Here is a 57510-nt window from a genome sequence, read left to right as displayed (position 1 = left end):
CTTTAAAGAGGTGAACTGTCCCTTTAAAGAGGTGAACTGTCCCTTTAAAGAGGCGAACTGTCCTTTTAAATCGGCGAACTGTCCCTTTAAAGAGGCGAACTGTCCCTTTAAAGAGGCGAACTGTCCCTTTAAAGAGGCGAACTGTCCCTTTAAAGAGGAGAACTGTCCCTTTAAAGAGGCGAACTGTCCCTTTAAAGAGGCGAACTGTCCTTTTAAATCGGCGAACTGTCCCTTTAAAGAGGCGAACTGTCCTTTTAAATCGGCGAACTGTCCCTTTAAAGAGGCGAACTGTCCCTTTAAAGAGGAGAACTGTCCCTTTAAAGAGGCGAACTGTCCCTTTAAAGAGGTGAACTGTCCCTTTAAAGAGGCGAACTGTCTATTTAAAGAGGCGAACTGTCCCTTTAAAGAGGAGAACTGTCCCTTTAAAGAGGAGAACTGTCCCTTTAAAGAGGCGAACTGTCACTTTAAAGCGGCGAACTGTCCCTTTAAAGAGGTGAACTGTCCCTTTAAAGCGGCGAACTGTCCCTTTAAAGCGGCGAACTGTCCCTTTAAAGAGGCGAACTGTCCCTTTAAAGAGGTGAACTGTCCCTTTAAAGAGGTGAACTGTCCCTTTAAAGAGGTGAACTGTCCCTTTAAAGCGTCGAACTGTCCCTTTAAAGAGGCGAACTGTCCCTTTAAAGAGGCGAACTGTCCCTTTAAAGAGGCGAACTGTCCTTTTAAATCGGCGAACTGTCCCTTTAAAGAGGCGAACTGTCCCTTTAAAGAGGCGAACTGTCGTTTAAATCGGCGAACTGTCCCTTTAAAGAGATGAACTGTCCCTTTAAAGAGGCGAACTGTCCCTTTAAAGAGGCGAACTTTCCCTTTAAAGAGGCGAACTGGCCCTTTAAAGAGGCGAACTGTCCCTTTAAAGAGGCGAACTGTCCCTTTAAAGAGGCGAACTGTCCCTTTAAAGAGGCGAACTGTCCCTTTAAAGAGGCGAACTGTCCCTTTAAAGAGGCGAACTGTCCTTTTAAATCGGCGAACTGTCCCTTTAAAGAGGCGAACTGTCCTTTTAAATCGGCGAACTGTCCCTTTAAAGAGGCGAACTGTCCCTTTAAAGAGGCGAACTGTCCTTTTAAATCGGCGAACTGTCCCTTTAAAGAGGCGAACTGTCCCTTTAAATCGGCGAACTGTCCCTTTAAAGAGGCGAACTGTCCCTTTAAAGAGGCGAACTGGCCCTTTAAAGAGGCGAACTGTCCCTTTAAATCGGCGAACTGTCCCTTTAAAGAGGCGAACTGTCCCTTTAAAGAGGCGAACTGGCCCTTTAAAGAGGCGAACTGTCCCTTTAAATCGGCGAACTGGCCCTTTAAATTGGTGAACTGTCTCTTTAAAGAGGCGAACTGTCCCTTCAAAGAGGCGAACTGTCCCTTTAAAGAGGCGAACTGTCCCTTTAAAGAGGCGAACTGTCCCTTTAAAGAGGCGAACTGTCCTTTTAAATCGGCGAACTGTCCCTTTAAAGAGGCGAACTGGCCCTTTAAATTGGTGAACTGTCCCTTTAAATCGGCGAACTGGCCCTTTAAATTGGTGAACTGTCCCTTTAAATCGGTGGACTGTCCCTTTAAATCGGCAAAGGACTGGCTGGGCCACTAATAGCCTTGTTTCTATGGTAATTAATCTCCCTCATTTAACTGACAGCTAAGCTTTCCCAGCTGCTGCTACACTAATTATATGAGACTCAGGGTTCTCAGAGCCAAAAAACCTATTTATTTCAATTTTTATATATATATATATATATATATATCTACATATATAAATAAATAAATAAATAAATAAACAAATAAATAAATAAATAGATAAAGAGACACGTTTTCAATGTTAAATCCCATAGACTTTTGCCAACGGAATAGTAATAGGTGCCTTGCCATGCAATGCTATGGCAGGCCCCAATAACAGATATCACCATGAAACGTCCTCAGTTTATTACTTATACAAGTATGAAAGAAAATGTATTACAAGTTTTAGAAATTTGTATGTTTAATTATGCAAATTAGTCACATCTCATTAAATATGCTCACATTTGCACATATTTCCAGAAGATAGATCTGAACATATGATAGCCAGGTGCAAAATTTTTTTTAATTTTGTTTACACACAGAATGAAAAAAAATTTGTGAGGGATTTCAGGATATCTGCTTTCACTTCCTAGGAAATCAAAATATACTGCCCATAGCCTAAAAAACATACATTTTTGCCATATTTTTTTATTATAATGTCATATAAATCAGGCCAGGAATGATTTATCCAACAAATCAAGTAAATATCTTCAGAATACTGCTGAGTGTGTAACTGGAGAGTTTGGTGTCAGTAGGTGCTCCATAGGCTGAGATACTGACACTGGAAAAATAAGAAAAACTGATTTTGAGAAAGCGGCATTTAAAGATTTAAATATCCATCCATCCATCATCTTCCGCTGGCCCGGGGATCGGGTCGCGGGGGCAGCAGTTTGAGCAAAGAGACCCAGACGTCCCTGTCCCCGGCCACTTCCTCCAGCTCTTCTGGGGGGACCCCGAGGCGTTCCCAGGCCAGCCGAGAGACATAGTCTCTCCAACGTGTCCTGGGTCTTCCCCGGGGCCTCCTCCCAGTGGGACGGGCCCGGAACACCTCACCGGGGAGGCGTCCAGGAGGCATCCTAACCAGATGCCCGAGCCACCTCATCTGACTCCTCTGGATGCGGAGGAGCAGCGGTTCTACTCCGAGCCCCTCCCGGATGACCGAGCTTCTCACCCTATCTCTAAGGGAGAGCCCAGCCACCCTGCGGAGGAAACTCATTTCGGCCGCTTGTATTCGCGATCTCGTTCTTTCGGTCACTACCCACAGCTCGTGACCATAGGTGAGGGTAGGAACATAGATTGACCGGTAAATCGAGAGCTTGGCCTTCTGGCTCAGCTCCTTCTTCACCACGACGGGCCGGTGCAGAGCCCGCATCACTGCAGACGCCGCACCGATCCGTCTGTCAATCTCCTGCTCCATTCGACCCTCACTCGTGAACAAGACCCCGAGATACTTGAACTCCTCCACTTGGGGAAGGATCTCATTCCCGACCCGGAGAGGGCATTCCACCCTTTTCCGATTTAAATAGGGGAATTCATTTTGGTAAATTTGGGCGAAACGTACTGCCGCGATTAAACAAAATGTGATGAAATAAACATTTTAATTTATGTTTTGAAATAACACATATGAAGGAGCAGACTGGCCCAAAATCTAAAAATGAACCACTGCCTGAAAAATCCCTGTTTTACCCGCCGTGTCTCGCCTTAAAGCGTAACGCTATAAATCCTCTAAATTGTTTTATATTTCTCTTTCTTCCCCTCTTCTTTGATTGCTTTTGCAATGAAAAAAAAATTGCCTTAAAATGTGTTGAAGTTGTGAATAATTCCGGCAGCACAAACACAAAGTAAACGGAAAATTTTCGCTGTGTTTTGTATAAACTGTGATGACGGCACTCACAATAAGGGACACGCCAGCTGGCACCTCCATGACTTCTGCTTATTTACCATCAGCACGGCTAAACTTTAAACTTTACACTGGAAATCTGACGACACGAAGGACACAAAGCTCCGACTGAGAGCTGCTCTGGAGGGGATTGTGTGGTCTCCATGTCTGCTGTCGGCCCGCTTTCATGCAACAGCAACAGCGTTGAAAGACATTTATTTACTATCGCACTTCACTTCATGTCGGCGTCTCCCGGTCTTCTCTCATTCGCTCTTCAGCTGGTGCAGAACGCTGCTGCTCGTCTTTTAACCAACACCACACTGGAAAAAACGCCCCTCCAAAAATAAGTAAAAAAAACAACAAATAAAAGATGTTTTTGCTTGAAATAAGCAAATAAATCTGCCAGTGGAACTCATGAAAATCGGCTGGTCAAGATTTCTTGAAATAAAATGTGATATTTGGGACTTTTGAGTTAAAAGTGATCTTGAAATTAGCTTAAAAACCTCTTCAAATGAAGAAAAAAAGCTTGTTTCATGTGAAATATGACTCAAAATAAGATGTTTTCAAGACTTTTTCATTTAACAAGATATTCCAGATGTGTTGTATTAAAACAAGTCCCTATATCTGGATGAAATGGTGCTTGTTAGGCAGTTGTGTCTCACATCAAAGGCGGGGTAGGGGATCTTTTTCTGGAGCATTTTTTTACATATTGCTTGAAATACTCTTCACACCCCCATTGCAACCAATTAATTAAAAGTTTTGACACAAATATGAAAAGTTTTAGTGGCCTCTAGAACGTACAATCTAGGAAAAACAGTATCCAATCATACTGAACGGACCGTTCACAATGATTGGATTCTGATGCGTCTATCAAACTGCAATCTGCCCCTACCCCCCCCCTCCCCTCCCTCTGTGCGCGTACCCTGCTCCGTGAACGAATTACGCGTCCAGAAGCTAAACTAGAGCCAGCTTGGCTAGCACCTAGCATTATTAAACGTATAGTTAGCATATACTAAATACTAAATACTAAATACGGCAACGATCAATGCTTGCTGTCAGAACAGCGCTCGTGCACCTTCGTGCACGAAGTTTTCGGGGGGAAAGTGAAGAAAAGGGTTGGGACTTTTGACCGGTGTATTTTCAAAGTGCAGCTTCGCTGGACTCAGAATCCAGGATCTCCTACCCTACCTTTAAGGGAAATGAGATATTTTGTCTAGAAATGAGACAGATATACTTGGTAAGATTTAGATTTTTTCCAGTGTAAGGACAATTTTAGAGACACCAATTAACCTAACTAGGGATGTCGCAATTTAAAAAAAGTCTTGACCGACCGCTGAGCCTCATTAGTCGATTAAAGGAAAACGTCGGAAAATTTCACTGTTCCTATTTTCCCTGACACCTGTCCTCCAAAATCGATTTCTCACACTGTTTTACATTATTCCACCCATAACCTTGCGCTCCCAGATTGTTTCCCTTCTGGCCATGGGCGCAGCCATGTTCAGCCACATCCGGCCATATTTTACGTCAGAAATGCAATTCTACTTGTGCAGCGGAAATAAAATTCTACTTGTGTGGCGGGAGTGTGCTCTAACAAAGTGTAGAGTGTAACTTGGAAATACACAATGATTGAATACTACCTGTATATAGTAGAATTAGAAATTATTTTTATTTCAACATGTATGTTCACATGTAGTGAGAGTCTACAACTGCCTCGTCGGCGTGAAGGAAACCCTTGTAGGTCCCGTCCTGCGACATATTTATCCCTGATCGCCCACGCCGCACAGGAGGGAATCGCTCTTCGGAAGCGCTTCCCAAGTCTCCCATGGAGAAAGCAGGTCACCTGCCGGGAGGCCTGGATACGGTACACAAGGTTGGGCATGGGGTCCGGAAACGCCTCGCGGCTCGTGGATACAACCGGTGAGTCGTTAGCATTTGGCGGTGGTGTCGCGGCTGCTGCGACAGCCACTTGTCCGTCCTTATTTTCAGCCTTATCCGACCATCTCGGCTGATGGCTAAGCTAACATAGCTTGGATCGAGAGGCTGATCGTGATCTGACTCGGACTCAGGCGAAACTTCGCATTCTATCTCCGGGTCCGAGTCAGACCAAGACAGTTCGTAAGTGTCTTCCATTGCTGTAGAAAAAATGTTTGCATTTCTGACGTCATGTTGAGTGAACATGGCGGCGCTAGGGAGGCAGAGCCAGAGCGGTATAACTTGAATTTCAAACATTCGCGAATGTTACTCTCTCGGGCTGACAAATGTAAACAAGGTGAGAAATCGATTTTGGGGAACATGTACCAGGGAAAATAGTAAATTTGAAACTTTCCAGCATTTTCCTTTAAAGTCGGTCACCAAAAATTCTATAAGTGCCATTTATGATATCTGTGTCCTGTCGCGCGTCTTTCTGTGCCGCGTGGAACAAGTTATGCCCCCATTTTAGACTGGCTAGGCTCCCACCACACAATCAATGTTAGCTCGTGCCCTTGGTATTATACATTTTCCCCAATCATTGACCACTAGTTCTAGGCGTACTTGTGGAGGAATAAGGGTTTTGGGTAGAAAAATAATTTATACAAATAAATTTGATTTGATTTGTGTCTTTTGCCATTACAGTGTTACAATTATCATTATGTCGTAGTCCACACGCAGCCACATTGGCTTTATTTAGGTTAATAGTGGCGATTTTTTTTTTTTAACTGCGCAGACAGGACCCGTCATGTCCGTACGGCGTACAAGTTGCAACCGGAGAGGACCTCTGAGGAGGGCGCTACGTGAGCTCTGCTGCGGTTGTTCTTCCATCGTGGGATGGCTCATGCTCACATAACATTTCTAAAGATATAGTGAGTTTTTTAAAATTTTTTATTTATTTAACCGACGGCAGAAAATTTCCAACCGGACGACGTTGATTCGGTCAACCATCGGTTGTACGGTCATCTGTTAACATCCCTAAACCTAACATGCATGTTTTGGACAGCGGGAGGAAGCCAGAGAGAATCCACACATTCACAGGGAGAATGTGTGGATTCTCATGTCGTCGACCGACATGAAAGAATCTAAACTTTATATTTTTGGGAGTCGCTCATTGACTCTGTAGCGCCCCCTAGGATGCTTAAAAATGGTCCCCTTAATAGGATTAGTTTCGCGTGGGACAACGAAATTCGGTACACTCATTCATCATGCCCAGACGCACAAAAAAGTCTCATGCCGCCATGGTCCCACGTCCACAGGAAGGCGGCCATTTTGGATGGAAAGTGCGTTTTGGTGCCATTTTTGACCGATTCCATGCCTTGCTTAAGATCGAACTCGTCCTACAGATTTAATGCTACAAGCTTCAAACTTGGCCAGGTTACTCTTAAGACATGGGGGGAGAAATCACGGGGAAACTTTTTCAAAACTTAAAGGGCGTGGCCATGGCGACGGCTTGATGACTCGCCATCACTCGCCACAAAAATGAAGTTGCTTATAACTCCCACATACATTATCCAATCTGTCCCAAACTTCATACGGTGAATGCTGGACCCAGCCTGAACGCGCACATATAAAATAGTGACATCCACCTATAGCGCCACCTGCTGGTGGTTGGACACATCTTTTTTTTTCCACACCTCACATTTGATCAAACTCCTCCAACAGATTTAATGCTGCAAACTTAAAACTTGGCCAGGTTACTCTTAAGACATGGGGGGGGGGGGATTCATGGGGAAACTTTTTCAAAACTTAAAGGGCGTGGCCGTGGCGACTTCTCAAAGTTCGATGACTCGCCATTAGGGATGGGAATTGATAAGATTTTTACGATTCCAATTCCATGTTCGATTCTGCTTAACGATTCGGTTCTTTGTCGGTTCCCTTATCGATTCTCATTTGGAGAAAAAGGACAACAAACCGGTCGATTAGCATCAACTTTGTTTAGTTTAGAAGTAACACGAGTCATGACCTCACAAACCCAACAACGGTGAGGTCCACATTGGTCTATCCTGGCCTGGGTAATTTAACTCTTCCTGCTCTGGTGAAAGGAGAAGCTGGAGGTGGACGTGTGTTCGGATCTTCACAATTTAGCCCTCCGAAAAGCCTTGACAGGTAGCACAAATGCTATAACTCGTGTTTTTCATGTCTTCTTTTATTTGTATTCAAATGACCACAGGTCATAAACCTGAAACAATCAAACCAAGTAATAATATTAATGAAATTATAACTTTTTGAAATAGCTTTTTCATTTCAATAAACAGAAACATAAGCAATGAAATGATTTCCATTAATCACAGGAATGTTTGGATTACATAACACACAGTAGACCCAAAAGTAAATACTATCTTGTATTATTTTACAATTAAATCGTCACGAAATCTAGCAGGAAGTAGCCGACAACGCTAACCGGAAGTAGCCGAGCGCTAACCAAACGCTAGATAACATTTAAACAGAGGTGTCAAGTAACGAAGTACAAATACTTTGTTACTGTACTTAAGTACACTTTTTAGGTATCTGTACTTTACTCTATTACTTTTTTTCTGCCTACTTCTTACTTCTACTCATTACATTTTCACACAAGTATCTGTACTTTCTATTCCTTACATTTTCAATACAAACAGCCTCGTTACTCTTGGCTTCAGTTTTTTTTTTTTAACTCTTGGCTTCAGTTTAATGTTTATGTATTTCACGTCATGTGCGCCATCCACACCTAGTGAGAACGAGTGTAATTGGATGAATCATATAACGCAAACACTCATTGGTTAGGCTATTCGTCAAATTAAATCGTCATTCGTCAGAAGCGAGCAGGTGTTCTACAACTAACTGCAAACGCGAAGCTGCCACGCAAAATGTCCGATTCAGAAAAAGATTCAGAAAAAGATGGCGAAATGTCTGAAAGGTCGGACACAGGCGAGAGCGTATCGGGAGATGGAGACGGAGACCAACAAGACCTTCCTCATCCTTGGCACTATCCTTTTTCAAAATAGTCAGGTGCAAAAATGACTCAATGTAATGTGCAATGTAAACTCTGCACACCCAAGACCCACATAATTTTGGCGTTTAAGAACTCTCCCTCCAATTTGAAAAAACATGTAGAGTTAAAATATAAGCTTATTCTTTGTTACCACCGAACTGTGAACTGATAATTGATATTTTTTGCTGCAGCTTGGCTAGCATAGGAACATGCCAAGACATGCCCGGTTAGCAGCTAACAATTGTCAAAGGCGTTAGCCTTGCCTCTGATGTTTTCGGAATAACAACTGGCATAGTTATATATTTTTTCAGGCAGTAAGACTTTTTTTTGTTTTTTTTTTGATGGGACTGAATTCCAATAAAGTTTGAGAAAGAACATGCTCCTTGAGTGACTTTGTCTTTGACAGTAATGGTTTTATGATTGTTGTCTTGAGCCACATGTAGAACTAATCAGTTTTCAAATTAAGCTTGCAATTCATATAGTGGCATCTACCTTTTTGTGTGTGGGTTTTAAAAGAAAAAATATTTAAAGGTTACTTTATACTTTTATACTTTAAGTAGGTTTTGGAGCACATACTTTTTCACTTTTACTTAAGTAAAAAGGTCAAGTTGATACTTCAACTTTTACCAAAGTGTTTTTAAACTGCAGTATCTATACTTCTACTTAAGTAACAAATGTGTGTACTTTTGACACCACTGCATTTAAACTATCATAACGTTTAACAAATAAATCGCCTTGCCATTTAGCTTGTAATCCACTAAACACATAATACACCAAAGGGTGGTAAACATGAACAGCACACGTTTATTCTTAATCTAAACGACTCTTTGTTAACAGCTTCTACTTACCAATGGGCTGTGCTCCTGTCTATGATCTGGGTAACTACTGCTGCGATAGACAAAGCCAGCAGCCGAACGGACTTACAGACAGCTTTTTAAAATAAAATGCTCAGATACCGAAACAATTTTAAATAATCCAGACCCATTTAATTATAAAGTAATTTAAATACCAATAATCTTGACAACGTGAACTGGGGGTAGTACCACCAGCCTCTGGCTCTGAGCCAGTCAGGCTCTGTCTCTCATGATTTAATCTAAATGTAATGCCTGAGAAGGCATTCATTTAACCTTAACCGTTACTAACAGCAGCTTTTACAATCAGGCAAATGCTGCTAACATGATAGGCAGTGTTTGTTAGTTAGTTACCTGCAGTGTTAGCCGAGGACATGCTAACGTTGCTAACGTTGCTAACGTTGCTGGGGTCAGATTCACCGACGTTAATCATTCATTCATAGTTATTGCATGTTGGTAGTATTTCCTCCCTTTGGTGAAATATTCACTTTGCAAGTTGCCCTGTTGTCGTCTTTTTTAGGGATGTGTAACCAAACTTTCGAGCGTTTGTACCGCTTGGGCGCCATGTTTACTGCTGACTGCTGGCTGCGCTGGACTCGCCACGCAACATTGCGTGGTGACGTCATTCGCGCCCACTGGAATTTTAAGTAGGGAATCGTTTGCAAAATGGCCAAACGATTCCAAGGAATTGAAACACTGGGAACCGGTTCTCAACAATAACCTATGTTCGATTCCCATCCCTACTCGCCATCACTCGCCACAAAAAATGAATACGCTTATAACTTCCACATACATTATCCAATTTGTCCCAAACTTCATACGGTGATTGGTGGACCCAGCCTGAACGAGCACAAACAGAATGGTGATATTCACCTACAGCGCCACCTGCTGGTGGTCGGAAAAGTCTTTTTTTTTTCCACAACTCACAATTTCTTGAACTCCTCCTACAGATTTAATGGTAATGGCTCCAAATATGGCCAGGTTACTGTTAAGACACGGGGGAAAAAATCATGGAGAAACTTTTCCAAACTCTGAACGGTGTGGGCGTGGCCAGGCGGTGAAAATCGTGTGATGGCGTTTGTGATTTGAAAGCCTTATCATCATCGCAAAGTCATGAAACTTGGCACACACGTCCACCCTGACGACCTCGTATGTATGTGAAGGGAATCGTGTGTGGGCGGAGCAAAATGGCTCAGTGGCGCCCCCTAGAATTTTTCAATAACCCCTCCGCATTGGGGTTATTATGTGCTCATACATACGATGAGGGTATCGTGCGTGTGGGAAGAGCTGCGGCTCCAACGTCCAGCGCATGCCCCAACGTACGCACACCTCGGTCCCGCTCACAGCTGCTTGCAGCTTTCTAGTTTTTATTTGTTTTTACTTATTCTTCTCTTTATTTATTACCTGCTGTAAAGCACTTTGACCTTGGTTTCAGGGCCAAGACCACGGCTGTGTTCGAAATAAAATACCTCTCCTACTTCTCCTACTACTCATACTAACTTTCTGAGTTAGTATGCGAGTTTGAGTAAGCAGAAGTTCCCGGATGCATACTAGATTCTCCTAAATGTTGGGTATGCATCATGAGGTTACTACTCATACTCAAACTACCCAAGATGCAACGTAACGTGACGTCGCCGATCGTCATTTCCTGTCAAAACGGCAGTTTCGAGCTAGCTACAACGAGGGTAGGTTCACTTCCTGTTTTCAAAACAAAAGCACCAATTGTATGGTAATGGCTTTCCCTATGATAAAAGGCAACGGGTATTTTATTTTGTGAAAATAACAGGAAGTGCGTTGCTCACTGCGGCTAGCTTTAGTAGCGCCGAATTTGTGGGAACAAAATTGTAAACAGCCGGTATTTTGTCAGGTTTTCAACACGTTGGGGATCTAAACGACTACTTTCTCTCCTGAAAATGTTTCAAATGTTGCTAAAGTTTACAGAGTTTAGAGCTTAAGAGAAATCAGCTTCAGGCCGGCTGATTTCGGCTTGGGCAGGAGCCAAATGCATTGTGGGTAAACACTCTGCATACTGTCTGATCGATGAGTATGCAGTATGTAGTATGTAGTCTGCAGTATGGAAGTATGCAGTATGCAGTATGCAGTATGTAGAATGTAATATGCAGTATGTAGTATGCAGTATGCAGTATGCAGTATGTAGTATGTAGTATGCAGTATGCAGTATGTAGTATGCAGTATGCAGTATGCAGTATGTAGTATGTAGTATGTAGTATGCAGTATGCAGTATGTAGTATGCAGTATGCAGTATGCAGTATGTAGTATGTAGTATGTAGTATGCAGTATGTAGTTTGTAGTATGTAGTATGTAGTATGCAGTATGCAGTATGCAGTATGCAGTATGTAGTTTGTAGTATGTAGTATGTAGTATGCAGTATGCAGTATGCAGTATGTAGAATGTAATATGCAGTATGTAGTATGCAGTATGCAGTATGCAGTATGTAGTATGTAGTATGCAGTATGCAGTATGTAGTATGCAGTATGCAGTATGTAGTATGTAGTATGTAGTATGTAGTATGTAGTATGCAGTATGTAGTATGCAGTATGCAGTATGCAGTATGTAGTATGTAGTATGTAGTATGCAGTATGCACTATGTAGAATGTAATATGCAGTATGTAGTATGCAGTATGCAGTATGTAGTATGTAGTATGTAGTATGCAGTATGCAGTATGTACTATGCAGTATGCAGTATGTAGTATGTAGTATGTAGTATGTAGTATGCAGTATGTAGTATGCAGTATGCAGTATGCAGTATGTAGTATGTAGTATGTAGTATGCAGTATGTAGTATGTAGTATGCAGTATGTAGTATGTAGTATGTAGTATGCAGTATGCAGTATGTAGTATGCAGTATGCAGTATGCAGTATGCAGTATGTAGTATGTAGTATGCAGTATGCAGTATGTAGTATGTAGTATGCAGTATGCAGTATGCAGTATGCAGTATGCAGTATGCAGTATGTAGTATGTAGTATGCAGTATGTAGTATGTAGTATGTAGTATGTAGTATGCAGTATGCAGTATGTAGTATGTAGTATGTAGTATGTAGTATGCAGTATGCAGTATGTAGTATGCAGTATGTAGTATGTAGTATGCAGTATGCAGTATGCAGTATGCAGTATGCAGTATGCAGTATGTAGTATGTAGTATGTAGTATGTAGTATGCAGTATGTAGTATGTAGTATGCAGTATGTAGTATGTAGTATGTAGTATGTAGTATGCAGTATGTAGTATGTAGTATGTAGTATGCAGTATGTTGTATGTAGTATGCAGTATGTAGTATGTAGTATGTAGTATGTAGTATGTAGTATGCAGTATGCAGTATGTAGTATGCAGTATGTAGTATGCAGTATGCAGTATGCAGTATGTAGTATGTAGTATGCAGTATGTAGTATGCAGTATGCAGTATGTAGTATGTAGTATGCAGTATGTAGTATGCAGTATGCAGTATGTAGTATGTAGTATGCAGTTTGTAGAATGTAGTATGCAATATGTAGTATGTAGTATGCAGTATGTAGTATGTAGTATGCAGTATGTAGTATGCAGTATGCAGTATGCAGTATGTAGTATGTAGTATGTAGTATGCAGTATGTAGTATGCAGTATGTAGTATGTAGTATGCAGTATGTAGTATGTAGTATTCAGTATGTAGTATGTAGTATGCAGTATGTAGTATGCAGTATGCAGTATGCAGTATGTAGTATGTAGTATGCAGTATGCAGTATGTAGTATGCAGTATGCAGTATGTAGTATGTAGTATGTAGTATGTAGTATGCAGTATGTAGTATGCAGTATGCAGTATGCAGTATGTAGTATGTAGTATGTAGTATAAAGTATGCAGTATGTAGAATGTAATATACAGTATGTAGTATGCAGTATGCAATATGTAGTATGTAGTATGTAGTATGCAGTATGCAGTATGTAGTATGCAGTATGCAGTATGTAGTATGTAGTATGTAGTATGTAGTATGCAGTATGTAGTATACAGTATGCAGTATGCAGTATGCAGTATGTAGTATGTAGTATGTAGTATGCAGTATGTAGTATGTAGTATGCAGTATGTAGTATGTAGTATGCAGTATGCAGTATGCAGTATGCAGTATGCAGTATGCAGTATGTAGTATGTAGTATGCAGTATGCAGTATGTAGTATGTAGTATGCAGTATGTAGTATGCAGTATGCAGTATGCAGTATGTAGTATGTAGTATGCAGTATGCAGTATGTAGTATGTAGTATGCAGTATGCAGTATGTAGTATGTAGTATGTAGTATGTAGTATGCAGTATGCAGTATGTAGTATGCAGTATGTAGTATGTAGTATGCAGTATGCAGTATGTAGTATGCAGTATGCAGTATGCAGTATGTAGTATGTAGTATGTAGTATGCAGTATGTAGTATGCAGTATGTAGTATGTAGTATGCAGTATGTAGTATGTAGTATGTAGTATGTAGTATGCAGTATGTAGTATGTAGTATGTAGTATGCAGTATGTTGTATGTAGTATGCAGTATGTAGTATGTAGTATGTAGTATGTAGTATGTAGTATGCAGTATGCAGTATGTAGTATGCAGTATGCAGTATGCAGTATGTAGTATGTAGTATGCAGTATGTAGTATGCAGTATGCAGTATGTAGTATGTAGTATGCAGTATGTAGTATGCAGTATGCAGTATGTAGTATGTAGTATGCAGTTTGTAGAATGTAGTATGCAGTATGTAATATGTAGTATGCAGTATGTAGTATGTAGTATGCAGTATGTAGTATGCAGTATGCAGTATGCAGTATGTAGTATGCAGTATGTAGTATGCAGTATGTAGTATGCAGTATGTAGTATGTAGTATGCAGTATGTAGTATGTAGTATTCAGTATGTAGTATGTAGTATGCAGTATGTAGTATGTAGTATGCAGTATGTAGTATGTAGTATGCAGTATGTAGTATGTAGTATGCAGTATGTAGTATGCAGTATGTAGTATGCAGTATGTAGTATGTAGTATGTAGTATGTAGTATGTAGTATGCAGTATGTAGTATGTAGTATGCAGTATGTAGTATGTAGTATGTAGTATGTAGTATGCAGTATGCAGTATGCAGTATGTAGTATGTAGTATGCAGTATGTAGTATGTAGTATGCAGTATGTAGTATGTAGTATGTAGTATGTAGTATGTAGTATGCAGTATGCAGTATGTAGTATGTAGTATGCAGTATGCAGTATGCAGTATGTAGTATGTAGTAAGTAGTATGCAGTATGTAGTATGTAGTATGCAGTATGTAGTATGCAGTATGTAGTTTGTAGTATGTAGTATGCAGTATGCAGTATGTAGTATGTAGTAAGTAGTATGCAGTATGTAGTAAGTAGTATGCAGTATGTAGTATGCAGTATGCAGTATGTAGTATGTAGTATGCAGTATGCAGTATGCAGTATTTAGTATGTAGTAAGTAGTATGCAGTATGTAGTATGTAGTATGCAGTATGCAGTATGCAGTATGTAGTATGTAGTAAGTAGTATGTAGTATGTAGTATGCAGTATGCAGTATGTAGTATGTAGTATGCAGTATGCAGTATGCAGTATGTAGTATGTAGTAAGTAGTATGCAGTATGTAGTATGTAGTATGTAGTAAGAAGTATGCAGTATGTAGTATGCAGTATGCAGTATGCAGTATGTAGTATGTAGTATGCAGTATGCAGTATGTAGTATGCAGTATGCAGTATGTAGTATGTAGTATGTAGTATGTAGTATGCAGTATGTAGTATGCAGTATGCAGTATGCAGTATGTAGTATGTAGTATGTAGTATGCAGTATGCAGTATGTAGAATGTAATATGCAGTATGTAGTATGCAGTATGCAGTATGTAGTATGTAGTATGTAGTATGCAGTATGCAGTATGTAGTATGCAGTATGCAGTATGTAGTATGTAGTATGTAGTATGCAGTATGTAGTATGCAGTATGCAGTATGCAGTATGCAGTATGTAGTATGTAGTATGTAGTATGCAGTATGTAGTATGTAGTATGCAGTATGTAGTATGTAGTATGTAGTATGCAGTATGCAGTATGTAGTATGCAGTATGCAGTATGCAGTATGCAGTATGTAGTATGTAGTATGCAGTATGCAGTATGTAGTATGTAGTATGCAGTATGTAGTATGCAGTATGCAGTATGCAGTATGTAGTATGTAGTATGCAGTATGTAGTATGTAGTATGTAGTATGCAGTATGTAGTATGTAGTATGTAGTATGTAGTATGTAGTATGCAGTATGCAGTATGTAGTATGCAGTATGTAGTATGTAGTATGCAGTATGCAGTATGCAGTATGTAGTATGCAGTATGCAGTATGCAGTATGTAGTATGTAGTATGTAGTATGTAGTATGTAGTATGCAGTATGTAGTATGTAGTATGCAGTATGCAGTATGTAGTATGTAGTATGTAGTATGTAGTATGTAGTATGCAGTATGTAGTATGTAGTATGTAGTCTGCAGTATGTTGTATGTAGTATGCAGTATGTAGTATGTAGTATGTAGTATGTAGTATGTAGTATGCAGTATGCAGTATGTAGTATGCAGTATGTAGTATGCAGTATGCAGTATGCAGTATGTAGTATGTAGTATGCAGTATGTAGTATGCAGTATGCAGTATGTAGTATGTAGTATGCAGTATGTAGTATGCAGTATGCAGTATGTAGTATGTAGTATGCAGTTTGTAGAATGTAGTATGCAGTATGTAGTATGTAGTATGCAGTATGTAGTATGTAGTATGCAGTATGTAGTATGCAGTATGCAGTATGCAGTATGTAGTATGTAGTATGTAGTATGCAGTATGTAGTATGCAGTATGTAGTATGTAGTATGCAGTATGCAGTATGTAGTATTCAGTATGTAGTATGTAGTATGCAGTATGCAGTATGTAGTATGCAGTATGTAGTATGTAGTATGCAGTATGTAGTATGTAGTATGCAGTATGTAGTATGCAGTATGCAGTATGCAGTATGTAGTATGTAGTATGTAGTATGCAGTATGTAGTATGCAGTATGTAGTATGCAGTATGCAGTATGTAGTATGTAGTATGTAGTATGTAGTATGCAGTATGCAGTATGCAGTATGTAGTATGTAGTATGCAGTATGCAGTATGCAGTATGTATTATGCAGTATGTAGTATGTAGTATGTAGTATGTAGTATGTAGTATGCAGTATGCAGTATGTAGTATGTAGTATGCAGTATGCAGTATGCAGTATGTAGTATGTAGTAAGTAGTATGCAGTATGTAGTATGTAGTATGCAGTATGTAGTATGCAGTATGTAGTTTGTAGTATGTAGTATGCAGTATGCAGTATGTAGTATGTAGTAAGTAGTATGCAGTATGTAGTAAGTAGTATGCAGTATGTAGTATGCAGTATGCAGTATGTAGTATGTAGTATGCAGTATGCAGTATGCAGTATTTAGTATGTAGTAAGTAGTATGCAGTATGTAGTATGTAGTATGCAGTATGCAGTATGCAGTATGTAGTATGTAGTAAGTAGTATGTAGTATGTAGTATGCAGTATGCAGTATGTAGTATGTAGTATGCAGTATGCAGTATGCAGTATGTAGTATGTAGTAAGTAGTATGCAGTATGTAGTATGTAGTATGTAGTAAGTAGTATGCAGTATGTAGTATGTAGTATGTAGTATGCAGTATGCAGTATGCAGTATGTAGTATGCAGTATGTAGTATGCAGTATGTAGTATGCGGTATATAGTATGCAGTATGTAGTATGCAGTATGCAGTATGCAGTATGCAGTATGTAGTATGTAGTATGCAGTATGTAGTATGCAGTATGTAGTATGCGGTATGTAGTATGCAGTATGCAGTATGTAGTATGTAGTATTCAGTATGCAGTATGCAGTATGTAGTATGTAGTAAGTAGTATGCAGTATGTAGTATGTAGTAAGTAGTATGCAGTATGTAGTATGTAGTATGTAGTATGCAGTATGCAGTATGCAGTATGCAGTATGTAGTATGTAGTATGCAGTATGTAGTATGCAGTATGTAGTATGCGGTATGAAGTATGCAGTATGCAGTATGTAGTATGTAGTATGCAGTATGTAGTATGCAGTATGTAGTATGTAGTATGTAGTATGCAGTATGTAGTATGCAGTATGCAGTATGTAGTATGTAGTATGCAGTATGTAGTATGTAGTATGCAGTATGTAGTATGCAGTATGCAGTATGTAGTATGTAGTATGCAGTATGTAGTATGTAGTATGCAGTATGTAGTATGTAGTATTTAGTATGTAGTATGCAGTATGTAGTATGCAGTATGCAGTATGCAGTATGTAGTATGCAGTATGTAGTATGTAGTATGTAGTATGTAGTATGTAGTATGCAGTATGTAGTATGTAGTATGTAGTATGTGGTATGCAGTATGCGGTTTCGAACACAGCCAAAGAGCCACTGTGCTTAGACCAGTAGGTACGTAGTTCAAAGCCTGTTTTAAACATCTAAATAAGACCAAAAAGAGAAGAATTTGTCACTGTAAACTGATTGCTCAACCAAATAAATCAAGATCCAACTCAAGACATCAATAATTTATTCCATCTTAACATCTTCACTGATGACTGTTTAGCCTACAGACATATTAAAGTAATGATTTGTTTTAAAGTAATGTATATATATAAATCGGGAGATTTATTTATTTAAAAACAAACAATTCCACTTAATATATAAAACACACATTTTTCCTTCAAATTAAACTGAAGTTTTAGTTTCTATAAATAGTCAGTTTCTGATCAAAATAGTTTATTTATCACCATTGCAGTGAGCCTCTGTGACATCAAAAATAGCATCAAGTTTTCTTCTTTTTATTATCATAGTACATTATCGCCACAGAGCAGCGATACAACCCCGAACCTTCCCCCAGAACTACAACATCTTGGTGTTTATGTATGAAAATGTAAAAAGTCTCTAGTCCACGACTAAAATGTCTCCTCAGATGTTTAATCTGAAACATTTTGAAACTCACAGCTAACTTTTTTGGTTGGTTGACAAATTATCTGTAAGAACACGGGTGGTAACTTTCAGGATTCTTGGTGTCAGATGAGTGAATGTCCTCAATATTCCTGCTGAAAATGGCTCCTGGCGACGGTTGGCGAGGAGTGTTTGGAAGGCGTCGAAGGTCACGGATAGAGATGGGACCAAGTCACACATGTGCAAGTCTCAAGTAAGTCTCAAGTCTTAGCGTTCAAGTCTCAAGTAAGTCTCAAGTCTTAGCGTTCAAGTCTCAAGTAAGTCCCAAGTCTTAACTGTCAAGTCTCAAGTCTTAGCTTTCAAGTCTCAAGTAAATCCCAAGTCTTAACTGTCAAGTCTCAAGTCTTAGCTTTCAAGTCTCAAGTAAGTCCCAAGTCTTAACTGTCAAGTCTCAAGTCTTAGCTTTCAAGTCTCAAGTAAGTCCCAAGTCTTAGCTTTCAAGTCTCAAGTCTTAGCTTTCAAGTCTCAAGTAAGTCCCAAGTCTTAGCTTTCAAGTCTCAAGTAAGTCTCAAGTCTTAGCGTTCAAGTCTCAAGTAAGTCTCAAGTCTTAGCGTTCAAGTCTCAAGTAAGTCCCAAGTCTTAACTGTCAAGTCTCAAGTCTTAGCTTTCAAGTCTCAAGTAAATCCCAAGTCTTAGCTTTCAAGTCTCAAGTGTTAGCTTTCAAGTCTCAAGTGTTAGCTTTCAAGTCTCAAGTAAGTCCCAAGTCTTAACTGTCAAGTCTCAAGTCTTAGCTTTCAAGTCTCAAGTAAGTCCCAAGTCTTAGCTTTCAAGTCTTAAGTGTTAGCTTTCAAGTCTCAAGTCTTAGCTTTCAAGTCTCAAGTAAGTCCCAAGTCTTAGCTTTCAGTCTCAAGTCTTAGCTTTCAAGTCTCAAGTAAGTCCCAAGTCTTAGCTTTCAAGTCTCAAGTATTTTATTCCTGGTCAAGTCAAAGTCAAGTCACCTTATTATTGCAGTTTTACCTGCAGAATCTGATCTTAATAAAGTGAAAACACAAAGATATAAGTAACTGTCAGTAAACATCATTGGCCAATGTGTCCAACCTGTCCACCCCGTATCATATCAAGCTAACGTTAGCTAACTACCGGCTAGGCTAACAGGATAATATTAGCTAATTTAACGAGCACTTCCTGGTCAGAATGGATCTTCAGATGACGAACAAAGTTGGACGTTATGCTAGATGCTTAACACTCAAGTCATTCAAGTCATCGTGTCTCAAGTCAAGTGCCGAGTCTTTGACTTCCAAGTCCGAGTCGAGTCTCGAGTCTTTTCATTTTTTTTCAAGTCAAGTCATCAAAACAGCGACTCGAATCCAAGTGACAGTGCAGCGACCCGAGTCCCCATCTCTGGTCACGGATCTATTTCTCTTCGCCTGTCGGCTCGTTCGGCAGAGTCAAAGTGTCCTGATGTTGACCTTCTGGCTTCGGCTGGCCTTCGCCCACGAGCTCCACCGTGACGGATGGAGGTCGTAAATGACTTTCTTGGTGGTTTTGCGGCTGGAACCGCGGGAAACATCTCGGCGAAGGTCGTGGCGAATGGCGAGCGGCGAGCCGCAGCTGCCTCTCGTGCTCGAACTTCTCGGCGCTGACCATGGGCACGTGCACCTTGACGGTGTGGTTGAACAGGTTGTAGTCCACCCGGTGGTTCTTCCGGTTGACCCGGATCATCTCCTGGAACAGCTGACCCCAGAGGATCTCGTCCGGGCAGTACGACGTGCGCGTCTGGAGCAGCATCCCCGTGGAGTCGTCGGTGTAGGTGAACGACACCAGCAGCTCGAAATCGTCTTTCCGCAGATCCTCCAAATTCATTTTGTACAGCGGGCTGCTGGGCTCGATCCTGTGGGTGATGGTGGTTGGTGAGACCAGGATGATGTCGCTGTGCTGCACTACCAGGTCCTCGTACGTGACGTCAACCTTCCCCGTGGCGTGCAATTTGGAGCGGAAGATCTGAGCGGAGGCCCTGCCCTCCACCAGGTGATTCCGGCGAAAATCGCCGATCCTCCAGGAGAGACACAGGTGGCTGTCCCGCAGGTTGATGACCGCGCAGTTGCTGAAGCCCACGGTCTGCGCCCTCTTTCTGGCGGAGGCCATTTTGGTGACGGCGATCCCGATGACGAAGGTGTCGATGAAGCAGCTAATGACGTCTTGGATGGTGACGACGACGATGGCGACCATGCAGTTGTCGGACATCCCCCTGAAGCCGTAGCCGATGGTGGTTTGGGTCTCCAGCGAGAAGAGGAAGGCGGCGGTAAAGCTGCGCACCTCGTACACGCAGGGGGCGGTGTTGGGGTCCCTGATGTCGCCGTGGGTGATCGCTATGACCCAGAAGAGGAGGCCGAAGATGAGCCAGGACAGGATGTACGACAGGGCGAAGATCAGGAACATCACCCTCCACTTGATCTCCACCAAGGTGGTGAAGATGTCCGTCACAAAGAGCAGCCAGTCCTCCGGAACGTGGCGGAACACCACGTTACAGTTCCCCTCTTTGCGCATGTAGCGGTGCTTTTTCTTCCTCTCACCAAGTTCATCGGTGGGTCTCACGGATTTATATTGATTATACATCTTTCGGAGTCTGTGGAGAAAGTAGAAAAAGGGTTTAGTTGATTTGCTCATCGGTGATGCGTTAAATGTCGCACAGTAAAAAAAAAAGAAATAAAATACATTTTTTATAATTTATAATTATAATTTTATAATTATTTTTATAATTTTTATAAAAAAGAAAGTATTTTTCTATTTCTATAAAAGAACATTTCCTTTAAATTAGGGCTGGGCAACGATTAACATGTTTAATCTAATTAATCACATGATTTCCCTGATTAATCACGAGTAATCGCATTTGTACGCAGAATCCAGAAATGAATCCAAAAGTAGCGTATAGCTTTTAGCATTTAGCTTTATTTTAAATGTGCTGCCATATGAATGAAAGTGCCATAACATTTGTTGTGCAAACACACTTTTAACATCAGCATCTTTCTGTAGTTTTTATGTAGAAGCCTCGCTCCACTGTCTGTTTCCTTGAATGACTTGCTGCTATCAGTTGTGTGTTTTGCCTTTAAGTGATATTTTAGACTGGAACTACTACGCTGAGAAGACAATTCAACTTGGCAGAGTTTACAGATGACTTTGGTTCTGTCGACTCCGCCGTCTGGAAGAACTTTAACATGAAAATGGCCGAGTAAAAGTTCCGTACCCTTCTCCATGTTTGGTGGCTCCGCCGATTACTTTCTTTTCCTGTTCCACAGCAGCAGACTTTTACAAAATAAAAGCCTGTGAGCAGCAGACTTTTACAGAATAAAAGCCTGTGAGCAACAGACTTTTACAAAATAAAAGCCTGTGAGCAACAGACTTTTACAAAATAAAAGCCTGTGAGCAACAGACTTTTACAAAATAAAAGCCTGTGAGCGACAGACTTTTACAAAATAAAAGCCTGTGAGCAACAGATTTTTACAAAATAAAAGCCTGTGAGCAACAGACTTTTACAATAATAATTTTTTTTAAATAAATAAAAGATTTTTTTTAAAAAACTGCGTTAATGCGTGATAAAATATTTATCATTGTTAAATAATTAGCGAGTTAACTCATCCAGCCCTTGAAAAATACTTATCTGAATGACTACATGGTGTCACTTCAACAGACTGATGAATGTTACATCGTCCCGTTTCCGAAAATGACTCCAGATTTGTGGTTTTAAACACTTAAAAAAAACTTTTACAAAAATAAAAGCCTGTGAGCAACAGACTTTTACAAAATAAAAGCCTGTAAGAAACATACTTTTACAGAATAAAAGCCTGTGAGCAACAGACTTTTACAGAATAAAAGCCTGTGAGCAACAGACTTTTACAGAATAAAAGCCTGTGAGCAACAGACTTTTACAGAATAAAAGCCTGTGAGCAACAGACTTTTACAGAATAAAAGCCTGTGAGCAGCAGACTTTTACAAAATAAAAGCCTGTGAGCAACAGACTTTTACAAAATAAAAGCCTGTGAGCAGCAGCCTTTTACAATAATAAAATAAATAATAAAACAGGGGGGGTCCGTGGCGTAGTGGGCTGAGCAGGCGCCCCATGTACAGAGGCTACAGTCCTCGCTGCAGCTGGCCCCGGTTCCAGTCCTGCGTCGGATGGCCCTTTGCTGCATATTGTTCCCCCTCTCTCTGCTTCCTGTTTCTCTGAACTGTCCATTAAAGGCACAAAAGCCCAAAATAATTTTATTTATTTAAAATTTAAAAAATAAATCAATAAATCAATAAAACCAGCATTAATGCGTGATAAAATATTTCTCGGCAATAAATAATTAACGAGTTAACTCGCCCAGCCCCACTTTAAACCTTTATCTTAAAGCAGTTAAAGGTGTCGGTAGCTTCGTTTTCCAGTGTCTTTCTGCCCTGCTGCACCATTCCAGGGGGGACAAAGTGATGAGAAAGAAGTAACCATCCCTTATACTTTGATAATAAAATGGCCATGTCCTTTTATCAGATTTCAGAGCTTTTGGTTCATCCACCCGTGGACTCTCTGGGTTCTCACCAGGTTCAGTTCTGCTTCTACCAGAGACTTTTATGGACCCTGATATAAATCATCAGAAGGTCAAAGAATCATGGCAACTTGTGGGTGACGGGTAGGACTTAAGTTAAATCAGATACTGATGAGAAAGACTCAGTCACACACAGAAATATCCGAGCGCATCACTGCAGGGATGCAAACGGCATCGGGACAGGAACGGAGTTTAATTTCAGGAGTTTTGGAGTTGGCCGAGTGAAAGTGGGTCAGAGAGCAGATGGTATAGATCCGTGCACAGAGTCGGGTAGTTCGGCTGGTAGCAGAGCTGCAGCATTTAGCTAATGTATCATCAGATTTTTCTTCTTTTTTGTGTGTTTGTGGCCTGTTGGTTGTGAAAAAAGGAAAATATATTTAAAGATGCCACGTTAGGTTGTGTGATAATCACCGGTAGGAACAAATGTTTACCTTCTGATTAAAGTGTAAATCTATCCCAGAAATTTGTCAGCTTTAGTTCAAAGTGGTGCAGTTTGTTGTTTTATGGTTTAAAGGGACAGTTCGCCTCTTTAAAGGGACAGTTCGCCACTTTAGACATGAAGCTGTGTAACATCCCATATCAGCAGCATCATTTCTGAACATCTTCTTCCCCCCTGCTGCGTCCTGCGAGCAGAGTTCCAGCCTCGTTTTGGTGTTGATGAAGGTAGTCCGGCGAGTTGGCTGGGGTTTTAAAAATAAAGCGTTTTGCGTTTTGCTCTTTCAAAAGAGTAAAGGCCTCTGTATGCTTCTCCATCAATTAGTCCGTCCTTTGGAAGTTCTGTCGTGATGTCGGATACGCAGAGCAGTTCCCCTCCCGATCAGTAGGCGTCGCTACGCTAAACGACCCAATCTCGCGACGTCCATCGTGAAAGTCGTTGGCTGTGTTCGAAACCGCATACTACTCCTACTACTCATACTGACTTTTTTCCCGGATGCATACTAGATTCTCCTAAATGTTGGGTATGCATCATGAGGTTACTACTCATACTCAAACTACCCAAGATGCAACGTAACGTGACGTCGCCGATCGTCATTTCCTGTCAAAACGGCAGTTTCAAGCTAGCTACAACGAGGGTAGGTTCACTTCCTGTTTTCAAAACAAAAGCACCAATTGTATGGTAATGGCTTTCCCTATGATAAAAGGCAACGGGTATTTTATTTTGTGAAAATAACAGGAAGTGCGTTAGCTCACTGCGGCTAGCTTTAGTAGCGCCGAATTCGTGGGAACAAAATTGTAAACAGCCGGTATTTTGTCAGGTTTTCAACACGTTGGGGATCTAAACGACTACTTTCTCACCTGAAAATGTTTCAAATGTTGCTAAAGTTTACAGAGTTTAGAGCTTAAGAGAAATCAGCTTCAGGCCGGCTGATTTCGGCTCGGGCAGGAGCGAAATGCATTGTGGGTAAACGCTCTGCATACTGTATGATCGATGAGTATGTAGAATGTAGTATGCAGTGTGTAGTATGCAGTATGCAGTATGTAGTCTGCAGTATGGAAGTATGCGGTTTCGAACACAGCCGTTGTTCACCTTCCGGCTCCGTTCCGCTCCTCACAGTGATACGAAGGGAGAGAAAATAGGGCCAAGAGATTGTGAGGTCTGACTTTTTCCTGGAGAACCATTTTGTGATGCAAATGTATAAAGGCTGATTTATGGCCGCCTACAGAGACCCTCCCGGAGACGCTCTCCTATGTATCTGCTGAGGAGACGGAGACCTCAAGGGTTGTGATTGGTCGGCTAAAAACATCATTTCCGGAATCACTTTCCCAGTTTAGCTCCTTCCTGTCAGAACAACAACACCGCCATTTTTGAAAGAGTTTACTGTGTGCCGGCCAACATTTGGTCAGAATTATTTGCATTTCAACATCAACGAGCTCCGACTCCAACAACAGTCTTTCTCTCTCGGTCGCCATCGTTCACTGTGAGGAGGAACAGAGCCGGAAGGTGAACAACGGCTGTGTTCGAAACCGCATACTTCCATACTGCATACTACATACTGCATACTATATACTCATCGATCAGACAGTATGCAGAGCGTTTAACCACAATGCATTTCGCTCCTGCCCGAGCCGAAATCAGCCGGCCTGAAGCTGATTTCCCTTAAGCTCTAAACTCTGTAAACTTTAGCAACATTTGAAACATTTTCAGGTGAGAAAGTAGTCGTTTAGATCCCCAACGTGTTGAAAACCTGACAAAATACCGGCTATTTACAATTTTGTTCCCACGAATTCGGCGCTACTAAAGCTAGCCGCAGTGAGCAACGCACTTCCTGTTATTTTCACAAAATAAAATACCCGTTGCCTTTTATCATAGGGAAAGCCATTACCATACAATTGGTGCTTTTGTTTTGAAAACAGGAAGTGAACCTACCCTCGTTGTAGCTAGCTTGAAACTGCCGTTTTGACAGGAAATGACGATCGGCGACGTCACGTTACGTTGCATCTTGGGTAGTTTGAGTATGAGTAGTAACCTCATGATGCATACCCAACATTTCGGAGAATCTAGTATGCATCCGGGAAAAAAGTCAGTATGAGTAGTAGGAGTAGTATGCGGTTTCGAACACAGCCAACGACTTTCACGATAGACGTCGCGAGATTGGGTCGTTTAGCGTAGCGACGCCTACTGATCGGGAGGGGAACTGCTCTGCGTATCCGACATCACGACAGAACTTCCAAAGGACGGACTAATTGATGGAGAAGCATACAGAGGCCTTTACTCTTTTGAAAGAGCAAAACGCAAAACGCTTTATCTTTTAAGCCCAGCCAACTAGCCGGACTACCTTCATCAGCACCAAAACGAGGCTGGAACTCTGCTCACAGGACGCAGCAGGGGGGAAGAAGATGTTCAGAAATGATGCTGCTGATATGGGATGTTACACAGCTTCATGTCAGAAGAGGCGAACTGTCCCTTTAAAGAGGCGAACTATCCCTTTAAAGAGGCGAACTGTCCCTTTAACTGACCCAAAGGTTTGCTTGGGTTGGGGTCGATGGAGTAATGCAGGTCACGAGCAGACCGGACGAGCACAAACGTGGCTCAGAAATCCAGTTTCTTTGCTTTATTTTTGGCTTTAATCAAACGTCTGCGGCTTTCTTTAGCTCCACGTTCAGGCTAAACGTGGAACAGGATTATCCTTCTGGCTCTGCTGCTGGTACCTACTGACGGTCGCATGGATGTGTTTCCACAGCCGGTCCAGGGGAAAAAGTCGATCTTTTCACAAATGAATTCGTTTGATTTCCTGTTGGTGCGATGCAGAAAAACAGCCATTTGCCTTATTTTCCAACCATTTTATTTCCAGCCGCTGTTGTTAGAGGAAACAATTAAGAGTGCAGTCTTCCGTGTATTAAAACCATCGACCGAACACTGGAAATCTCCGACCTCCCGCTCCCCTCTCTGATAGAAAAGCATAACGAGCAGAGCTTTGCTGACAATAAGAGCAACTTACAATAAGGAAAAAATTATTTTTTTCCCTCTTTTATTGCGTGATGGGTTATAACGTGTTTCCTTTTTTTTGTTTCGACTCTCGTGCAGCTTTCTCATCTGATTGAACTTGAGGGTCTATTTTTTAAAGATGGCAATCTGGGAATGTTTACCATGTATGATTTTCTTTTTCCTGCCTCTTTCAGCTACTTTAATAAGTTTAATTTTAATGGCTTAGTTGCCTGGAGATGCAGAATCCATTGCAAAGAGTCCTCATCCATGCCACTGACTTGGCTTTTTTCTTACGCAACAAACAAATTAAACTAAAGCTAAATATATTTACTGCCTCTTAATCCTGCCTCTACTGCACTGGAACAAAACGCCCCTCCAAATATAAATAAAAAAAAACAACAAATAAAAGACGTTTTTGCTTGAAATAAGCAAATAAATCTGCCAATGGAACTAGTGAAAATCGGCTTGTCCAGATTTCTTGAAATAAGATGTGATATTTGGGACTTTTGAGATAAAAGTGATCTTGAAATTAGCTTAAAAACCTCTTCAAATAAAAAAAAAGCTTGTTTCATGTGATATGTGACTCAAAACAATTTGTTTTCAAGACTTTTTCACTTAACAAGATATTTAAGATGTATTGTATTAAAACAAGTCCCTATATCTGGAAAAAAATCAAAGTCTTACCAAGTATATTTGTCTCATTGAGTATCTCATTACACTTAATATCAGACACAACTGCCTAACAAGCACCATTTCAGCCAGATATAGGGACTTGTTTTAACACAATACATCTGGAATATCTTGTTAAATGAAAAAGTCTTGAAAACAAATTGTTTTGAGTCACATATCATATGAAACAAGCTTTTTTTTTACATTTGAAGAGGTTTTTAAGCTAATTTCAAGATCACTTTTATCTCAAAAGTCCCAAATATCACATTTTATTTCAAGAAATCTGGACAAGCCGATTTTCACTAGTTCCATTGGCAGATTTTTTTGCTTATTTCAAGAAAAAACGTCTTTTATTTGTTGTTTTTTTACTTATTTTTGGAGGGGCATTTTCTCCAGTGTATATCTGGCTGAAATGGTGCTCGTTAGGCAGTTGTGTCTTATATCAAGTGTAATGAGATACTCAATGTGACAAATATACTTGATAAGATTCAGATTTTCTCCAGTGGGCTGATTCCTTTTAGGTCGAGGCTGGAGAGGAATATCTACTTAAAAAGTAGAGTTTTACCAGCATTAAAGGCTAAAAACATCTCTGTTTTGGCTTTTAGAATACCTGCTACTTCTGGATGTCTTTTGGCACGTCGAACATGAAACTTTCCCTGAAACATTCAACGATCCTTTCATACAAAGGTCTGTTGTTGGCCGATATCTCTTTTTTTCTGGGTGGAGGTCGATGAGCTGTCAGAGGGCCAATAAAGAAAGTACCACAGGACTGCACTGGACTTAGTTAGCAAGGGGAAAAATGAATGTGGAAACTGGAATAGTGTCACGGTGCGATCATGGGCAAAGAAAGGATCAATCACAGCCAAACCACTGAGAGCATCCTCCACGCCCAAATCAAATGGGGTTTGAATCAGCGCTATCTGACTGAGTGAACCGGGCTCCGGTGACAGACTCCACTTTCTCCTGGCCACAGCCGGCGCTCCCACTGCCAGAACATGGAGCTCACTCCATGAGGTCATAGGAATAACTTCCTATTAGCTTCCCATAATCCCCTTGTAAATAGTCCGATATGGACGAGGGGAGAAAAAAAGCGCAGCATCCGACTGGAAAACCAAAAAAACAAAAACGTTAGTCACTGTTGTATTTTTGTGTGTTTTCAGCCCTGAAGCTGCCAACATGTTCCATGCAGGCGTCCACGCTTCCATCGGGGATCGCCTGGTCATCGGGGTCACCTTCAGCCAAACCAGTCCAACGCTTATTAACCCATTTAGGCCTAAAACGCCTGGAAAACCTGTGGGCGGTTTCAGAAAGACCCCCTAAAACCTGAAGTTTTTCCAAAGCACCCAAAGCTCCTCAGTAAAAATATGATTAAATGCCTGCAACGGTGTGGCATCTGCAGGTGAATCGACTTTCACCCCTGGTGTGCAGTTGAAATTTCTCCGTTGATTACGGTGGTGATTGTCACCAGGGATGGGAATCGAGAACCGGTTCTTGTTGAGAACCGGTTCCCAGTGTTTCAATTCCTTGGAATCGTTTTGGCGATTGTGCAAACGATTCCCTTATCGATTCCAGTGGGCGCTGGACTCGCCACGCAGCGTTGCGTGGCGAGTCCAGCGCAGCCAACAGTAAACATGGCGCCCAAGCGGTACGAACGCTCGAAAGTTTGGTTACACATCCCTAAAAAAGACGACAACAGGGCAACTTGCAAAGTGAATATTTCACCAAAGGGAGGAAATACTACCAACATGCAATAACTATGAATGAATGTCGCGTTTTCGATCTGCTCCGGACTAACGTTGGTGAATCTGAACCCAGCAACGTTAGCAACGTTAGCAACGTTAGCATGTCCTCGGCTAACACTGCAGCTAACTAACTAACTAACACTGCCTCTCATGTTAGCTCCATTTGCCTGATTGTAAAAGCTGCTGTTAGTAACGGTTAAGGCTAAATGAATGCCTTCTCAGGCATTACATTTAGATGAAATCATGAGAGACAGAGCCTGACTGGCTCAGAGCCAGAGGCTGGTGGTACTACCCCCAGTTCACCTCTACCTCCAGCTTCTCCTTTCACCAGAGCAGGAAGAGTTAAGTTACCCAGGCCAGGATAGACCAATGTGGACCTCACCGTTGTTGGGTTTGTAAGGTCACGACTCGTGTTACTTCTAAACTAAACAAAGTTGATGCTAAGCGACTGTTTCCCAACCAATTGAGAACCAATAAAGAACTGAATCGTTAAGCAGACTCGAAAATGGAATTGTAATTGTAAAAATCTTCTCAATTCCCATCCCTAAGTGTCAGTCTTCCACTCACATTCAAACTAGAGGTGCACCGAATATTCGGCAACCGAAAATATTCGGCCGAAAACGCAAAAAAAACCACATTCGGCTTTCGGCCGAAAGCCAAATGAGTGGCCGAATCGGAGGCCGAATAGTGGTGACGCAAAATTATCCACAGACGGTGGAGTCGACAGAACCAAACTCATCTGTAAACTCTGCCAATATGCCGCCCATTGATTCAATGCGAGACTCCGGTTCTTCTCACAAACGCCACATCAACACCGTAGAACTAAATGTTCAAGTAAACAAAATAAAAGACAACATTAGTTGTTGTAATCATTAAAGAAATAGCATTCTTAGCAGGTCGCTAGTACCAATAAATAATCAAAGTAATACTGGCCACTTTAGCTGCTTCTCAACCAACGGCAGAGTCATTCCCCAGAGACAATCTGCACGGTCAGAACTAGGATTCTTTAACTTCCACGTCTCCTCTGCATCACATTCACACAGTTACAGCAAACACCACAAAGTATGGAGTGATGAAATAAAAATAAACCAGCAGGTAACATCACGCTACAGGTGCTCCTCGGTCTCTGTGTGAAGCTAACGGAGCTAACCGGCGCTACTTCCTGTTTTATTTGTTTCAACATAAAAGCATGTATTTCAAAATACATTTTTAAAAAACTCCTGCATTTACAGCCAAGTTGAATTGTCTTCTCACCGTAGTAGTTTCAGTCTAAAATATCACTAAAAGGAAAAACACACAAACTACAAAAAATGCTGCCACTGTTCCTGAAGGAGCAGGTACCTAGACTCTATGCCAAAAAGGACACTCAGATAATTTGTTATATTCCATGTTTTTACATTTTTGTGTTGGAACGCGTTTATAATATGTTGTATTTTTTGTTGTTGTATGAAATGAATGAAAAAAACTCCAGAATGAATTGAAAATGGGAATTAATTAAACTTATCTCTAGTTATTAGTAATAACTTTTGAAGATTTCAAATAAACATTTATTTTCTTTGAAAAACATGTCTAAACATTTATTGTAAGGCGTAGATTTAAGCAATATTTAAAACTGGTGAAAAATCTAACTTTTGTTAACTTAACTGAACTGTAATATTCGGTTTCGGTTTCGGTATTCGGCCAAGTGATTAATTATTATTCGGTTTCGGTTTCGGCCACAAATTTTCATTTCGGTGCACCTCACATTCAAACCCTGCAAAATCATCCTCGTCGTTACCGTCATCCTCAAACATATGTGCTCGCCATAAATCTCCATCAGTTGGGTCAGCACGTTCATCAGCATCATCAAAGCCAAGAAACTCCTCACAATCGCTCCCGTCTGAAATGTCTTCCCACTGAAAGTCCTCCATGCTTGTTCGATGTAACTTAACTTCAAAACAATGACACGAGGAACATGACGACACTCTCACGTGTCTATTATAATGCATTTCATTGGCGCAGAGGTCAATAATTGGTGCAAACAACCTTATACAGGAAAAAAGACGTGTACGCTTTCCCGGCCTTAAAGGTAGAATAACGCAACAGCGCCCCCGGCTTTAAAGGTAGGAATGCGGCAGCGCTTTCCCGGTTAAATGGACCGCTGTGACTTATCTCATTTATTCGTTTACATCTACTTTGGAGATCCCTTACCCTTTCTGCTCGATGCACTGGCAGATCAGAGTCTTCACTAATCACTAAATATCCTGAAGTTTGTGTTTCCCGTCTTCCACGGACGATGGATTCACTCCGCGGGGCAGCAGCAGGTCAAAGCTCTTCCTGGTTTATGGGGCTGATGTCATGGTTTTCTCTGGTTATCAGACCCAAATGCAGAAAACTCTCAAGAGTCCAGATAGTTTGAAGTGTTTTATTTTCAATGTGAGGATGATGTCGTAGATGGAGTGGACCTTTCCAGAAAGTGAAGTCGGTAAGTGGTGGGCTCCGCAGTGGTTGCAGGAATAACTGGGAAGTTTCTGAGATGCGGTTCCACTTGGGAGGGGCAGATAAGCACTGAGGGGTTTCTGGAGGTTGAGGGTTTGAGTCCAGGTGGGTGTTTCCGGAGCACGGTGGAGAGCGGACTGGGTTCGACCGGGAGCAGTAAGGAGAGCACGGCTGCCAGTAGTAATAAGGTCCAGGTCTTGGGAGAGTCTTCAGGTATGTGTACAGGATACAATGGTCCGAGCTTGGTTTCAGGAAAACTGGAGAATCACTTATGGCAACAATCAGGCGCCGAAGGACTGACAGCGATCTCCTTAAATGCTCCTCCTTGCTGATGGTAAGTAGCTGCAGGTGTGCCTTGTCAGATGCCAGCCTCAGCCACCGTGCTCCTGACTACCACCTGGTGGAAGGAAAAAAGAACCACACTCCCAGACCCCAACAGTACCCCCCTCTCAACGACCGCCTCCTGGCGGTCCAGACGAAGTGGATGGAAGAGAAGCCTCATAGTCGGTAATTAAGGAGGGATCACAAATGAATGAACGGGGCACCCAGGAACGGTCCTCAGGACCGTAACCCTCCCAATCGACGAGGTATTGCCAGCCCCGACCCCGCCGACGGGAGTTCACAATCCGTCGGACCGAATACACTGGGTGCCCCTCAAAGACCCGGGTGGGAGGAGGGGGTTCGGCTGGAGGGCAAAGGGAACTGGTCTGGACAGGTTTAATTTGGGAAACATGAAAAGATGGATGGATACGGAGTGTAGGGGGCAAACGGAGACGAACCGCAGTGGGACTAATGACTGATTCTATTTCATAAGGACCAATATAGCGAGGGGCAAGTTTCCTGGAAACGGACTTGAAAGGGATGTCACGTGAGGACAGCCAAACCCTTTGTCCCGGGGAATAGTGAGGCGCTGGGACTCGTCTTCGGTCAGCGAAGCGACGATTCTGTTCTGTGGTACGTTGTAATGTGGTGATGGTATTCCTCCAGACATTTCTGCAGCGACGGATGTGATGATGCACAGAGGTTACTGAAATGTCCTTTTCTTCAGATGGGAAAAGTGGTGGTTGGTATCCAATAGATATCTCAAACGGTGATAAGCCGGTAGCTGAGGAAACATGCGAGTTGTGGGCATATTCTACCCATGATAGGTATTTGTTCCAATCAGACGGGTTGTTATGGGAAAGGCATCGAAGGGTGGACTCCAGCTCCTGATTCATTCTTTCGGATTGTCCGTTAGACTGGGGATGGTAACCAGAAGTGAGAGAAGCTTTAGCGCCAAGGGCAAAACAAAACTGTTTCCATACCTGGGATATGAACTGTGGGCCTCGATCAGATAGGACTTCCTGAGGAATGCCATGAAGACGGAATACGTGTTTCACGAGGAGCTGGGCAGTCTGGAAGGCAGATGGCAGTTTCCTGAGGGAGATCAGGTGACAGGCTTTAGAGAAACGGTCAATTATGGTGAGAATAGTGGTCATGTTCTGGGATAACGGAAGTCCGGTGACGAAATCGACAGCGATGTGAGACCATGGTCGTTTGGGAATGGGCAGTGGTTGTAATAACCCTGCTGGGGGACGGTGAGAAGGCTTGTTGCGAGCACACACGGGGCAAGCCGCTACGTACTCCTTGACATCTTTGTGTAAAGATGGCCACCAATATTTTCGTGAGATGAGGGCTATAGTACGACTGGAGCCTGGGTGAGCTGAGAACTTGGAACTATGAGACCAGTGTATCAATTTAGAGCGGGCAGCAGAAGGTACGTACGTTCTCTTAGGTGGGCCATTACCGGGATCAGGTTCAGACTGGAGTGCTTTCTGTATCATGTTTTCGATCTCCCAGGTTAGATAACCGATGGTACAAGTAGGGGGAAGGATGGGAGCAGGAACCTTGTTGGAGTCATCTGGAGAATACTGACGAGACAGAGCATCGGGTTTGGTATTCTTTGATCCTGGGCGATAAGATATAGAAAGGTTGAAACGAGAAAAAAACAAAGACCAACGGGACTGACGTGAGTTCAAACGTTTAGCTGACTGAAGATAGGATAAGTTTTTATGATCTGTCCAGACCAGAATGGGATGTTCAGCACCCTCCAGCCAATGACGCCATTCCTCTAGTGCTGATTTAATAGCTAGGAGTTTGCGGTCACCCACATCATAGTTCTTCTCAGCAGGGGACAATTTGGTAGAGAAAAAAGCACATGGGTGCAATTTTCCGTCAGGGTCTGATCGTTGGGACAGGACTGCCCCAACTCCAGTGTCTGAAGCATCCACCTCCAAAACGAACTGTTTTAAGGGGTCGGGTTGGATTAGGATGGGGGCGTGGGCAAATCTTTGTTTTAATGTGGAGAAGGCCAAGTTTGCTTCTGGGGTCCAAGTGAACGGTATTTTGGTAGAGGTTAGTGCTGTTAGGTGGGCGACGGTTTGACTGTAATTCTTGATGAATCGCCGATAGAAATTGGCAAAGCCCAGAAACCTTTGCAACTGTTTACGTGACTCTGGGATGGGCCAATCCACGACTGCTCTGATCTTTTCAGGGTCTGATCGAACCTGTCCGCTCTCGAGAATGTAACCCAGGAAGGAGACGGAGGACTTGTGGAACTCACACTTCTCGGCTTTGACGTTCAGGGCGCGAGATGTTATACAGTCTGCTAGAGGGTAGGGGAGCTCCTGGAAGAAGATCAACAGCACAGTCGTATGGCCTGTGAGGTGGAAGAGATAAGGCTCTGTTTTTACTGAATACTTGACTTAGATCATGGTATTCCTCTGGGACGGAAGCCAAATTACTGGGGTCCACCTCATCCTGGACGGCCGGAGACTGGTTGGAAGGAACTGCTGACTGCAAACAGGTAGAGAGGCAGTTAGTGGACCATGATTTGACACTTTGCCCAGCCCAATCAAGATGGGGATTATGCATTTGGAGCCAATTGAATCCTAGAATTATGGATGGATCAGAAGTGGGAAAGACGAAGAAAGAGATCATTTCATGATGATTACCTGAAATAATTAGCTGGACTGGTTTGGTTTGGTGAGTGATTCTGGGTAACTCTTTCCCATCTAGGGCTGAGACTTTCAGTGGTGTAGGGAGTCTGAAAGTTTCTATCCTCGCTTGTTCCACCAACGTTTTGTCTATGAGATTCTGCTCGCAACCAGAGTCAATCAGGGCGGTGAGATGTAGTGAGTCCTTGTTAAACTGGATGACGGCCGGGAGTGTAAGGCGGGGAGATGAAGTTGGGAATTTTTGGCCCGTCAGGTTCCCCATATCTACTGACGGGCCCTCTCTTTTGGGCGGATGGGGCATGAAGCAATGTAATGTCCAACTTCGCCACAGTAAAGACACAGATTTGAGTTCCTTCGTCTTTGTCGTTCTTCTGGAGATAATTGGGTTCTACCTAATTGCATGGGTTCTGATCCAAGGGATGAAACTAATGGACTAGTGGTCCTGGAGAAGGAAGATAACTCAGCTGGTCCAAAATTCTGTTTCTCGCCCCTCTGCTTCCCTCGTTCACGTAAGCGATTATCTATTTTTGTGGTTAGAGAAATCAAATCATTTAGTGTCTTGGGTTCCTCAAGGACAGCCAATTCGTCCTTCAAAGAGTCGTTGAGCGACTGGAAGAAAGCTGTCTTTAGGGCTCGGGTGTCCCACCCGGACGCCGCTGCGAGAGTGCGAAAAGCTACGGAGAATTCAGCCACTGATTTGGAGCCTTGTTTTAAGTTCCATAACTTTCTGGAAACTGAGGTCTCGTCTGATTCCTCGGAAAAGGTGAGTTTAAACTCATCTATAAACTCTTGAAATGAGCAGCCGAAGCGGGTCGGATTTTGAAACCGAGCCTCGGCCCATTTTAAAGCGTCGCCAGTAAGAAGACCCAAAACATGGGCGATCTTGGACTCATCGAAATGACTGCGGGGATCTATTAAAAACCAGAGAGCATTGAAAAAGGAATCCACCACAACTAACCTCACCAGAGAACTTTTCCGGGTTGGGAGAGGTGACATCACGGGGAACCACTTGTTGAACAGCTGGTAGAATGACTGGTTGAGCAGAGGCGCCGTCTGCTGGTAAAGCTGACTGGTTAGGCTGCAGGTTTTGAATCAAACTGGTTAGTCGTTCCAGACGATGATCAACGGTTCTGCAGTGATCGTGTAGAGCATGAAGCATATTGTCATGTGACTGAATCTTTCGGTGCTGTTCTGTTAAGGTTCTATTGAGAGCCTCTGCTGGGTCAGAATGGCCTGATTGTTCTGTCATGGTTTTCTCTGGTTATCAGACCCAAATGCAGAAAACTCTCAAGAGTCCAGATAGTTTGAAGTGTTTTATTTTCAATGTGAGGATGATGTCGTAGATGGAGTGGACCTTTCCAGAAAGTGAAGTCGGTAAGTGGTGGGCTCCGCAGTGGTTGCAGGAATAACTGGGAAGTTTCTGAGATGCGGTTCCACTTGGGAGGGGCAGATAAGCACTGAGGGGTTTCTGGAGGTTGAGGGTTTGAGTCCAGGTGGGTGTTTCCGGAGCACGGTGGAGAGCGGACTGGGTTCGACCGGGAGCAGTAAGGAGAGCACGGCTGCCAGTAGTAATAAGGTCCAGGTCTTGGGAGAGTCTTCAGGTATGTGTACAGGATACAATGGTCCGAGCTTGGTTTCAGGAAAACTGGAGAATCACTTATGGCAACAATCAGGCGCCGAAGGACTGACAGCGATCTCCTTAAATGCTCCTCCTTGCTGATGGTAAGTAGCTGCAGGTGTGCCTTGTCAGATGCCAGCCTCAGCCACCGTGCTCCTGACTACCACCTGGTGGAAGGAAAAAAGAACCACACTCCCAGACCCCAACAGCTGATGCAGATTTTTAGAGGGGAACAATGAGTAAGTTGTTCATTAAACGGCTCGTTAACTGTCACGACAGCATTTCTAAATAATTTCAAGATCCGTCGCTATGCTAGCTCTATGTTTTTCCAGCAGGCCTTCGATGCTAGTTCAGCATGTGTGGCACTCGGAGCTTCATTCTCGCTCTTCTTTGACTGTTTCGTTGCTTTTGACATTGTTCCTGGTGACTCAAAGTTATACTGAGTTTATAAAGTACTTGAGGTCGTCGAGGTTTTTGCAAAGTTGAGTTACGGGAGACGGAGACTACGTCGCTCTCACATGCTCACCAAACCGGAAGTCCCTTCTAAATCATTTCAAGCAACTCTTCTTGCAATATGTTCTTTAAAAATACTTTTTTTTTATACCTTTTGTTAGGACATTCATGAGATGTTTTTGAGACTTTGGTGGGAAGATTTGTTAAATTTAGTGCGGATATTTCTTTAAACCGCAGGATGAGCTGATCTTACGGTGACAAACAATCAATTCATCCAACTCAAATCATTCTATTTCCAGCCTGTTACCACCTTCTTTTCATCACTTTCTGTAGATTTAATGTAATAAAATAACACAGTTTCACTTCTATGTGGATGACACCCAGCTCTATCTATCCGGTAGCTCACCGTCCCTCCTCATCCACTGACTCCATGAATTAAAATCCTGGTTTTTCCTCCTTCAGTTTAAGAGTTTAGGTGTGATTCTCAGCAGATTTCATAGCCCTTACTCTCAAATTGACTACTTCAGATCCCTTCTTTTATGTCTCACCCACTGATCCCTCAATAAACCTCCGCCAGTTCAGAATTCTGCAGCTCGTACCATCACCTAAAACCCCTGTGAGACTTTTACAAAATAAAAGCCTGAGAGCAAAAGACTTTTACAAAATAAAAGCCTGTGAGCAACAGACTTTTACAAAATAAAAGCCTGTGAGTGACAGACTTTTACAAAATAAAAGCCTGTGAGCAACAGACCTTTACAAAATAAAAGCCTGTGAGCAACAGACTTTTACAAAATAAAAGCCTGTGAGTGACAGACTTTTACAAAATAAAAGCCTGTGAGCAACAGACCTTTACAAAATAAAAGCCTGTGAGCAACAGACTTTTACAAAATAAAAGCCTGTGAGCGACAGACTTTTACAATAATAAAATAAATAATAAAACGGGTGGTTTGTGGCATAGTGGGTTGAGCAGGCGCACCATGTACAAGAGGCTATTAAAGGCACAAAAGCTTTTTTGTTTTTAATTTAAAAATAAAAAAATTAATAATAATACTAATAAAAATAAAACCTGCGTTAATGCGTGATAAAATATTTATCGGCGTTAAATAATTAATGTGTTAACGCGATAATAACGAGTTAACTCGCCCAGCCCTAATTTAAAGGGAACCTATGGGCCTCAACTTTATGTCTCTACAACACAGTTTCTGTGATGTGAAAGTGTCGAGATGAAATCAGGAAGAAGCTCCGGTGGGCTCGGTGGTCATCAAACTCAATCCCGGCTGTTTAAAGGCGGTATTTTTCACATCTTGGGGTTACGTCCAAATCAAACAAATTTAATATTATCGTCAGTCTTTAGTCTTGTTTTGTGCAGATTGTGTCGTTCTGCGTTTTCAACCAACACGTGCGCTGTTGTCACTTCCAAACAGGAAGCAGGGGAAGCTGAGGCCACGTTACCATGGCGATGACGCTAAAAAGCTAACTACATGATGGAAACAGCACAAATGTTTCTGCGTTGTTTCATCTGCACCTAAAGATGTGGCGGTGGCTAAAAGCTGCTTAATCGGTCAACTTAATCGTTTTTAATCATTTCCACCAGGTGCATGATGGGAAATAACCTCAGAAAAATCGAGTTGTGGTCTTACAAAAAGTGACCCTGAGCGATGTGGAGTTTTTAGATGTGAGAGTTAAACGGTTGTCTAACTTAATTCTGAACGTTCAGGCATCGACTCGTGTTTTCTAAACTTTTAGGAAAGTGAGTTTTTGTTGAAGCTTTTGCACGGGGCAGAAAAACAACACTTTATTGGAATCTCGTCTCCACAAGCTCTTGTGTTTTCCTTTTTTTCTATCATTGGATTTTAGTAAACATGTTTGAATATTTAATTCATATTGATAGATGTAAAGCTTTCTGCATCCAGTTTCTATTTTTTTCTCCTTTTAACAGCAGCAGAACAGCTTCATACATCTTTAAACTGCTCAGTTAGCTCAGTTAGTTCAGTTAGCCCAGTTAAAGTCAGTTAGCTCAGTTAGTTTAGTTAGCTCAGTTAAAGTCAGTTAGCTCAGTTAGCTCAGTTAAAGTCAGTTAGCTCAGTTAAAGTCAGTTAGCTCAGTTAGCTCAGTTAGGCCAGTTAAAGTCAGTTAGCTCTGTTAGTTCAGTTAGCTCAGTTAAAGTCAGTTAGCTCAGTTAAAGTCAGTTAGCTCAGTTAGGCCAGTTAAAGTCAGTTAGCTCGGTTAGTTCAGTTAGCTCAGTTAAAGTCAGTTAGCTCAGTTAGCTCAGTTAGCTCAGTTGAAGACAGTTAGCTCAGTTAGCTCAGTTGAAGACAGTTAGCTCAGTTAGCCCAGTTAAAGTCAGTTAGCTCAGTTAGCTCAGTTGAAGTCAGTTAGCTTAGTTAGCTCAGTTGAAGACAGTTAGCTCAGTTAGCCCGGTTAAAGTCAGTTAGCTCAGTTAGCTCAATTAGCTCAGTTGAAGACAGTTTTCTCAGTTAGCTCAGTTAGGCCAGTTAAAGTCAGTTAGCTCTGTTAGTTCAGTTAGCTCAGTTAAAGTCAGTTAGCTCAGTTAAAGTCAGTTAGCTCAGTTAGCTCAGTTAGGCCAGTTAAAGTCAGTTAGCTCGGTTAGTTCAGTTAGCTCAGTTAAAGTCAGTTAGCTCAGTTAGCTCAGTTAGCTCAGTTGAAGACAGTTAGCTCAGTTAGCTCAGTTAGCTCAGTTGAAGACAGTTAGCTCAGTTAGCCCAGTTAAAGTCAGTTAGCTCAGTTAGCTCAGTTGAAGTCAGTTAGCTCAATTAGCTCAGTTGAAGACAGTTAGCTCAGTTAGCCCGGTTAAAGTCAGTTAGCTCAGTTAGCTCAGTTAGCTCCGTTGAAGACAGTTAGCTCAGTTAGCCCAGTTAAAGTCAGTTAGCTCAGTTAGCTCAGTTGAAGTCAGTTAGCTCAGTTGAAGACAGTTAGCTCAGTTAAAGTCAGTTAGCTTAGTAAGCTCAGTTGAAGACAGTTAGCTCAGTTAGCCCAGTTAAAGTCAGTTAGCTTAGTTAGCTCAGTTGAAGACAATTAGCTCAGTTAAAGTCAGTCAGCTCAGTTAGCTCAGTTGAAGACAGTTAGCTCAGTTAAACTCAGTTAGCTCAGTTAGCCCAGTTAAAGTCAGTTAGCCCAGTTAAAGTCAGTTAGCTCAGTTAAAATCAGTTGGCTCAGTTAGTTCAGTTGAAGACAGTTAGCTCAGTTAGCCCAGTTAAAGTCAGTTAGCTCAGTTAGCTCAGTTGAATACAGTTAGCTCAGTTAGCCCAGTTAAAGTCAGTTAGCTCAGTTAGCTCAGTTGAAGTCAGTTAGCTCAGTTAGCTCAGTTGAAGACAGTTAGCTCAGTTAAAGTCAGTTAGCTCAGTTAGCTCAGTTAGCTCAGTTGAAGACAGTTAGCTCAGTTAGCCCAGTTAAAGTCAGTTAGTTCAGTTAGCTCAGTTGAAGACAATTAGCTCAGTTAAAGTCAGTCAGCTCAGTTAGCTCAGTTGAAGACAGTTAGCTCAGTTAAAGTCAGTTAGCTCAGTTGAAGACAGTTAGCTCAGTTAAAGTCAGAAAGCTCAGTTAGCTCAGTTAGCCCAGTTAAAGTCAGTTAGCTCAGTTAAAATCAGTTGGCTCAGTTAGTTCAGTTGAAGACAGTTAGCTCAGTTATCTCAGTTGAAGACAGTTAGCTCAGTTAGCCCAGTTAAAGTCAGTTAGCTCAGTTAAAATCAGTTGGCTCAGTTAGTTCAGTTGAAGACAGTTAGCTCAGTTATCTCAGTTGAAGACAGTTAGCTCAGTTAGCTCAGTTAAAGTCAGTTAGCTCAGTTGAAGACAGTTAGCTCAGTTATCTCAGTTAGCTCATTTAAAGTCAGTTAGCTCAGTTGAAGACAGTTAGCTCAGTTATCTCAGTTAGCTCAGTTAAAGTCAGTTAGCTCAGTTGAAGACAGTGAGCTCAGTTAGCTCAGTTAGCCCAGTTAAAGACACTACCGAATTTGTTGTCCCACACGAAACTAAGCCCAATGCGGGGACCATTTTTAAGCATCCTAGGGGGCGCTAAAATTTCCTGAGTTTTCGAGCACCTTTTGCAAAGAATAAGAAGAAAGAAAGAAGAAACCTTACAGATACAACAGGCTCAGATTCACTGCTCGGTCCCTAATTAAGGGATGAACTCTGGAAAGAACTCGGGCTCGTTTCCTCTGCTGCTCGGGGCACTTAGAACACCATTACACGCTCACTTACAGCAAAATCACACTGTGCCACCCATGTGCGCCTCAGTGGAACAGAACCGACTGCACGGTTGGCCGGTCGGAACTTCGCCCGGGGCGTTCTGCCACCTCCGCTGACCTTCAGAAACCTCCACGCAGCGGCAGGTTTCAGCAGCTGATTCTACCAGCAAACCTATCTTCGGTTCAGCAGTTTTAAATGCAGCTGAAAGGCCAAGAGGGCTCCACGATATGTTTTGACTTGATTGTGTTTTGGTATTGTGCTCCAAGGAGTTAATGGTTTATCCAGGCTTCAAAGTACCCAGTGAACCAGAGCAAATGTTTGCTTTTGTTTTGCTCCGTCAGAAATAGCTTAACACTGATTTTACAGATGCAGACTTTAACCTCTTGGCTTTTTTTGCTGGAAGTTTCTATGACATTTTGCTTAAGAAAAAGAGAGTAAACCCTCCTTAGAGTCCAAGATTTTAGACATGAGGAAGTATTAAAGGATCACCTGGTCCTTAAAAAGTCTCAAAATCAGGTAAATACAAACTGAGACGAACAAAAACACATAATTATATTACTCTGTCAAAATTTATTCAGCAAAAACTAAACCCAAGCGTCCTGTGACGACTTTCATTTCTGATTAACTGATCATCAGTCAGTGTGAGAAGGAGTTCACTTAGTTTCTCACTCACTGCTGCTAACTTAACTTAACTTAACTTAACTTAACTTAACTTAACTTAACTTAACTTAACTGAACTTAACTTAACTTAACTTAACTTAACTTAGTTTCTCACTCACTGCTGCTAACTTAACTTAACTTAACTTAACTTAACTTAACTTAACTTAACTTAGTTTCTCACTCACTGCTGCTAACTTAACTTAACTTAACTTAACTTAACTTAACTTAACTTAACTTAACTTAACTTAGATTCTCACTCACTGCTGCTAACTTAACTTAACTTAACTTAACTTAACTTAACTTAACTTAACTTAACTTAACTTAACTTAACTTAACTTAACTTAGATTCTCACTCACTGCTGCTAACTTAACTTAACTTAACTTAACTTAACTTAGTTTCTCACTCACTGCTGCTAACTTAACTTAACTTAACTTAACTTAACTTAGTTTCTCACTCACTGCTGCTAACTTAACTTAACTTAACTTAACTTAGTTTCTCACTCACTGCTGCTAACTTAACTTAACTTAACTTAACTTAACTTAACTTAACTTAACTTAGTTTCTCACTCACTGCTGCTAACTTAACTTAACTTAACTTAACTTAACTTAACTAAACTTAACTTAGTTTCTCACTCACTGCTGCTAACTTAACTTAACTTAACTTAACTTAACTTAACTTAACTTAACTTAACTTAACTTAACTTAGTTTCTCACTCACTGCTGCTACCAGCTGCTGGATCAGGGGTTCACTTAGTTTCTCACTGCTGCTACCAGCTGCTGGATCAGGGGTTCACTTAGTTTCTCACTCACTGCTGCTACCAGCTGCTGGATCAGGGGTTCACTTAGTTTCTCACTCACTGCTGCTACCAGCTGCTGGATCAGGGGTTCACTTAGTTTCTCACACACTGCTGCTACCAGCTGCTGGATCAGGGGTTCACTTAGTTTCTCACCGCTGCTACCAGCTGCTGGATCAGGGGTTCACTTAGTTTCTCACACACTGCTGCTACCAGCTGCTGGATCAGGGGTTCACTTAGTTTCTCACTGCTGCTACCAGCTGCTGGATCAGGGGTTCACTTAGTTTCTCACACACTGCTGCTACCAGCTGCTGGATCAGGGGTTCACTTAGTTTCTCACACACTGCTGCTACCAGCTGCTGGATCAGGGGTTCACTTAGTTTCTCACTCATTGGTGCTACCAGCTGCTGGATCAGGGGTTCACTTAGTTTCTCACACACTGCTGCTACCAGCTGCTGGATCAGGGGTTCACTTAGTTTCTCACTCACTGCTGCTACCAGCTGCTGGATCAGGGGTTCACTTAGTTTCTCACTGCTGCTATCAGCTGCTGGATCAGGGGTTCACTTAGTTTCTCACTCACTGCTGCTACCAGCTGCTGGATCAGGGGTTCACTTAGTTTCTCACTCGCTGCTGCTACCAGCTGCTGGATCAGGGGTTCACTTAGTTTCTCACTCACTGCTGCTACCAGCTGCTGGGTCAGGGGTTCACTTAGTTTCTCACTGCTGCTACCAGCTGCTGGATCAGGGGTTCACTTAGTTTCTCACTCACTGCTACCAGCTCTGGATCAGGGGTTCACTTAGTTTCTCACTCACTGCTACCAGCTGCTGGATCAGGGGTTCACTTAGTTTCTCACTCGCTGCTGCTACCAGCTGCTGGATCAGGGGTTCACTTAGTTTCTCACTCGCTGCTGCTACCAGCTGCTGGATCAGGGGTTCACTTAGTTTCTCACCCACTGCTGCTACCAGCTGCTGGATCAGGGGTTCACTTAGTTTCTCACTCACTGCTGCTACCAGCTGCTGGATCAGGGGTTCACTTAGTTTCTCACTCACTGCTGCTACCAGCTGCTGGATCAGGGGTTCACTTAGTTTCTCACTCGCTGCTGCTACCAGCTGCTGGATCAGGGGTTCACTTAGTTTCTCACTCACTGCTGCTAACTTAACTTAACTTAACTTAACTTAACTTAACTTAACTTAACTTAGTTTCTCACTCACTGCTGCTAACTTAACTTAACTTAACTTAACTTAACTTAACTTAACTTAACTTAACTTAACTTAACTTAACTTAACTTAGATTCTCACTCACTGCTGCTAACTTAACTTAACTTAACTTAACTTAACTTAACTTAACTTAACTTAGTTTCTCACTCACTGCTGCTAACTTAACTTAATTTAACTTAACTTAACTTAACTTAACTTAACTTAACTTAACTTAACTTAACTTAACTTAACTTAGTTTCTCACTCACTGCTGCTAACTTAACTTAACTTAACTTAACTTAACTTAACTTAGTTTCTCACTCACTGCTGCTAACTTAACTTAACTTAACTTGACTTAACTTAACTTAACTTAACTTAACTTAGTTTCTCACTCACTGCTGCTAACTTAACTTAACTTAACTTAACTTAACTTAACTTAACTTAACTTAACTTAACTTAACTTAACTTAACTTAGTTTCTCACTCACTGCTGCTAACTTAACTTAACTTAACTTAACTTAACTTAACTTAGATTCTCACTCACTGCTGCTAACTTAACTTAACTTAACTTAACTTAACTTAGTTTCTCACTCACTGCTGCTAACTTAACTTAACTTAACTTAACTTAACTTAACTTAGTTTCTCACTCACTGCTGCTAACTTAACTTAACTTAACTTAACTTAACTTAACTTAACTTAGTTTCTCACTCACTGCTGCTAACTTAACTTAACTTAACTTAATTTAACTTAACTTAACTTAACTTAACTTAACTTAACTTAACTTAGTTTCTCACTCACTGCTGCTAACTTAACTTAACTTAACTTAACTTAACTTAACTTAACTTAACTTAGTTTCTCACTCACTGCTGCTACCAGCTGCTGGATCAGGGGTTCACTTAGTTTCTCACTGCTGCTACCAGCTGCTGGATCAGGGGTTCACTTAGTTTCTCACTCACTGCTGCTACCAGCTGCTGGATCAGGGGTTCACTTAGTTTCTCACTCACTGCTGCTACCAGCTGCTGGATCAGGGGTTCACTTAGTTTCTCACTCACTACTGCTACCAGCTGCTGGATCAGGGGTTCACTTAGTTTCTCACTCACTGCTGCTACCAGCTGCTGGATCAGGGGTTCACTTAGTTTCTCACTCACTGCTGCTCCCAGCTGCTGGATCAGGGGTTCACTTAGTTTCCCACTGCTGCTATCAGCTGCTGGATCAGGGGTTCACTTAGTTTCTCACTCACTGCTGCTACCAGCTGCTGGATCAGGGGTTCACTTAGTTTCTCACACACTGCTGCTACCAGCTGCTGGATCAGGGGTTCACTTAGTTTCTCACTCACTGCTGCTACCAGCTGCTGGATCAGGGGTTCACTTAGTTTCTCACTGCTGCTATCAGCTGCTGGATCAGGGGTTCACTTAGTTTCTCACTCACTGCTGCTACCAGCTGCTGGATCAGGGGTTCACTTAGTTTCTCACTCGCTGCTGCTACCAGCTGCTGGATCAGGGGTTCACTTAGTTTCTCACTCACTGCTGCTACCAGCTGCTGGATCAGGGGTTCACTTAGTTTCTCACACACTGCTGCTACCAGCTGCTGGATCAGGGGTTCACTTAGTTTCTCACTCGCTGCTGCTACCAGCTGCTGGATCAGGGGTTCACTTAGTTTCTCACTCGCTGCTGCTACCAGCTGCTGGATCAGGGGTTCACTTAGTTTCTCACTCGCTGCTGCTACCAGCTGCTGGATCAGGGGTTCACTTAGTTTCTCACTCGCTGCTGCTACCAGCTGCTGGATCAGGGGTTCACTTAGTTTCTCACTCGCTGCTGCTACCAGCTGCTGGATCAGGGGTTCACTTAGTTTCTCACTCGCTGCTGCTACCAGCTGCTGGGTCAGGGGTTCACTTAGTTTATCACTCACTGCTGCTGCCAGCTGCTGGATCAGGGGTTCACTTAGTTTCTCACTCACTGCTACCAGCTGCTGGATCAGGGGTTCACTTAGTTTCTCACTCACTGCTGCCAGCTGCTAGATCAGGGGTTCACTTAGTTTCTCACTCACTGCTGCTACCAGCTGCTGGATCAGGGGTTCACTTAGTTTCTCACTCACTGCTGCTACCAGCTGCTGGATCAGGGGTTCACTTAGTTTCTCACTCACTGCTGCTACCAGCTGCTGGATCAGGGGTTCACTTAGTTTCTCATCCACTGCTGCTACCAGCTGCTGGATCAGGGGTTCACTTAGTTTCTCACTGCTGCTACCAGCTGCTGGATCAGGGGTTCACTTAGTTTCTCACTCACTGCTGCTACCAGCTGCTGGATCAGGGGTTCACTTAGTTTCTCACACACTGCTGCTACCAGCTGCAACATTAAGCTAACACTAACCTTTTCCACGGATAAGATCAGATTTCACCTGGACCACATCTTGTGTTGTTTTGGTGTTTAACCATGAAGCCTTTCATGCTGCAGCTCAGGTTTCCACACTGCAAAAAGTGAAATCTAAGTAAAAATAAATTTCTTAGATCAAAGGGATATATGCTTAGTTTTTGTCCAATAAGACAGTTCTTCTCAGTAAGTAGTTTTTATATTAGACTGTTTCACTGAATTTTGTCTTGCCTTAAGTATCTAAATAAGATATTACAGCTTGTTATTGAGATGTTTTGAGCTGTTTTGAGGAACTACATGCCTGAAGCTCGAATATAAACAGTTTCAAAGCTGGTTTCAAGAAATATAAGGCCTAGTGCATACCACTCTGTCAAGATAATGGCTCTAGCATTTACTTAATTCAAGAATATTTTTCAATATATTGAGAAAATAGGCCACGTGTATTTAATTAGAATCAAGAAAAATGTACTTGTTATAAGTTCAAATACATTAATTCTAAGGTATTTGTGGGTTAATTGAGATTAGATATTTTTACTTGTTCTGAAAAATCTTGACGAGCCACATTTTCTCCCATTGGCAGATCATTTTGCTTTTTCTAAAGCAAAATACACCTAATTTTTGTAATTTTTTTCTTGTTTTTGAAGCTGGCTTTTTGCAGTGCAATTGTTCTGCTGACTTGCTGCTTCGAGTTTTCAGTCGAGCACTCACATCTAGTTTTATAAAGTTTTATTTAAGGCTGGGCAACAATTAAACCTGTTTAATCTGATTAATCACATGATTTCCGTGATTAATCACGATTAATCGCATTGTACGTAAAATACAAAAATGAGTTCTGTCTAGCCTTTAGCATTTAGTTTGAACTAAATGGAAGTTTCACTGGAAGAACTTTAACATGAAAATGGCCGAGTAAAAGTTCCGTACCCTTCTCCATGTTTGGTGGATCCAAAGATTACTTTCTTTTCCTGTTCCACAGCAGCAGACTTTTACAAAATAAAAGCCTGTGAGCAACAGACTTTTACAAAATAAAAGCCTGTGAGCAACAGACTTTTACAAAATAAAAGCCTGTGAGCGACAGACTTTTACAAAATAAAAGCCTGTGAGCGACAGACTTTTACAGAATAAAAGCCTGTGAGCGACAGACTTTCACAAAATAAAAGCCTGTGAGCGACAGACGTTTACAAAATAAAAGCCTGTGAGCGACAGACTTTTACAAAATAAAAGCCTGTGAGCAGCAGACTTTTACGAAATAAAAGCCTGTGAGCGACAGACTTTTACAAAATAAAAGCCTGTGAGCGACAGACTTTTACAAAATAAAAGCCTGCGATTAACAGACTTTTACAAAATAAAAGCCTGTGAGCGACAGACTTTTACAAAATAAAAGCCTGTGAGCGACAGACTTTCACAAAATAAAAGCCTGTGAGCAGCAGACTTTTACAATAATTCCCGCATCGGACGGCCCTGTGCTGCGTGTTGTTCCCCCTCTCTCTGTCCCCTGCTTCCTTTGTCTCTGAACTTTCCATTGAAGTCACAAAAGGCCCAAAAAATATGTATTTTTTTAAATAAAATTATTCTTTTTTAAAATAAAATAATTAATTTTTTTTAAATAAAATATTTTTTTTTAAATAATTTATTATAATTTCTTTTAACGTTAAAAAAAATAAAACATGGGCTGCACGGTGGTGTGGTGGTTAGCACCGTCGCCTCACAGCAAGAAGGTTCCAGGTTCAACACCCAGCTGGGGCCTTTCTGTGAGGAGTTTGCATGTTCTCCCCGTGTATGCGTGGGTTCTCTCCGGGTACTCCGGCTTCCTCCCACTGTCCAAAAAATCATGCATGTTAGGTTGATTTGCATCTCTAAATTGTCCTTAGGAGTGACTGTGAGCGTGCATGGTTTTTTGTCTCGTTTGTCTCTATGTGGCCCTGCGATGGACTGGCGGCCTGTCCAGGGTGTACCCCGCCTCTCGCCCATTGACTGCTGGGATAGGCTCCAGCCCCCCCGCAACCCGATCGACGGATTCAGCGGTATAGATAATGGATGGATGGAAAAATAAAACATGCGTTAATGCGCGATAAAATATTTAACGGCGCTACTAAAGCTAGCTGCAGTGAGCTAACGCACTTCCTGTTATTTTCACAAAATAAAATACCCGTTGCCTTTTATCATAGGGAAAGCCATTACCATACAATTGGTGCTTTTGTTTTGAAAACAGGAAGTGAACCTACCCTCGTTGTAGCTAGCTTGAAACTGCCGTTTTGACAGGAAATGCCGGGTTGCCGCCGTCCTGCAGTGCTTCTGTCTCGGCTTGTATGGTGTCGCGGGGCAACTGATTTGTCACAAAACAAGTTGAATTGTCGCTAGATTCAGCCAGATTGAGCCCGAAAGTCGCTAGATTATTTTTTTTTGTCGCCAGAGATGGCCAAAAGTCGCTAAATCTAGCTAAATTGGCAACACTGAGGCAGCCAGGAAAAACCATGGCACTTGTGACGTCACACGGAAGCCCCGCCCCCAGTCTGGAATTCCAGGAAGGTTTCCTAGCGGCAAATTCAAAATCGTAAATTTCATGCGTTTATGAAATGTTTTGGTGTAGAGTCCAATGATCATTATTGTTCCTCTGTGTATGTATTATCATTATGTATTGGGTGTAGTGTCAGCTTTCTGTAGGCCTTTAAATAATTAATGCGTTAACGTGATAAGACGAGTTAACTCGCCCAGCCCTCAGTTTTATTATTCTCTCCATTGTGGCCTCTTAAAAGTCCTACTTTCTTGTCTCAGTCTCGGCACATTCCCAGCTGGGGTTTCTTCCCCCCGAGCTTTATCTCCACAGTTTGATAACACACGCAGCAGAATCTCCCCCACATACGTTCCTACCTTTTTGTGGTGCAGGTAAAGGCTGAGGCGGCTGCAGGATATTTGTCCCCCGGGTCGAGGAGTTCTCCGAGCAGTCACCTGCTTGAATGAGCCGGCCCACACTGCTCTGCAAAAAACTAAAGATTAACGCCTCCCTCCAGCATCACATGGTGCCACACGGGCAGGTGAGTGTGTACGTGTTGTGGGTACGAATGCATGCAGGTGCACTGAAAAAAGTCATCATTTCTACCTTATATTTTTAAGATTCAGTAAGAACTAGAGCTTCTTAAGTAAAATTAAACATTTTATTAATAAATGAATTATGGGGGAAGACTAAGTTTTACTTAGGTTTCCTCATACAATTTAAATGTTTAATAGTTGTATGTACATAAACCTAGAAATACTACATAAACTTTACTCTGAAGGTGTATCGTTAAAATCTACTAAGTTACTTCATAACAGCAAATACTACAGAAAAGTTTGAGTAAAATGATGTTCCTGCCTATGAAAAACAAGTAGACTTTAATTTGTTTTACTAAATATAACTTAAAACTTAGATGTAATTAAGTAAATGCTACTTAATATCTTCAAAACTGTTATGTTTTATAGTAAGTAAAATTTACACTGGAAAAAATGCCCCTCCAAAAATAAGTAAAAAAACAACAAATAAAAGACGTTTTTGCTTGAAATAAGCAAAAAAAATCCGCCAATGGAACTAGTGAAAATCGGCTTGTCCAGATTTCTTGAAATAAAATGTGATATTTAGGACTTTTGAGATAAAAGTGATCTTGAAATTAGCTTAAAAACCTCTTCAAATGTAAAAAAAAGCTTGTTTCATATGATATGTGACTCAAAACAATTTGTTTTCAAGACTTTTTCCTTTAACAAGATATTCCAGATGTATTGTATTAAAACCAGTCCCTATATCTGGCTGAAATGGTGCTTGTTAGGCAGTTGTATCTTATATTAAGTGTAATGAGATATTTTAACTAGAAATGAGACAAATATACTTGGTAAGACTTTGATTTTTTCCAGTGTTACTTGATACTGCAGCATTAAATCTTACTTAAATCATTTGAGTGCAAATACTCACAAAGGGTTTTTTAAGTAAATCTTATGAGTTTTTTTTTTCAGTGTGTGTGTGACTGACGGAGGAACCCAGGAGGTTATTTAAAGTTATATTTCCAGACAGTAGAAATAAATGCTGGTGTTATCCCTTCATGCTCATTCTTCTCCATTCACAACAGAAAAGGACAAATTGCTGAACATGGTCGCTCCTTTGTGCCTTTTCTTTTTAAAAGGGTCCCTTATTCCCAACCTGAAACTCCTTAGAGACTCTTTAATAACTGCTCTGCAACCTGACTCTGCTTATTGTTCGGAGCAAAAAAAAGCCTCACACTGGAAAAAATCAAAGTCTTACCGAGTATATTTGTCTCATTTCTAGTCAAAATATCTCATTACGCTTAATATCAGACTGCCTACACTGGAAAAAATGCCCCTCCAAAAATAAGTAAGAAAAACAACAAATAAAAGACGTTTTTGCTTGAAATAAGCAAATAAATCTGCCAATGGAACTAGTGAAAATCGGCTTGTCCAGATTTCTTGAAATAAGATGTGATATTTAGGACTTTTGAGATAAAAGTGATCTTGAAATTAGCTTAAAAACCTCTTCAAATGTAAAAAAAAGCTTGTTTCATGTGAAATCCGACTCAAAACGATTTGTTTTCAAGACTTTTTCACTTAACAAGATATTCCAGATGTATTGTCTTCAAACAAGTCCCTATATCTGGCTGAAATGGAGCTTGTTAGGCAGTTGTGTCTTATATTAAGTGTAATGAGATACTCAATGAGACAAATATACTTGGTAAGACTTTGATTTTTTCCAGTGTAACAAGTTCTATTTCAGCCAGATATAGGGACTTGTTTTAATACAATACATCTTGAATATCTTGTTAAGTGAAAAAGTCTTGAAAACAAATTGTTTTGACTCACATATCATATGAAACAAGCTTTTTTTTTTTTACATTTGAAGAGGTTTTTAAGCTAATTTCAAGATCACTTTTATCTCAAAAGTCCTAAATATCACATCTTATTTCAAGAAATCTGGACAAGCCGATTTTTACTAGTTCCATTGGCAGATTTGTTTGCTTATTTCAAGCAAAAACGTCTTTTATTTGTTGTTTTTTAACTTATTTTTGGAGGGGCATTTTTTCCAGTGCAGCCCTAGGAATCTGTTGGCTGCATATTCTGATAACAGCGGGATCCACAGACGGATGAGAGACTGTTGTCAGGTCAATAAGACTTTTCCATCCTGGTGGGTCGATGTTTAGTCCAAAAACAGTGCGTAAAAGACGGAACGAATGAAAGTGACACTCGCTCAGTTCTTGTTTTCAATGACAACGAGTCGCTTAAAAATAAAAAAAATTAACAATTTTTAAAGAAAAGCTGAAATACTTCAAAGTTCCTGATTTAGAGATGAAGATTTGTTCAATTAAATCATTACAATGTAAAGTAAAACATCCCTCCAAAATCTTCAATTAAGGTGGATTAATACATATAAAATGTATGTACATATAAATATTACGGCTGGGCAACGATTAAAATGTTTAATCTAATTAATCGCATGATTTCCCTGATTAATCACGATTAATCTCATTTGTACGCAGAATCCAAAAATGAATCCAAAAGTAGCGTATAGCTTTTAGCATTTAGCTATATTTTAAATGTGCTGCCATATGAATGAAAGTGCCATAACATTTGTTGTGCAAACACACTTTTAACATCAGCATCTTTCTGTAGTTTTTATGTAGAAGCCTCGCTCCACTGTCTGTTTCCTTGAATGACTTGCTGCTATCAGTTGTGTGTTTTGCCTTTAAGTGATATTTTAGACTGGAACTACTACGCTGAGAAGACAATTCAACTTGGCAGAGTTTACAGATGACTTTGGTTCTGTCGACTCCGCCGTCTGGAAGAACTTTAACATGAAAATGGCCGAGTAAAAGTTCCGTACCCTTCTCCATGTTTGGTGGATCCGCCGATTACTTTCTTTTCCTGTTCCGCAGCAGACAGCAGCAGACTTTTACAAAATAAAAGCCTGTGAGCTACAGACTTTTACAAAATAAAAGCCTGTGAGCAGCAGACTTTTACAAAATAAAAGCCTGTGAGCAACAGACTTTTACAAAATAAAAGCCTGTGAGCGACAGACTTTTACAAAATAAAAGCCTGTGAGCGACAGACTTTTACAAAATAAAAGCCTGTGAGCGACAGACTTTTACAAAATAAAAGCCTGTGAGCGACAGACTTTTACAAAATAAAAGCCTGTGAGCAGCAGACTTTTACAAAATAAAAGCCTGTGAGCAACAGACTTTTACAAAATAAAAGCCTGTGAGCAGCAGACTTTTACAGAATAAAAGCCTGTGAGCAGCAGACTTTTACAATAATAAAATAAATAATAAAACAGGGGGGGTCCGTGGCGTAGTGGGTTGAGCAGCCCCCCCATGTACAGAGGCTATAGTCCTGGGTTCGAGTCCCGTATCGGACGGCCCTGTGCTGCGTGTTGTTACCCCTCTCTCTTCCCCCTGCTTCCTGTCTCTCTGAACTTTCCATTAAAGGCACAAACCCCCCCCAATTTAAAAAAAAAAAATCTATTTAAATTTTTTCAATTATATTAATATTTATTTATATTAATAAATGATCTAATATTTATTCAATTTGTTTATATTTATTTTAATAAAATGTTCATTAATATTTATTTATATTAATATATTATATTAATATAATAACCCTATTTTCTCTCCCTTCGCATCACAGCAGGCAGTGATACGAAGGGAGAGAAAATAGGGCCAAGCGATTGTGAGCTCTGACTTTTTCCTGGAGAACCATTTTGTGATGCAAATGTATTACTCTGTTGAACGCATATTGTTCTGAGAAGCAAAAGGCTTTATTTTTTAAACCCCAGCCAACTAGCCGGACTACCTTCATCAACACCAAAACGAGGCTGGAACTCTGCTCACAGGACGCAGCAGGGGGTAAGAAGATGTTCAGAAATGATGCTGCTGATATGGGATGTTACACAGCTTCATGTCAAAAGAGGCGAACTGTCCCTTTAAAGAGGCGAACTGTCCCTTTAAAGAGGCGGACTGTCCCTTTAAGGAGGCGAACTGTCCCTTTAAAGAGGCGAACTGTCCCTTTAAAGAGGCGGACTGTCCCTTTAAAGAGGCGAACTGTCCCTTTAACGTACTGAAACCTGCTTGTGAGACATGGTCAGAGAAAGGTTGACATGACTGGAGTAGAAGACCTCTCTGTCACCCAACCTGTAAGCTTCTGTTTTGTATACAATGGCCATTTTAGCACCTGAGGCTCAGGTTTCTACAGCTGGCTGCATTTAATTCCACTTTGGCAATTCTGCACGATGAAGAGTGCATTCGCTGCCCCACATTATGAGATTAAGATTAAGATTAAGATTACTTTGTTGTCATGTACACACCAATATTAACACGAATGTTAACGCGAAATTACTCCTCCTTATTGACCCATCCAGGTTGGCACACACTCATGGAGACAGAGGCCATGCACACTGGAGCGGTGGGCAGCCAATCGCAGCGCCCGGGGAGCATGGGGGTAAGGCTGCCTTGCTCAAGGGCACCTCAGCCGTGGCAAGGAGGTGGACTGCACTGGAAAAAATCAAAGTCTTACCGAGTATATTTGTCTCATTGAGTATCTCATTACACTTAATATCAGACACAACTGCCTAACAAGCACCATTTCAGCCAGATATAGGGACTTGTTTAAAGACAATACATCTGGAATATCTTGTTAAGTGAAAAAGTCTTGAAAACAAATTGTTTTGAGTCATATTTCACATGAAACAAGCTTTTTTTTCATTTGAAGAGGTTTTTAAGCTAATTTCTGTCACGCCCATGGACTTATATTTTTAGTTTCATGTTTTAAGTTACGTTTTTGTGTTCAGTTCATGTCTTGATTTTGAGTTTTAGTTCTGCCATTTGTTTTCCCCTCACTCTGTTAATTAGTTAGTTCCCCTCACCTGTCTGTTTATTCCCCACCAGCTGCACCCTGTCTCCAATCACTCTCACTCCCTATTTAGTTTCCAGTCTCCCCTCTCAGTGTGTCGGATCTTTGTTTCCTTACCTTACCTCCCTGCCTCGCTTCCCTGCCTCGCCTCCCTGCCTCGCTTCCCTGCCTCGCTTCCCTGCTAAGTATTTATTTATCTTTGCCATGTCAAGTCCCTTGTTTATTTCGTCACAGTTTGTTTTTTTTGAATCCGGATTAGCCGCTTTTTGTTTGTACTTTGTTATATTTTGCAAATAAACCCAGTTTTGCTTTTTAAGTCTGCATCCGTGTCCTCCATCCTCCCCATCTCTGACAATTTCAAGATCGCTTTTATCTCAAAAGTCCTAAATATCACATCTTATTTCAAGAAATCTTGACAAGCCGATTTTCACTGGCAGATTTTTTTGCTTATTTCAAGCAAAAACGTCTTTTATTTGTTTTTTTTACTTATTTTTGGAGGGGCATTTTTTCCTGTTTGGGACTTGTTTTAATAAAATACATCTTGTTAAGTGAAAAAGTCTTGAACATCTTGTTTTGAGTCATATTTCACATGTAACAAGCTTTTTTTTTATTTGAAGAGGTTTTTAAGCTAAGGCATTTTTTCCAGTGTGCCACTTATTGTAAATATAAAACTACAAAAAAAAGAACCTGAAGTCATTTACAACCACATATTTTCACGTGTGCACATTTAAGCTGTACCACCAGCCAGAGATGGGGACTCGAGTCACTGTGACTTGGACTCGAGTTGCTGTTTTGATGACTTGTGACTTGACTTGACAAAAAATAAAAGACTTGAGACTCGACTCGGACTTGGAAGTTAAAGACTCGGCACTTGACTTGAGGCTGAGAATGGCGTCCTGATTGGATCCCTACCCTGTCAATCAGCCATGCCCTCTCTGCATACCTTAGTGTTTATAGGAGAGAATAAACTCATATCAGACATGCATCAACACGTCAGCGGGACCGAGAGTCTCTGGCTGTGTTCGAAACCGCATACTTCTCCTACTACTCCTACTAACTTTCTGAGTTAGTATGCGAGTTTGAGTAAGCGAGAAGTTCCCGGATGCATACTAGATTCTCCTAAATGTTGGGTATGCATCATGAGGTTACTACTCATACTCAAACTACCCAAGATGCAACGTAACGTGACGTCGCCGATCGTCATTTCCTGTCAAAACGGCAGTTTCAAGCTAGCTACAACGAGGGTAGGTTCACTTCCTGTTTCCAAAACAAAAGCACCAATTGTATGGTAATGGCTTTCCCTATGATAAAAGGCAACGGGTATTTTATTTCGTGAAAATAACCGGAAGTGCGTTAGCTCACTGCGGCTAGCTTTAGTAGCGCCGAATTCGTGGGAACAAAATTGTAAACAGCCGGTATTTTGTCAGGTTTTCAACACGTTGGGGATCTAAACGACTACTTTCTCACCTGAAAATGTTTCAAATGTTGCTAAAGTTTACAGAGTTTAGAGCTTAAGAGAAATCAGCTTCAGGCCGGCTGATTTCAGCTCGGGCAGGAGCGAAATGCATTGTGGGTAAACGCTCTGCATACTGTATGATCGAGTAGTATGGAAGTATGTAGTATGCGGCTTCGAACACAGCCATTGTCTTCGGCTTCCGTAATCACCATTTTGACGGCAAAAGATGAACAGCTCAGTGCAAGACATCTCAGACAGCCAGACGACAAAAAAAAAATAAGACTTGAGACTCGACTCGGACTTGGAAGTTAAAGACTCGGCACTTGACTTGAGACACGATGACTTGAGCGTTAAGCATCTAGCATAACTTCGAACTTTGTTCGTCATTTGAAGATCCATTCTGACCAGTAAGTGCTTGTTAAATTAGCTAATATTATCCTGTTAGCCTAGTCGGTAGTTAGCTAACGTTAGCTTGATATGATACGGGGTGGACAGGTTGGACACATTGGCCAATGATGTTTACTGACAGTTACTTATATCTTTGTGTTTTCACTTTATTAAGATCAGATTCTGCAGGTAAAATTGCAATAATAAGGTGACTTGACCAAGAAAAAATTACTTGAGACTTGCACATGTGTGACTTGGTCCCATCTTTGCCTCCAGCTGAGAAACATTGGCACGCTAACACGCTAACACTGTTGGCAGAGTTGAGTTTAAAGCAATTCTATGTAACATTTCTACCTTAAAATAACAGCTTGAAAAAAAATTGTGGGGCTAGAATGAGTTTTAATATTACGATTGGCCTGTCTCCTATGCCCTTTGGGGGTCTGAGTTGGAAAAACTGCGCTATGTAACTTTGCTGGAGCGGCCGGGAGCTGAGCGGAAGTACTTCGACTTGCTTTCTGGCACACCTACCGCAAAAACAAATAGACCCCTCTCACGCTCCCAGGTACATTTGATCACTCTTACCTTCTCGGTCGACATAGCTTGCACCTTCTGACTCCTCGCCGGTTCGTCAACAAACGTGAAAGGGTGTTGTATTTACGACAGTGTAACCGTACATTACCTCCAAGCCTGTAGGGGGAGCTCCAGAGTGGGCTTTTTGAGAAGTTACATTGTATTGCTTTAAGTGGCCTTTTCGTTGCTCTGGAGGAATTTCAGAGGGATCCCTTTAACCCCTTTGGGAGGGTAGATTTTTCTCTGTAAATGTGACACGAGCAGCCACAGATTAGTCCGATTTTTAGAGCCTGAGGAGATTTTTCTTTGGTTCATTTAGCTGTGAAAACTTGTCCTATCAGCAACTTGCTGCGACAGCACTTATTGCTCACTGGCTCTTGCCACAGGAAAACAGTGCAATGCGAGTTATTTGACACCTTTTGCAAATTTAGCACAGTGAGAGGGCAAAGCACATGAAATGAGTCAAAGGTTTTATGTTTCCACTTGGAGCACAGTGGGGGGTCCTCACAGTAAATTTTTCTGGGTGTCTAACGGTGTGTCTGTGAAGGAATGCCAGTTTTCATGTTTATGAACCTGACTGCATTTTTGAAAAGTGAAAACATTTTTAAGGAGTAAGTGTCCGTTGTTGTTTATGTGCGTGCAAATGTTACGTGTTGCATGCAGTTGGCGGGTTAATGGGGGTCTCGGCAAAAATGGACCCATAACAAATCACCTCATTTCCAGGAAAAAGAAATAATTTGTTCCCAATAAAAGCAATCCACAAAAATACATGAGCGCAGTGTGCACGGCGCTCTGATCAAAATGGTCGGACGCAAAGCCAAAGCACAAAATTAAAGAGGCCAGAAAGATTTCGGGGTGTGAAGTGCAGACGAAAAAAAAAAAGGGAAACGTTTCAAATAACAAAAGATCAACAGCCGATTTCTGACTTTTAATAGAAAAGTTGCATCATAGAAAAGAGCCGTTGTAGAGAAAATGTAGTTGGCAAAAAAATGTTGGAAATGGTTGCAATAAAATCGCTTTTACACAATTTCACATGTAAATATGTTCTGAAATGATCCTTTTATTTGCCCCAATGATAAAGTTTCTCGATCCGGGAGGCTTTAAGCTTGCTTTTTAAATTTTTTATTTATTTTTTTTTCAAACGTTCGGTCACATGAGATTCCATTCTGGTGATAAAACAGGTTCATATGGGAGTAAATGTGTGGCTGACAAACCAGCATGTGAACACAATAACAGACGTAAGTGGATGCTTTGCAGTGTTTGTGTTGCTAAAGGTACAGTTTACCTTTTTAAAGCGTTAATGCAACCTGATCTCACAGAAACCCGTAAAATAAGCACAAACTTTTTAACTTTATACCTGACTGTCACGCCATGGGACTTTGTTTAAGTTTTAGTTTCATGTTTTAGGTCCAGGTTTTGATTTTCAGTTCATGTTTAGTTTTTTAGTCATGTCTTGGTTTTCAGTCTTGCCATTGGTTTTCCCCTTCACTCTGTTAATTAGTTAATTCCCCTCACCTGTCTGTCATTTTCTGCAATCACTCCCAGCCCCTATTTAGTTTGCACTTCCCCCGTCTTGTCGCCGGATCTTTTCTTTACACTGCCCTGTTTGCCATGATGCCTGTTTACTCCATGTTCCTCGAGTTCCAAAGTTAAGTATTTAATTATTTATTCCATGCCATGTCCTTTTGTTTGTTTTGTTCACAGCTACGTTTTTGATTCCGGCTCAGCTGCGCTTTGTGTTGTTACTTTGTTTTTTGTTTTTTTGTATAATAAATCAAGCTTTCTTTTGGAAAAAGTCCGCATCCGTGTCCTTCACCACCCGAGCTC

At 41.4% G+C, this 57510-nt stretch overlaps 1 protein-coding gene across 2 annotated transcripts; it reads right to left on the bottom strand.

Annotated features, from left to right (window-relative positions):
- Positions 1–19114: 19114 nt before the first annotated feature.
- kcnj16a (potassium inwardly rectifying channel subfamily J member 16a) lies at positions 19115–48354 on the bottom strand. Of its 2 annotated transcripts, none has more exons than XM_075457078.1 (2): positions 48261–48354; positions 19115–20832 (listed from the first exon to the last, which is right to left on the bottom strand). In XM_075457078.1, exon 2 carries the CDS (start codon positions 20820–20822, stop codon positions 19620–19622), a length of 1203 nt encoding a protein of 400 aa, XP_075313193.1. In that variant the 5' UTR covers positions 20823–20832; positions 48261–48354; the 3' UTR covers positions 19115–19619. The 2 variants fall into 2 exon arrangements, with proteins under 2 accessions (XP_075313193.1, XP_075313194.1); XM_075457079.1 differs by lacking the exon at positions 48261–48354 and adding an exon at positions 45393–45486.
- Positions 48355–57510: the final 9156 nt, after the last annotated feature.

Source organism: Odontesthes bonariensis, chromosome 23 (assembly GCF_027942865.1).
Source record: "Odontesthes bonariensis isolate fOdoBon6 chromosome 23, fOdoBon6.hap1, whole genome shotgun sequence".
Lineage (NCBI taxonomy): Eukaryota > Metazoa > Chordata > Actinopteri > Atheriniformes > Atherinopsidae > Odontesthes > Odontesthes bonariensis.
The sequence above is the reverse complement of the archived record's forward strand: the minus strand, read 5'-3'. Positions and strand labels throughout refer to the sequence as shown.

Bases quoted from the DNA above. Each gene is read 5' to 3' on its own strand.
- kcnj16a (XM_075457078.1), bottom strand. From the start codon at position 20,822: ATGTATAATCAATATAAATCCGTGAGACCCACCGATGAACTTGGTGAG.